The sequence below is a fragment of the Alligator mississippiensis genome, chromosome 15 (assembly GCF_030867095.1).
Source record: "Alligator mississippiensis isolate rAllMis1 chromosome 15, rAllMis1, whole genome shotgun sequence".
Classification (NCBI taxonomy): Eukaryota; Metazoa; Chordata; order Crocodylia; family Alligatoridae; genus Alligator; species Alligator mississippiensis.
The window spans coordinates 14,919,336-14,980,506 of NC_081838.1; the positions used below are offsets into that span (position 1 = coordinate 14,919,336).

The window sequence follows — 61,171 nt, forward strand, 5'->3', positions numbered from 1 at the left end:
AGAAGTTTTAATTACCCATTGCAATGTCTCAAGGGACAACTAATTCACCCTCTCTCTCTGCTAACTTAATTTTAGCAGCAATTTCTTTCATTTGTGCAAAATGCGTCATAGTCTATCCAAGGAGCATTTATGTTTTTAAACTAATGCTGGTGGATCTTCTGAAAGGAAAAACTCAAGTGCTAAAGTGCTGTATGCATGTAAGTGTTTGCATCACTGGGTTTTAGAAGGGTGTTGTGGAGGTTGAAATAACATGCTAACACATTCATGAAATATCAATTAGGGAACCTTCATTGTCAAATATCCATCAGGGAGAGTAGCATCGACACACCATTAAAGGTTACATGGAAAAGATGACTTATTAAAAGATAGAAGACTTATAAAAACCTGAATAGAGAGTAATTATCTCTGAAGCCCTTGCAAATATTATTGAAGTTTACGTATTTCATTTTTTTTTAGCCTGTTGTTGCTTTCCAGTTGGAAGAAACTTTCTGTTCAGTGGAATGAGTACCAAAACATGGAATGGGAGCAAAACTTCCCTTCCATGCATGGGCCTATTCAAATGAGATGAATCGCTGTTCAATATGTGTCTTGAGTAGTACACAAGAGTGAAAACTATCTAGTGTGGTGTGCATGCAAGCAACGGAGGAGAAAAGAAAACCAGCACACAGACTTTGGGGTAAAATATCATTTTTATTCTGAGATGAGGAGAACACAAAAGCACATGGAGTAGAAAGAATAGATTTCCAGGCATTTGGTGAGGATTGCAAATAATTCCCCTGTACAAGGTAATGCATTTCATGCAAGATGTTTGTCTTTCTTTCCCGCAGCTGAAGAGTTTGACAATTAAGTCTTGTTCTCAAACCACCCACATGATTTATTTGACCAAAGCCAGTGTCAGATAAGTCAAAGCACAGTGCAAGCAGAAGATTAAGCTGGGCAGCCATTAGATAACTGATCTAAAATAAAGGGTAATATGAGCTATAGATATCTATATTTCTATCTCTCTATATATAGGCCTGGTTTTTAGAGGTGCTGAATGCTTACACTTCTTACTGACTTTAGTTGGATTCATGGGCCTCAGCACTTCTGAGAACCAGTCCCTTAGCTCAGCCATGAATCTGGACCTTGACTTTCAGTCGCTGTATCTAAATTGTACCATGGCTACTTCTTCTGGGTTTAATATGCCCAACGCTTTCCAAAGCGGTTTGTATTGCAAGGATGCATCCAATGGGAAGAGTAAGTATGTGAATATTTAGGAACATACCGAGGCAAGGGTCTCGGAATAATTGGGGGTGCAATGGTCTCAGCGCGTGGCTCCAAACTTCCACTGACCGCTGCAGTCAAAGGTACTGAGGCTGGCATTTCAGCTGGCACAGTGTCAGCTGATGCTGTGGATGCCACTACACTTTCCTGAGGGCAAGTGGTGAGAATTGGTCCCGGGAAAGTGACAACCACTGGTGGTGGGTAAATGATCACTCTTGAGTCAGGACAGGTGATAACACATGGCTCATTGGCGGTGACAGCCTGTGGCTGTGGGCAGTTCACTTCGCATGGGTTGGAGCACCCTGTTCCACAAGACATCTCTCAGTGATGGAGGACCACCTGAAATAAATGGTAGGGTGAAAAATAAGTAAAAGACACAACTTCCAATTGAATAAGAGGTTCTACAATCAGAGAAAGGTGATGTAGATAGTGTGGGAACCTTGTCATGGAGAAAGTGTAGACAAGTGTGTCACTTTTCCTTGATTCCTGGTTGTGTGTCTTGACTTTCTCCACTTCACTTACCTCCTTCTCTCCCTAACCAAACCCCTTTCCCACCATTCTCCATCCCTTTCACTGTCTTCTTCACACAGCAAGGCAAGCAACCTCCCTGTTCCTCTGGGTGCTGCCCATGAAACAGACTTCATCATCAACAACACTTCTTACAAACACTGCTTTGATTGTGGGACCTATGTCTCTCCTCTTCTCCCAGCCTCTGGCTGAGGCATGAAAATCAAGGGGCAAAATTGCAATACATAGCAGAGCTCTTTGAAAATCTGGAAGCAGTTCCCCTGGTCAAGGTCACACATGCAACATATGCAAGAGTAAAGAAATGGCATTTCCCTATCCAGGGTTAACTCCAGCTGGACTTTCCTAGGGTGAAGACAGCTCTCCATTAACCAAACTCTACAGTGTTGTTCATGTTTCACATGGGAATATGCCTGAAATTCTTCTGCTAAAACACACAAAGATAAAAACAGCTAGAGATGAACAGCGGGTTAATTGTAATAAGTAAATGCACACAATCAAAGATTGCTATCATGAAGACTTGGTGTTTTTAATCCAGTTTAGAAACTGTTCTAGGGTGTGGCCTAAAGTAATAAACCTTTTTTCTCTCCTTCAGATAAAATCTTGACTTGTCAGCCAATTCTGCTCAGCCTGTGTGACACACTGTTTACTGACTCTGTGTATCAGCAGCACTTGCTCAAGGTGAATAAGTAGAAAATATTCTTTTACTCTCTTTTCAGCCTTATATTCCTGCCATTGCCATCAGACCATGAGAAGAATGAAAAATATGGGTGAAAGCAAGTTAAAAATGATAACTATAATAATTACACCCACAATATAAACTATTTCTATAAAGGGCAGGCAGAATGTTCAACTTAGCTTAGAAGCTCATAGCTCAACACTTTAATTAATTACGATTTTATCTCAGCATGGAGATCAGAGTGCAGCCCTTCCATTTTTGAAGCTTGAGAGTCAACAACAATTGCTGACATAAAAACAAGAGAGGAGGATCTGGAGCTAGTGACACACACAGAAGCCTAGGATTGCTAGACCAGAGTCCATCAAATCTATGGGTGTGGGTGCACAACTTAAGTTATATCCCTGATTTCTCTTTGGAGTATGAAGCAGACACATGAGTAGTTCTCCTGGGGTAGCTGCCCACCGAAGGCTTTATTACTAGGTAGCAAGGGAGCCAGGAATAGCCACATGGTAGGTGCATCTACATGAGATGCTTACTGCTTATTAGCCTAATAACACTGTGTAGCAGTGTGGTGGTTAAAAAACATGCTAATAGCCTACTGAAAAGTGTTATTAAACCAGTGCACAGTAAGCATCACAAAATAACCAGACACTGTGCATTTAGATAGCATTTTTTAAGCAAGTACTAAACTAAATGCACAGTATCTAAGGCACATTAATGAACATGTAGACATGAACACTATTGAACAAATGCCAACTCCAGATGAGGGCTAACAGTAAGACACAAGTACTGTAGTCAATTCCCCCAAGATATATATGTATATATATATATTTTGTATTTATTTCAAGAGCTGCCTTTACCCCATGAAACAGCAGCTCACTGCATAGTCAGCCAGGTTGTGCATTGTGAGTCTGTACTAATTTTTCTACACAGTAAAAGTCTATGTACCCTGTTTATTGCATTTAAAATGCTGTTGAGTATCAGCTGCTTAGGAGTGAAGTATAAAGTGCCTGAAATCCTCCTCTCTGGAAAGAAAAATGGCCAAAACTGAGTGCTTTTGAATATCTTTAGCTGAGAAGATAGTTTTGACCTGAAGAAACAGAATTCCTATAAATATCTGCCAAATGTTGTTTAATCTATATAAATAAAATCAAGAACAGCAGTAAATTTACATTTCAGTTGCTTTACATTATATATATATAGGCAATGCTGCTTATCTATCATTATAGACAAACCAACTTGAAAACACCAATGCCATTTTGCTTTAAATGTGTTAAATGAAAGCTTGTCTTCATCATTAAAGGGAATCATAAAGCTGAATGCTCCAGTGGTTTATGCTTATGTCCAAAAGCAATGTTTACAGCTAGTATCAAAGCACTGGTGAGTTTTTCCAGAGTTGTCTAAAGGATTTAAATTCTCAGTCCCCAAATAACTGAATTCTCAGCCCCTAAATTAACACAATTGAGAAATCCCAAATTTCTGCACAGCTTTGAAACAAACCTGCTTTCCATGTTTAAAGCCTGTGATGGAGAACAACGACTAAAACACATTCACAGAAGGAAACTTTAGGATTGCTGAGAGCCACAAGAAGCAGCAGGATCCAACCCCAGCCTAATAAAATCCACTCAAATAATACTGTAGAGTTATAAAAAGTTTAAGTCAATTCAGACTTACTTAGTTCACCAGGGAGAAAGAATTGATAGAAGTGGTTAGACGAACCCTGAGTGGCAAACATTTTTATATGCCTCTTTCGACTGCCTGAGGGATCTGGGACACCCTTTGTGCAAGAGATCCTAATTGGCTTATGAACTCCCCCAATGGCTGCACTTGTTCTGCTTGCTGATTATGCCTGTTACCCAATTCCCAGCCTTCTAGTTCCTTTCATCTTAAATCCTCCTGGTTTCACTCTACTAGGAAACTATTTTAACTCTGCTTGCTTAGCTCTTTAAAAACAACATCGCCACACAAAGGCGGTCCAGAGAGATACTGTGGCTCAATGAACCAGGGTTTTGTTTCAGCAGCGTAAATCCAGGCTAGCATCTTGCTTAGAGCATCACAGAGTTTTACCCTTGCAGCTTCTACAAGTGTGCCACTTGCTGGTGGTCTGAACCAGCCCCCATTTTAGTCCATGGGCATCTTTCCAAGGAATTCAGTTGAGCAATACCATTCTGTTGACTAATAGCAGCAAAGGAAGTTTAGGTTGGATATTGGGAAAAAAAACAAACAAAACTTTCTCACTAGGAGGGTGGTGAAGCACTGGGACAGGTCCCCAGAGAGGTGGTGGAGTTGTCATCCTTGGAAGTCTTTAAGACCACACTAGACAAAGCCTTAGCTGGGATGATGTAGTTGGGGCTGGTCCTGCCTTGAGCAGGGGGTTGGACTAGATGTGACCTCCTGAGGTCCCTTCCAGCCCTCACCGTCTGCAATTACATGATTTTATGACTATAGAATGGAGTCATAAGAAAGGGTCCTATGATCTCAACCTTTGAGTTAAATTCCTGGATCGGGGAGTACAAGACACAGGTACCTCTTAAGTACCAATTAAACCTTCAATATAGTGGCTTGTGGACTCAAATGTTCTTGGCCTGTTGCTCAGGAGGTCAATCATAAATGTCATCCTTTAGCAATTTGAAACTCTCTTGTGAAGGGACCTGCAGTCATGTTTCTAGTGTCTTGGGATCAGGGATATGAGAGACCAGGGTAAGATAACATCACGTTTCACATAGCAGGGTGTGTGGGTGTACCAGTTATTACTTCAATAACAGCTGTAGCAGCTATTACCTTAACTTTTCATTACCTGACTCTAAGGAGTCAGCATAACTGTCATGTTTGCAAGACAAACTGCAGTATTCAAATGTAAACTGCTCTAGATGTACAGAGATCAGTATTCACATATCATTAAAAGCTATTTTAAATGTAAACATGAATAATGTATTAAATCATTACAAGAAAGTGATTTTTTTTTTTCTGGGCCATGAGCAAATACTACCTGGAGCAGGAAATATGTTTGCATGGAAAACCATTTACACACTTCATTTCATTTTGGTTTCTTGCTAGCTAGAAAATCATGTCACTAGATATCTCCAGGAAGAGGAATTGCTCTTCTATTGTGTTAATGCTAAAAGCTGTGTTACATGTGTGAAATTCCACCCCTGTGAATGGGTTTCAGGGCAGCATATTGAGTTCTGACTTGGGTTGAACATTTGGCTCCATTTGACCTAGTCAAGGTCACACAGGCAATCTCTGGTGAAGCCAGAAAATGGACCTAGCTCTCCTTAGCTAAACCAAGTTCCCTCACCACAAAATAAGTCATTTTCTCCTAAGCCCATGTGGCTGAGTTAGTTCAAGCTATCCTGTATTATCCACTGCCATCTGTTTTTTAACTGTGTCCTTCCGGTCCCTCAAATGGTTTAAGTAATAGCAGTAGGACAATGAAGGACAAAGACTGGGCTAAAAACACTGATTGCGAAAAGTAAACACAACCGTACAGCTTATTAATATCATGCATACCTTGTAATTTAAAACCATCTCAGAAAATTATAGGTTTGTGTTAGACATGGATGATCTTTATCAGATCTATTAGCATTTCACTTTTATGGTCAAACCAGTTCTTCCAAACACAGAAAGCAGCTGTTTAGTTTCTAAAGCCAGTGAGTCAACGATACTCAGTAATGAATACACAACCAAAATAAAGTACTCAAGAATACATCCTCCACTGATGTGTATCTCTCAACTTCAAAGGAATTGCACTGACATACCAACTGTGGATATATTACATGAGCAACAAAGCTAAACTTAGTGGTTTTGCATGGTAGTTGGCCTCTGCGGCATCTCCCTTTTACCAATATGATGGTTTTCTCCTGGGGAAATGGACCAGGCAAACCCCAGGAAGGATCTGTTTAGAGACAGAGATACAGGCTGATTGGCCATGTTGCAGGTAAGCAGGGGAGGATTGCCTGTACTATCAATTCCCAGAGAAAATTAGACTAACCCAGGATCTTGCCATGTTTTGGGGCAGATGCAAGATATTCCTTATTAAGGAAGTCGTTGCATCATCACTGGGTTGTTTTCTCCTCTTTTAGGCTCAGCCTAAGCAAAACTTCCTATTGCTTGGGAAGGAAGAAGTCAAGAAAAAGACTTTATGATTCCCATTGGGGACCCTGGTATAGAAAATTAAAAGCAAAGACATTCATAGGTTGGCCATTCTCAACTATTTCAGAAGAACCTGCCAAGAAACAAGTAGTAGTGAAGGAGTGAAGGAAATACAAAACTAAATTAAATAAATGGTTCTTAGCAATAGCTAAATACTGTGATCTCCCTTTTAACGTAGGGGGAAGATGAAGAGGAGAGAGGTTATCCTGGCCTTCAGTTCTCTAGGCTTTATGATTTAATTAGATCATCTGCCCTACATTGCTTTTCTTCATTCATCAAAGTGAAACCCAGGGGGAGGTGTAAGAAGGACACTTGCAAATAAACAAGCTTGTAGACAATCCATGCCATCAAAGAAATCCTCTGAGAACACAGAAGAGGAGGTGGTGGGGAAAATTACTAATAGAAATTGAGCACTATAGGAAAATATGATCCAGAATATATGCCTAGGTCTCCAGCAGGGATGAATCAGCCCATGGAGCCATGCATGACGTGACCCATTCCATTTCCCAAGGTTATTTTAAATAAATAAGCAGAAAGGAAAGTTACTTTGTAATGAACGTTGAATAACCCACATTCTGAGGCAATCACTTGATGAGAGGAATGGTATGCACACCCTTGATATGTCAACTGTGCCATGATGCTATTACCCAATGCTTGGCGTCTAAAACTGGGCCCCTATTATTATTATACTGTTACAGTGATTTGAATATAGAACAAATGAAGGTGTGTCTGTGAAATGCTGTGAATCCTCCCAACATCCCCATGGACTTTAATTTTCCCCTCAAGGACACCTCAGAATCTAGGGATAATTTGTAGCATACAAGCCATGAGTTAATAAAACGTAAGGTCTGATCAGAAAAAAGAATGCAAGGAGACAGTGTTGCATCAGTCCATCAAAATAGGTCTGTTTTGCAGAGATGGTTTGACTTTTCCAGAGAATGCTGGCAGGATGACAGCATGGCCCTGCCTACCAGCTGATTTCAGTTGGGAAACTGCCCAGTTTCCTACCAGGCAGGATGCCCAGTGCCTTGGCTGCTAGCTGCTGGTGCTTGCAAGCTCCTGACCTTTCAGTCACCCACCTGGCAAGCTACAGAGGAGCTAGGGCTTGTCCAGGCTGCTCAGAGTCCCAAAGGTGGCTGCAGGGTGGCAAGTGGGGCAGACGGTCCCCAGGTCACAGATCTCAAGCCTCTCCTGAGTTGTCAGCAACTGTGGCCAACTAGGTCCTTCAGTGTAGTGGCACCAAAGCTGTGCTCCTGCCTGAACATCCAAACCCCAGAGTCTAATGGATGGAAAACCATTCTGCTCCTAACAATAGGATCTTTAATCAATCCTTGTATCTGGGCTTCTGGCTCAGGTCTCTTTACTTCTGGCAGCCCCTTACAATTACTGCCTGGGTTTGAAAGTCTGTCAGTTCTGGCCCTGCAGAAGATTAGCTGTTCCAGCTTTGGCCTGGCCTCCTCTTTCTCCTCAGGGTCTAGTATCTGGAGGAACTACTCCCCACTGCTCCCGCTGTCTGGTTAACCTTCCAGCATGGAGGATCTTGTAAGCACCCCTGTGTAAGGCACAGGAAATCAACTTAAACAGTCATTCCAAGGGAAATATATGCCTGAACAAGGGTGTTCATGCCCAAAATCTTGCAAAAAACAATTTTCCAGTGATTTAGTTGGTCTAATAAAAGATATCACATCTAGCCAAAGAACCTTGTCTGCCTATGTCCTTAGACCAACATGGCTACAACCAACAACCCTTAGGGAAATATAAGACACTTTATACCCTACTGTCTTTCTCCCAGGTCCAGTCTAGCTCTGGATCATCCCATGTTTGGCTTTTCTTTCAAGACCTACCATGAGACATCGCCTCCTTTCCCACCAGTTCACCTCCCAGTTTGCTTCTGCAAACACTACTCCTTTCCTTCCAGCTGAGTGTGAAAGGGGAGGTGGGAGCCCCCACAGTGTGGTATGAACCCTTGACCAATGTGACCCAAAACTTACCTTAGGAACTGAGATGAGCAGCAGCTGGGAGGAGACGCAAGTGCAGGTTGGGCATGTGGCCCCTGAGCAGCATGGGCTGCTCAAAAGGTGGCTGGGGAATTAAATGAGCCAGTGCTGGGAAGCCGGGAGGAGAATGCCAGCTGTGAAGCCGGTGGGCTCCAACTCCAGCTGCTGTGGCAAGGAGCCAGGCACCTGCCGGAGGACCCCAACCAGGGAGGAAGAAGGCAGTCTCAGGGGCCAACAGAGGCAAGAGAGCCCCACAGAGGGGCAACAACTACGTGGGATGCTGCCAGGGAGCAGCAAGGCTCCAATCAGGGGCTTGGGCACTGTGGCTGGGGATGCCTCCTCCAGCTTGCAGGCATCCTCAGAGAGCCCCGCAGCAGGCAAAGCATGGGGGATCACAAGCCCCCAGAAGAAGGAAGTAGGTGATGCTGGATGGAAGGACCAGGTCGACTGGACCGCAGGTCAGCCGGGCCCCAAGGAGGTGACACCAGGGGAGCTGGTAGAGGCTGGGCACAGGACGATTGCCTGTACCCATGCCTACTAGGAGAAAAGGGGTTGAATGAGTATCCCCAGAGGATCGAGGGCCCTGAGAGAGGGAATCTTGGGAGCCTCACCAGCACGAGCCGGACATTCAGTTTAAGTTACAATTGGCCCTGGGCAGGGCAAGTTTAGATCTCCAGAAGAGGGGAAGCTGACCCAGAGACGAGGGCTGAAGCCCTAAAGATAGATGGCCAGGAAGGCCTTTCCTTTCCAAGGCAGGCAGCTTGGGAGACCTCTGGGGAGCAGCATCTACCCAGGCTGAGGACATGGTGAGGGTGGGGAAAGGGGAGATTTGGACCCCCACGAAGATACCGCAGGGACGAGACCCCCCTTGGGCCACCAGCAGGAAACTGCCTCCCCAACAACATCAAAGATGTGGCAGGCAAGAAAGGGCAGTGCCCAAGCCATCTATATGGCAATGAGACTGGGTCTCACCCTGACATCACTGGGAGGCAAGGTACCCACAAAGAGGGTGCCAAGACCCTACAACACCTACCAGTGACACTAAGTCTCCTAACTAATCCAAGCCACCTGATCCTGATCAGCTGGGCTACTAAATACTTTATGCATCACAAGGCAGGCTTAGCCTGACTCTACTTAGAAGACAGAGGTAGCTAGACATGTTGGTCTGAAGTCAGCCAGAAGGCAGGGTGTAATGATTTAGGCCCTGCAGTGAATAATGACAACAATGAACAAGGAAGAGAGCAGATACTTAATAATATCACAGCATGGGGTTCCTCCAGCACAGAACATGTGATTGCCTCTATCTTCATTCTCCTTACTCTCCAAGGATTATGTTCAAATTCCTTATGTGATAACACATTCCCTTGCAAGGGAATGTCTCCAAAGTCTAACCCTCATCACTACATCTCCCCGCCCTCCCCCCTTTTAAATAAAAATAACCATCACAACATAACAACAAAAACTCCACAAGAACAACACAACAACAATGCAAGACAAAACCACCACCACAGCAAACAATCCATAACCTACAGAGGAGAGGTTACTAGTACTTCACTCTGGAGTCAGTCTTTACCACTCACTTTCCTATTCTTCAGGTCCCTTTAACTTATTCACAGATCTCTATGATCCTTTCTGGTCATTTCACCTGTTTCCTGGATCTCCAGAGTATCGGCCCCTCATTGGGGTTTTGAGGGTCTCTGTTGGATCATTATTATCTTCACCTTCTGAGGAGGAGGAGGAGGAGGAACTAGGAACCATTAACTGAGGCTGATCCAAGTCCGTATCTCTTGTCGATGTCCAAGAGCTAAGTGAAAGCACAAGTAGGTCTCATCAAGTACATGGAAGCATGCCCCCTTGATCTGTCTGAACTAGATAGGACCATGGGTGGACTAGCTGGTTCACCATACCCTGCTGGTCCCATGTTCTTGGCAAGTAATTCGTCAGACAAACTCTATCACCTGGCTTTAGTAGTGAAAGCTCATGAGTTCTTGTATCAAAGTAGAATTTCTGTTTCTTCTTCCGATCTCCTTTCATGCTACTGTGTTAGGACTTTCCAATAGGGTATTAATAATGGGTCAATTCGACCGTATCACCAGCACACTAACAACTGTGCTGGAGACCAGCCATTGTCCAGAGGCGTGCTACGATAAGCCAGTAGTGCTTTATATAAATCCCATCCACTGTCCAATGCTTTTTTCGTTAGGTTTTTCACCGTCTGAAGGCATCACTCTGCAGGCCATTCAATTGGGAATAATTGGGACTCGACATGGTGTGATGAAAATCCTAGTATATGGAAAATTGCCTAATCTCTGCACTGGAGAACGGTGGCCCGTTATTACTGAATACTTCATTTGGAATCCCATGCCTTGCAAATATGGCCTTTAAGCAAGCTATCACTGAGCAACTGCTGATACATTGCAGTGTACAGATTTCCGGATACAAACAATAATAATTAATAACTATTAAATATACCCTGGAGTCCCATGTAAAGAGATCAGTGCCCACCTTCTCATAGGCCCTGTATGAGACAGAGTGAGGCTTTAGTGGTTCTGCCTACTGGAAGAGTCTGAATTTCAAGCAGGTGGAACAGTTTTCAACTGTATTAGCAATGTCCTGCTTGATCCTTGGCCAATATATCACCTCTGTTGCTCTCTTCTTGCATTTCTCAATACCTAAGTGCCCCTCATGGATCTTCTGTAGCTTTCCTCTTTGGAGGCTCCATGGTATTACAACTTTACTGCCTTTGAAAATAACTCCTTCAATGACTGAAAGTTCATGTTGACAATTCCAGTAGTCCTGCACATACAAGTCACAAGTCACTGGCCAACCCAAAATTATCATTTATTTCAGGATCCCTAATGATTGGTCCTTCTCAGTTTCTTCTTTTATTTGTTGTAGCTTCCCATCCGCAATCAGAAGTAAACTAACAATCAAGTCAACATAGGCTTGCATCTCTGTATTGGAGGGCTTTTCTGCTTGTCCAGTAGAGGCCATTGCCCTGGACAGCACATGTGATGCTAACAGAAAATTGCCAGGTGTGTAGTTCACAATTAAGTCATAGTTCTGCAGCTTAATCATCATTCTTTGAATCCTTAAGGTGTAGTCATTCAGAGGCTTGCAAAACAGTGCTACCAAGGGCTTGTGGTCTGTTTCTACATTCACTTTCTGGCCCTAAATAGATTGACTGAATCTCTGGCATGCAAACAAAATTCCTAACAACTCTTTCTCAATCTGTGCGTATCTGTTTTCTGCTTCAATTAGTGATTTAGACGCATACGCAACAGGCTTGCCATTGGTTGTCAACATTTTGTAGTAGCACAGCACCTAATCCCAACTGCAAAGCACCTGCTGATATCTGTATTGATTTCCCAGAGATATAGAATTTTAATACAGGTGTTTGTATTCAGTGTTGCTTTAATGCCTTCCATGCTTCCTCCTGTTCTGGATTCCAGCACCATTCATTTTTACTCTCAAGAAATATCCCTAGAGGTACTCCTGTTCTAGACAGGCTTGGTATGAACCTTCCTAGATAATTTACCAATCCCAAAAAGCATTGAAAATCTTTTTTTGACTGGGGGCATGACATCATTTCAATAGCCTGATTTTTTTTTTTCTAGTCCAGTTTTATCCCTTCTCTAGAAATAATGTCTCAGAAATATCAATTCTGTAGCTCCAAAAAACACATTTCTGTCTTTTGAGTTTGAAATTTGCAGCCCTAGTTGCTTCCAACACCTCTCAGAGTCTACAATCATGCTCTTCCTTGTCAGACCCCAAATGGTGATATCATCCATAGAGGTGTCTACACCCGGAATATGCTCATAAAGCATATGTATAGTTTTGTGATACACCTCCGGAGCTGAAGCTATACCAAAAGGTAAATGCAGAAATTGATACCTTTCACATGGAGTATTGAATATGCATAATTTAAAACTTTCCTCTATTAGCTTCAGCTTCCAGACTCCCAAAGAAGCATCTAATTTACTAAAGAGTTGTGCATTGGCGAGCTGAGCCATAATCTCCTTTCTGGTGGGCAACTTATAATGATCTCTTTTTATGGCTTATTGAGATCCCTGGGATCCAAACATATCCACAGCTGTCCATTATTCTTCTCCACAATAACTAGGGAGTTCACCCACTCTGTTGGTTCCTCAGTTTTCTGTATTATCTGGGCTTCCTCCATCTTTTTTAGCTCTGCCTGTAGTTTATCACAGAGGGCAAAAGGGACCTTTCTGTATGGGTGTATAACTGGGGGGACCTGTTTATTTATCTGAATTGTACGTTCCCCTGGTAAGCAACCAAGGCCTTGAAACAAATCTTGATATTCCACGATAAGGTCCTCATAACCTGAGCCAGAGTGTTGTAATGCAAGCACCTGTTTAGCCAAATTGAGCTTTTCACAAGCTGCTAGGCCCAAAATAGGTGTTACCTCCTTAGGTACTACAATGAATGCAAAATTGTACACCACATGTTTGATGCAGGCCAGGCACTTTCACTTTACCAGTATCTTTGCTCCTGAATAGGCAGTAATGGTTACTTTTGTAGGCCTCAGTTTTGGTTTACTTTTCTGCCTTTTATAATCTTGCTTCAGTGAAATGTTCACCTAAGCCCCTGTATCCAGTTTAAATGGTATCATTATCCCATGCACTTCCAGTGGCAGGCTCCAGTCCTTCTCAGTAGCTCTGCTTGATTCTGCTGTATATATACAATACTCCTGTATCTATATAATACTCTCCCTCTGGAGTATCTTCAACCATGTACACCTGGGCTTTATGGGCTTGCACTTTGCAACATTTGGCAAAATGACTATTCTTAGCACAATTAAAGCAGAGCTTTCCTAATGCAGCACACCGTTTGGAGCCATGCTGCTTTCCACACCGGCTGCATGCTTGCCTGTACTCCATCTGCCCCTTAGCCATAGTTGTAGTGGCTGGGGTGACCTCCATTTGAATTGGCCTTTTCTGACTGTCTTTACTACTTACTGCATGGACAACACCCTCAGCTGCATTCAGCTCTTTGGCCTGAGCCTTCACGGTTTCAGCTGCTTTACAAATTTGTATAGTTTTTTCTAGGAATAGGTCTCCCTCCTGTAGCAGCCGCTCTCTTAATCCATTGTTGATAATGCCACAAATGATTCTATCCCTGATCAGAGAATCTGTTTCATCCCCAAAAACACAGGTCTTGCTGAGCCTTTTTAACTCTGTGGTATAATGCTTTATGCTTTCATCTGTTTTTTGCATGTACATAAAAAAAAAAAATGTCTTTCAAAAGTCTCATTCTGTTTTGGCACACAATATTCTTTTAATTTATTTAATATCTCATTTAACTTCATTTTTTGGCCTGGAACAAATGTAAACTTGTTGCACACCTCAAGTGTTTCTTCCCCTACCACGTGCAAGAAAATGGATGATTTAGCTTTATCAGCTTTTTCTTCTGCTCCTATAGCTGCTAAATACAACTCAAACCTTTGTCTAAATTTTCTCCAATTCTCAGCGATATTGCCTGACAACTGAAGGCAAGAAAGGGCTAGTAATGCATCCATGTTTAACTGTGTGTCTATGAGCTGGTTACATTTCTGCCTTGCAGAGGCCTTTGTTCCTTTCTGAGTGTAGCTTCCAGGCCCTGAATTACCAGGTTTCTGCTAGGGATAACACTGCAGATCGATCCAATCTTCCTCATTCACCACTGCTGACACCATATAATGATTTAGGTCCCACAGTGACTAACAACAACTATGAACGAGGAAGAGAACAGACCTTTAATGATAGGGCTGCCTCCATCTTCATTTCTCCTTACTATCCAGGGATCAGGTTAAAATCCCTCATGTGATAAGACATTCCCTTGTAAGGGACTGTCTCCAAAGCCCCACCGTTATCCCTACACAGGGTAGATATGCACTTTTACAGACTAACCAAATAAGAGCTATATGGAGAACACAAGCTTTCATGAACTTGAGTTCACTTCAACAGATGCCAAGTCTACTAAGTTTATTTAAAAGCCTGCTGGCTTGGGGTAGACCAACTTCTGTCTCACCACTGTTTTAGGCTTTCATTAGTCCCACCCTTTCACCTCCTGATCTCACACTCTTTGTCTCTTCTGCCTGCTTCCCAGGGATCCCTAACCCAGTAACCCTTCTTTCTTATACCTTCAGATACTAATAACAATGCTGACAAGCCTATAGAAACAACATTATTTTATCTTTTTTCTGCAACCTTTAATCCTCACAACATGCATGAGCAGCATATAGCTATTATCTCTTTTTACTAAAAGAAATAAGAACAGAATCGGTGCCAGAATGGGTCAGGCCAATGGCCCATCTTGTCCAGTGGTCTGTCTCCAACAGGGGAAGAAATGGATGCTATAGAGGAAGAGAATTGAACTGGATAGTTCTAGAGTGATCTGTCCCCTATTTAATATTCTCCCTGGCATCTACAATTATTGGTTTAGAGATGTCAGAGGAAACATCTTCAAACTTTCTATGCAATAGTCATTAATAGATCTATTGGCCATGAATGTATCCAGTCCCTTTTTTGAACCTGACTGTGCTTCCCAGCTTCTGTCACCTCCTCTGGCAATGAATTCCACAAGTTTACTATGTGTTGCATAAAAGGGACGTCCTCTTGCTAGTTTTAAACCTGCCACCTACTGAGTTCAGTGGGTGCCATCTAGTTCTAGTGCTCTGAGACTTGGTGAGCAATAGTTCCCTGTTCACTTGGTCCACACCCTTCCTGATTTTATAGACCTCTATCATATTCCCCCTTGGCCTTCTCCTTTCCATATGAAGAGTCCTAGCCATTTTTGTTCTTCCTGGTATGGCAACTGCTCCATGCCACTGACCATCATTTTCATTGCCCTTAGTTGACTTAATTTGAAGCACTGAGGCTAAGTGAAATGTGAAGGTCACCTGAGGTGACTTAATAGCCACCTACTAGTATGTTAAGGGCAAACACCAAGATCTAGGAGAGCAACTCTTCAGAAAGGTACCCCTCAGGAGGACGAGGTCCAATGGGCACAAGCTAGTTGACGAAAATTTAGGCTAGACATAAGGAAAAACTTATTTTCCATAAGAGTAACTAGAATCTGGAGCACACTCATAGCAGAGATGGTGTAGTAACCATCCCTGGAAGTGTTCAAGAGGAGGCTGGACAAGCACCTTGTGGAGTTTGTTTGAACCCAATTACCTCCTGCCCATGGCAGGGGACCGAACTCAGTGATCTTACAGGTCCCTTCCAGTCTTTCTATTCTATAATTCTATTATTGATAAGTACATGAAATGGCCTTGACTGGAACTCAGTTATATCTAAGCCATAATTCCTAATATTTTTTTAATGCTGAAAATAATATAAAAGGGCATTATTACACCAACAAGTACATGATAACAACATGAGAATCGTTGACCTGAATAGTACTCAGGCTAACTAAACCAAACAGAAAAAGGGTGGGGAAATGGATTAGTATCCTCAATGGCAGACCAGGAGCTGTTTTACAAAAGTAGAGAGTAGGCGGTCAATGCAGTTCCACGTGCTAAATTCTGAGCAGTGGGGGAAATCTGTTCTCAACTGACCTGCCCATGGTCATCCAAGAAATCTGGGGAACAGCCAGAATCTGAAGGCAGATTTCCTATGTCCTAATCCTGAGTCTACCATAGAACTGTCTCCTGTGTCCTCTTCAGCTCTGGGTCTTGCAGGTCTCTACAACTGGATGTGTGAGCCCCACACAGTCATAAAGGTAGAAGAAAAGAAAAGAGTTAAAAACAATGACTGTTAAAATCAGTACCTGTTAAAATAGATAAGTGATTTGGAAGAAGGGCACTCTGTGCCCCAAATCTTGACTAGCATCTCTCCCTATACTGCTGGCCCAATAAAAAAAGATGTCACCAAAAATACCTTGCTTCTCTGTTACATATGCAGTGTCTTCAGTGTGCAGTATATGAAAGATTTTTTATATAAAAATTGTAAGTAGCTGTAGGGCTGTGCGAAATTCCCTGCCAGTTTTGTTTCGATGCCATTTCAACTCGTTTCAAGGTCAAAACAGCAAAATTGAAACAGAACAGCTATAGTCAAAACAACCTCAAAACAAAACGAGGCAAGTCGAGATGTTTCGCTGTTTGCATGCTGTTTGGACGTTTCGTCCATAGCCTATAATAGGGAAGGTCAAAACAGCCTATAGCATTGTCATTTCTGGCCTGATTTGGATGAAACTTGCAGGAATGGTAGCCGCTTTTGAGGGAATGAAGCCTGCAAAGTTTCAAGGAGATAAGCACAGCAATTTGGGGAAAATTGTATATCAAGCTGCGGACAAGCAAAACTTGTGACATGGGTGACACTGTGTGTGCTAAGGTGCAGTGGGGTGAAAGCTGCAGGGATGGTAGCTCCTGCTGAGGCCATGAAGTCTGGCAGTTATCAAGGAGATCAGTGCAGGGCTTCTGGGTTCTGGGTCCCTGCACCTCTAGCTGCTGGCAGGCAAAACCTGTGTCATAGGTGCTTGTGTAACTATGTCTGTCTTGGGGCATTGGGGGAGGTGGGGAGAAGAAACTACTGCAGGCCAGGCTGCTATGCCAGCTGTCAAGGAGATGGATGCAGGGGGGGTCTGGGGCCTGGAAGAACTGTTTTAAAGCCATATCTCCTAAGACTTAGGCTCCAGCCACTCATAGATTTATAGATTGTAGGGCTGGAAGGGACCTTGGAAGATCATCAGGTCCATCCCCCTGCACCAAGCAGGAAAGACAACTGGGGGTCAGGTGACCTCAGCAAGGTGACTGTCTAGTCTCCTCTTGAAGATTTCCAAGGTAGATGATTGCACCACCTCTGCAGAGAGCCTATTCCACAGTCTGGACACCCTAGTTGTGAAATACTTTTTCCTAATGTTGAGCCTGAAATGAGCCTGAAATGATCTTCCAGGAGTTTGTGACCATTACTCCTAGTTTTCCCCAAGGGTGCCCCGGTGAACAGTTGTTCACCGAGCCCTAGATGTGTACTTCTGATGTAGCGGTAAGCTGCAACCAAGTCCCCTCTCAGCCTTCTCTTTTTCAGGCTGGAGTCCTAGGTCCGTCAGCCTTTCCACATATGGCTTGCCATGCAAGTCTCTGATCATATGGGTAGCCTTTCTCTGGACCCTCTCAAGCATTACCATGTCCTTGTTAAGGTAGGGAGCCCAGAACTGTATATAGTACTCCAGCTGAGGTCTCACCAATGCTGAGTAGAGCTGAGTATAGCAGAAGAATTGCTTCTTTGCAATGGTTTTGCTGGAGATGCATCAATCGATGCACACCAGGGTATTGCTGGCCTTGCTGGCTACAAAATTGCACTGCCGGCTCATGTTCATATTGTGGTCAATTATTACCCCCAGGTCTGTGGTGGCAAGTGATGGGGGATCTTCAGTCCTGCTGCCTGATGAAAGGCAGCAGTTGCACAAGCACCCATGTCACGAGTTTTGCCTGTCAGCAGCTAGGGGTGCAGGGCCCCAGAACCCCTCTGCACCTATCTCCTTGAAAGATGGCAGACTTTGTGGCTGCAGCAGGTCCTAGCATGCCTGTAGCTTTCACCCCACTGTGCCTTAACACACACAGTGTCACTCATGTCACGAGTTTTTCTTGTCTGCAACTTGTGGTACAGTTTCCCCCAAGCCCCTGTACTCATCTCCTTGAAACTTGGAAGCCTTTGTGGTCTCAGCAGGACCTAGGATGCCTGCAGTTTGACCCCACTGTGGCTTAACACATACATGTGACACAAGTTTTGCTTTAAAGATTTTGGGGTGCAGATTCCCCAAACCCCCTGCACCTATCTTTTTGAAACTTGGCAGGCGTCATGCCCTGAAGGCAGGCGTCATTCCCATAGGATATAATGGGGAAGGTCAAAACAACCTATAACGTCATTTCTGGCCTGATTTGGATGAAGCTTTCAGGCCAGAAATCACAATGTTATAGGTTGTTTTGACCTTCCCCATTATATCCTATGGGCGAAACGTTGAAACAGTTTCACCATTTCAACGCAACAGCTGTTTCAAATCAAAACAAAATGTGAAATGGAACGCTATTCCGTCGAAGTGGAGTGCTGCCATTTCGCACAGCCCTAGGAGCTATCACACTGCCTTACCACTGGGTGGCAGAGGCATGAACAATAGCCTATTTATGGAGCAAAGTGCTACCCTAGGATGAACAGGACCAGAAGAGCAGACCCCCTGATCTACACTGATGTAACTTACCCCATTGTACTGCTTTTGTTTTTACAAAGACTCAATTTCCCATGGAGTCACGTAACTTAGACCCACGTAGGGCAATGTGATATAAAGACCATCACAGGCGTGTTTTGCAGCAAGGTGATTGCTCCATATTTGGGTGTCTGACTCCTGTAACGTGTGTTTAAGATTTTGCTGACAGGACATTTTGTGTAAATAAGGCTTTGGAAAGCACATAGAAAACAAGTTCTATTTAGAGTTCTTTAATGTCCTTGATAAGTGTTTCTGCCCACAGGTATTGCCCTGTGGGGTCAGGCCAACTCTCAGGATCTCAATATTGTGCTGTTAGACAGGAGGGTGTGACTCAATTGCACATACACACACACACACACTACCAACTCAGGCACATACATATCCAAACCAGCCCAGGCACATGCATACCTATCACCAATTCAAGCACATACACACTACACACCAAAAATTACACAACAATCAGTTGTCAATACCCACATACTCCGTACACATACACAGATCACTAATTCGCATATCACGTGCACAATGACATTATATATATACATATAGTCACCAGTTCACACACAAACCACCCACCTACACATACATACAGGTGAGTTCCTAATTTGGATGGTACAGTATGTATGTGTGTGTTTGGGGTACTTGGGGGAAGGTTAAGGTGAGAGAGAAAGTATAAGGAGTGAAAGTCGCCAGAACCAGGATTAGAACCGGTAGGCTAGAGAGAAGCTGGCATTATAGGTCAAGTGGCCCCAGGATTACCTTGTGCCAGGGTGGAAGCAAGGGAAAAAGCCCAGTGGCAGAGAGGAAACAGCCAGAAAACAGAGGCAGAAAGTTGGGAGATCAGGGGAAAAGGCATTAGGAGAAGGCAATGGAAGTGGCAGAGATCTGGAGAAAAGGCAGTGGAGATGAGACAGTGGCAAAGAAACAGGAGTTTGCAGGCAGAGAGGAGCTCAGGACAGCTGGACCCACAGGAGTATGGGACAGGTGTTGGAGGTGGCAGTGAGCCAGAAGCAGGAGAGGGAGAAATGAGACAGAAGTTAGAGGGGCAAGGAGCAGAGCCAGAACCATAGTAAAGCTAAATCCAACTCAGGAGTCCAAATAACACTTTTATTAAATGAACACTGTACTGTACAGCTTGGTTCCTACACACACTCACACAAGCACTCACACACACACACACACACACACACACACACACACAAGCACTCACAATGGCAACAGGGGAAAGAGACTCAGTGGAAGGGCTGGAGTCCAGGTAGGGAAGAGAAGCAGAGTCCAAGTTTTGGTTAAAGAGTGGGTGATATCTACCTATCCAGGCTGGAAAGTGTTCTTTGTCCAGCAGGTGTTGTCCAGAGAGGGGTCACTGGCAGGGCCTCTGGGTAGATAGGTGGTGTGGCATGGTGCTGGTCCAGATGGAGAGGGCATCCCAAGAAGACAGTCTTCACCACTTTTTATGGGGCAGATTACCTCTGATCTCCTATGGGGAGGGCCTGTCCAGGCAAGGTCAGTCCTGTCCCAGAGGGCTCCAGGTGTTCTTACTGAGCATGTGCAGCCTGGCACAATGGTGGGTTCCTCATCTTTTGTGCCTTGAATGCTAACGGTGGTTCCAATGGCTGGGTCGTTGGTCCAGGTATTGGTTTTAATGGTTTGATCACTCAGAAAGAGCTATTTTTAGACCTACTGCCATTGTCTTTCAAGCACCCTCATTCATCCCCATTCATTCAGGAACCAAGTTACATAGGAGGGGTAGGTGTGAGTCATAGGTTACACAACAGGGCATGGGGACAAGATGGGGAATTGACAAACAAAATGGAAACTTGACATGACTTATGCTAACTTACATATGTAGGCCTAAATCATATAGTACCAGTAAAATGGTAATATAGAACAGTAAAAATCAATATAAACATAATAATTGTACAATATAAAGGAGAAAAACAAAAGAAATACAACTTGCTACCAAAATAAAATGCTGAAGCATATCCTATGTCTTAGCTCACTTATAGTTATCTATAGGGAATAGAGAGGGAGAGAAAAAGTCAGAAATGGTTGGGGAAGGGGGGAGAATGCAATAACGCCCCCCCCCCCCAAAAAAAAACCAAAACAAAACACAAAACAAAACAAAAAAACTGGGAGTTTTGCTATACAGGGGTACCTCATAAATCAAGAAGGATGGACAGAAAAGTACTTTTCCAAATAAGCAGACAACAAGAATGTCAGCAAATGAAGGAGTGACATGAATGCTGTTTTTGCAACTCCTGAAAGTACTAGCAGACGAAGAGAGTGGGAAACAGATAGCTCATAGGAAAGAGCATTAATGATGCCACACAGAGCTTTCCCTTTAAGAGCTTGTCTCTCAAAGTGCTTAAAAGGTTACAGACCTTCCAAAAGAGCTCATCCCTGCCTTTGCAAAACTGGTTTATCAGATAGCTGCCCAAACTGAGCACTTAAAATTTGCAAGCCTGGATTTCAGCTCTTCAAAATGAGGACGGCCAAGGGAACCTGAGGTTGGAAGAAGATCCTTAAGAGTAGCATTATAGGAAGAATGTGTACTGCATCTGTGCAGGGTATTGGACCAGATGATCTTTGAGGTCCCTTTCAACCCATCTATGACACAGAGAGTTAGACTGCTGTCAAAGTAATGGCAGATGACAGAACAAGTAGCAATGGTCTCAAGTTGCAGCAAGGGAAGTTTAGGTTAGACATTAGGAATTTTTTTTCTCACTAGGAGGTTAGTAAACCACTGGAACAGGCTTCCCAGTGAGGTTCTGGAGTCACCATTCTTGGAGGTTTTTAAGATCAGGTTAGACACAGCCTTGGCTGGGATGATCTATTTGGGGCTGGTCCTGCTTTGAGCAGGAGGTTGGACTAGATGTGACCTCCTGAGGTCCCTTCCAGCCCTCATTTCTATTATTCTGTGATTAGGCACTGCTTTAAAAGACAGATGATCCTGTTGTAGCACAGAAGAGGGAGAGCTAAGTAATTTTGGGAAAACCTAACCAGGAACATAAAATTTGATCCTATTTGGGGCAGATCAGTGCTAAGTCAGCACAATGCAGTTCACACCAGCAGAGGCTTTTTTGAAAAAATAGTTTTAATACCAATACATGCAAAGTTCAAGTTACTTAAGTCCAAGAAACCTCGAATTCTGAGGTGGCACACCATGACATGACATGTGACCTGTGACCAGTATGTTTTATGGAGACTCAATGACACAGTAGCAGGCACCTAAGCCAAGTGGCATAGCATTCACTGTGTGATAAGACGCTGCCTTGCAATTATGAGTGTTCATGAAATGTTTTCAAATCCTTCCTGCTGTAGATTCTTGAGAGCCACCCAATGGCTGATCCTGCCCAGAGAATCCCAGAGAAGCAGCTTGCCTGCTTAGGATCATTTAAGGCATTAAAAAAGCATAACTTTATTAAATGAATCAACTGGCATTTGAAGAAATAAGGTAAGGAAGTGGGCGTGGACTTGGTAGCAAGGAGGGCTGGAGCCACTCACAAGCACCACTTTGTCCTGACCAGTGGACCTCAAGTCTCCTGCCAGTGATACCACCTGAGACACTTAGGCCTGGGTGCATGCTGTGCACAGCTCATCCATATAGATTCTGGGCAGCTTCTTCCAGAGAGCAATTTGTTTCCAGCAACAATAGAGGTCCACAGCTCCATCACTATACAGTATATTGACTGAAGTGACTGAATAACCTTGGATCGCTTTCATTATAAAATGCCACTCAGCAGTGATATGGAAGTGAATTCTCTTTCAATTAAGGATCAGCAGCTTACCCTAAACCCAACCCCATATTCATTGGTGAGAAAACCTTGCTGTAGCAGAGGCTAGTGATCCTCTTGCTCACATTGGGAACATTTCCATGTGCATTAATGCACTTTAGTTAATGTGCATTAAATCTAGTACCTCCATTATGAGGTATTAAGAAAATGCACACTAGCCTGTCTTCATGTGTATTGACTAAATAACATGTTTTTAGTGGAACTTTAATGTATTAAAATAGGCTAATGCACATTAAAGCATGCAAATAGATGCATCCATTATATCCTTTACAATAACAGGGCTCCTTAGTGGGAAGGATATAATTTTTGGCACTGCAAAAAACCTAAGGGAGCTGGGGTTGACCTGGACTGGCAGGGATCCCCTGGTCCCAATTCAGGCACCATATTACAGCTAAATCCTTAAGAAAGGGAAAGGTGATTGAAGGTCAAGTGATCTTTGAGTAAAGGACTGGCAAACCTGCTAAAAAGTTGCTGTAGAGCTGCTAAAGAGAACATTTTGGTTGACCACAGAGGGAGGCCGAAGCCCTTGCAGCTAGAACTGAAAAACATTGTTGGAATTGTGGAGTAGATACACAGCTGCATAAATCAGTGTGGTGTCACTGAGGCTGAAAGAGATGTGTTGATTTCTACCACCTCCAGACTGGTCCATAATCTCAAAAAGATATTGGGGGGGGGGGGGGGGTTGTTTTTGCTTTTGTTTCTTGAAGGGAAAAAAAAAATCAAGGCTACTTTATAATTACAAAGGCAAAGATCTCTATTTTATAATTTAAAAAGTAATAATAAGTAATGACCTGATTGTGGAACTGACCCGTGTTACCTTCAAACCCTGTTATTGCTCAATACGATGGGGGCCAGATCCTATAACATACTCTTAGTGTTTCACAATACTTTGCATCTACAAAGCTTTAATGAATGTTTGTGCTGCACTCTGAAAACAGCCTTGTGAAGTGTATTTGCCCAGGAGATCCCACAAGGATGCAGCACAAGTTACACGTGATTTGTGGAAAAGAGTTTACAGCTTTATTAAACAAGAAAACAACATGACCATTAAAAAAAAAAAAAAAAATGAGGAGGTTGAGGACTGCTGTGAGGGCTGGAGAGGCTGCTGTAGTATTTGTGATAGCAAGCAAAATATCAAAGGCACGGGAGAAAAAAACATCAGGTCTGCTTTAAAAACATGATAGTGTAGCAGCAGCAGTGGTGTTAGACTTTGTGGTGCATATTTGGGGGTCTTTTTCAAGGCCTTCCAGAGATCCAGTCTCACCTTAAAACGTTTTCCTTTTAAATGTCTCAGGTCCTTAAAATGTCTCAATCAGTAACACTAACCATGAAATATGGAGTAACACTTCAGTTGTGTTTATATCAAGCCATGCAGCGCAGTGAGAACTTCCACGTTTGCCATGTCTATGCAGGTCTCCTTTGGGCCAGAGTTAAAACTTGGTCGTCATATCCAGTGCCACATATAATGTTAGCGTTTTATTAGCAAGATGTAGAAAGTTAACTCGGAGCCAGAATCCACATGCTGGAAGGTCATAATTTGGGCTTCTATCACCTTAACTCTGCCGATGAAGGTTTTTGCCAAGACATTTACTTCTATTTATGTCTGCTTGGGTCACAGTCATGCCAGGATTTAAACAGGTGCTTAACTTTTAATCTTGAACTTTCCAGGAGGGTTGCTCTGTTTGAATAGGTGACAAGGTGATTGTATAAATTAGACCTTGCCATTTTTTTCCCTTTTTTTTTCAGGTAGAAGGAGAAAAGCCCAGCGTGGATGGAGCATTCACAGGAGCATCTTTCATTTCTACTCTTTTGCTGCCATACAGCTAAAAGATATTGAAAAGGACACCCCTCATGGGGCAGAAAGTAAATGGTATTCAATAGCACATGCACTGAAATATGTAGTAGGGGTGAAATTCATGCTTATGTACAGGCCTGCCCAATACTACAGACCATGCAAAAGCAATGATTAGCCTCTTGCTTCTGAACTTCAGGGTCTGTTAGGTACTGAATGGCACAGAGTGGAATGGTTCATAGACAAGAAATGGAGGAGAAAGGAAAACCAGGAGGTAAGTGTTATGATGCTTTTAATGAGCATGAGAAGTGATGCATATACTTGCAAATGAGATAATGCAGTAGATGAGGAAAATATTTCCAGGGATTCAAGAGAGGCTCGGATGAACTACCCCCTTCAAGGTTTTGCATTCTGAACACCATACTCTTCCCCATTCCAACTGTAAAGTTTAATGAGCATGGGTGAACTTCCATTGCTTCTAGTTACTTATTGTCCCCTGGTCAGCGTAAATCAAGCAAAGCAGAATATGAGTAGAGAACGAAGCTGTGCAACCATTATAGCATAGATCTGAAGTAAAATATAACAAGTAAAAGATGTGTGTGTGTCATTTAAAAACCAAATCCTGGTAGAGCTGGTTGGTAATCTTTGGGTTTATTAATGCTTTTCCGTCTGTACAGTCTGGCTCAATAAAAACGAATTGCCGTAGGAAATTTGATCAGTTTTGACGAAAATGTTGTTAAACAAGGTATCAAAGAAAAGTTTCAAGCATGCCATTCGTGGGCATGAGTGGAGTGGAACTTCTCTATTTTCCATCTCCAGATGAACTTTTTCCCCTCAATAATGCATTTTATATGGTCAATGACACTGTGATTTTATTTTAAAGTCAAAATGGGAATAAACATTTTGATGGAGCAAAACAGAACATTTTTATCAGCTCTGGGCATCATTTTTTATAACTAATTTCATGGAATTTTGCAAGTTTTTTCCGACACATTTCTGGGGGAAAAAACCCAAATGTGAAAACAGGGGGCATGTCGACACATGTATTTTAATGTGCATTAGCCTATTTTAATGTGCATTGAAGTGTCACGTAAAACCCATGTGCTTTCCCTAAAGCACATTAAAATAGGCTAATGGCCCTTTTTGAGTACCTCACAATGGAGGTACTAAATTTAATGCGCATTACCAAACATGCATTATTGAATGTGTAGATGCTCCCAGGGGTTTTTCCAGCTGACTGGATATTCCAGCTCCCACACACAGCTCTAGTGCCAAGCATTCACAACTTCCATTAGCCTCACTTGAAGTTGTGGGTGCTAGGCACTTCTAAAATCCATAATCCACAAACTCAGCCATGAATCTGTTCCTTATTTTTCATGTTTGCTTATTTCTTGTTCCATGGATAATCCTGCTGGGTTTAAACAGGCCCACAGTTCCCATAGGGGAAATCATCAAAAGGTTCAGAATTACACAAGCTCCCAGGACCACATATTCCCCCCAGACCAAGAAGGCCCTCAAACTCAAAAGATCTCCTGGAACCAAGTAAGCGCTCCATGTCAAATAAAGCAGAGGATCCCACCAGCGTCTGCTGAGGGAAAGTAGTGAGAATTGGGCCAGGGTACGTCACAGTACAGGGTTGCCCATCTTCCAACTCGGTTTCCACTATCCTGTCCGGGTACTGTGCAGAATAAATCTCATTGGAAGTGACAGCGAAAGGCTCTGGGCACGGTGGCAATGTCACGCCACAAGGCGGGTAGGATATGTCGTAGCAAGACATAGGATGGAGGCAAATCTGCAACACATAAGAGCAAGCAGAACAAACATGATACACCCGTACATGGAAGAGGAGGTCCTGAGGTCAGGTGCTACCATTATGGACATAAGCTAGAAGGAAGGACATGCCAGGCCATGATGACTTGTTTTTCCTGGACTGTGCTTACCTTATGATAACTCTGTGCCTCAGTTTCCTGCAGGTGTTGTGAGGATTAACGTGGATGCGGGATATGGGGCAGCGCTTGCCGCGTAAGTGGCAGGTGACCTTGTTAATAGGGTCAGAAATAGTGGAAAGGAAGGTGAAGTGAAGCTCAGGAAACAGGGTGGGAGGACAACAGAAGGGAAGGGATAGCGATGGTGACAACTGGAAATGGGTGAGATCATGAGGGAGGAATGAGAGAAGTTCGAAGGGGCTAGTTAAGAGGTGGGTAAAGGGACCAGAATTAGGAGGAGGAGGCGGCTTGGGAGAATGGGTAAAGTGGGCATCCTCTGCTAGGCCTGACTCACTGACCTAGCTCTCCCAGATGTTTTGGCCCCACTTGCTCCTGTTTTCAGGCACCAGCCCTAGACATGAGCCAGTGAATTTGCTCCAGGGACACCCCCCTCCCATCCCCTTCACACTCAAATGTATTAAGGGCTGAGGGCAGGAGGGCCCAAAAGTGACTTTACTACCACTTCTCTCCATATGGTGCGTATACATGGGTGAGTGCAGCATGCTCAAGGGTGATGCTCTCTAGGGGTATCAGAGTTATGGTGCGGATATGCCCTTCACTTCCAGCCACATCTGCCCCGTCCGCTTCCTTCTCATCCTCTCATCACATTAGCCCTTGGTCCCTCTTAATTGACTCTGAACTTCTCTTGCTCTTTCCAGAAGGGCACTCCTGTTACCACCATCACTGGCTTTTCATTTTTCTCATCCTTCTATCCTCCTATTTATTATCTCACATGCTATTGAAAAAACTAAAAAATGTTCGTCCCCATCCTTTGCACACTGTAAGCATTATAGCACCTGTGGAAAAGCACAGAGAGTTACCTCGGGTCACTTGCTGAACAAGTAGAGCAGCGTGGGCCAGACCAGAGACCCGCCTAGTTGATGATAGCTTTATTTACACTTTGGATTTCAGTAGCACTGAGAGCGAGTCCCCGTTTTCTGGGGCATTGTATAATCACAGAGTAAAAGAGAGTCCCTGCCCTGAGCAGTGCCCACACTAATTAGGCAAGGAAAACAAAAGAAAGGAGGGAGGGATAATTATCTTCATTTTAACAATGGGAAGATGATGCACAGAGATGACAAGGTTGCCAGTTTGAGCGATGAGTTAATTAGCAAGAAGGGGCCCCCACTGATTTGCCCACAATCAATCAGGAAACTTGTAGGAGGGTAGGAATCTAAATGCAGAGTTCCTGTGTCTAAATTCAGAGCCTCCATCCTACTGTCACCCATTATCTCTTGTTTTTCCATACCTGTACCCACTCAGGGCTACATCTGGGGGACATGCCTTGGACTTCAGCAGAAGCAGGATGAACTCCGCCAGTGCAGGAGATGGATAAAAAAAATTATTAGTTCTGCTGTAAACATGAAAAAAATTGCCAGCAGGAGTCACCCCAGCATGCCATCTAGCAATGCATGCTGCCACCTATAATACCCATACGACGTCTTTTGGACGTAAGTATTAGAAGTCTCAATGGGTCCATTGCAGAACAAAATGCCCACAGAAGTTTGTGCTAAAACCCCTACAAGAGATGTTTGTGCTAGGGCATATTTCTATATTTCTATATAAAATTATACATGACCCTCCAAACTTCAGATTTCCATTATATAAATACAGATTAACCTACAAACAGCAACAAAACAATTCTTTAGTCTATAGAGGTTTATGAAAGTATTTGGGGCAAATTCTATAGCTAGTGAAAGTTGTTTTGTTTTTTTTTTTTTAATACAACTAACAATTGGAACATATATATATATCTATATATCTATATCTATAGATATATAGATATATCTATAGATACAGATATATACAGAGAGAGAGAGATCTATGTGTCTGTGTTTGTATGTATGTATGCACACACACATAATACAATGTATTTGTATTTTAATACAACTAACAATTGGAACATATACACATATACATACGTGTGTGTGTGTGTGTGTGTGTGTGTGTGTGTGTGTGTGTGTGTGTGTGTGTAAAAAGAAATATATGTATTAAAACTCCAGGGTTTTTCAAAATGGTTTGTACATCCAATTCACTTAAGCTACAGCTAAAACGAATGCGGGGTTGTGGGCTTTTTGGAGGTCCCAAGTTATCTATGTCACTTGAATACTCCAGCCATAGTTTATGAAGTCTACAAGCTCCAGTGGTAGAAACTGGAAAACTATAGAAACAATTCTTTGTGAAAAGAACCACATGGTGTTTTGCAAGATTTAATCCTAAATTAAAGCCATGGTTACATACTCTTTGGATAGCAATAAATAATTCATTCAAAATGGACTTACCCTGGTCCCCAAGGAGAATAAGTCAAGAGAAGTGGCGAGAAGAGCACTGGGTGGTGAGTGCTTTTATATGATGCTGAGAGCGCCTGGAGGACCTGAGACACCCTTTGTGCACACAGTCCTAATTAGTTGCAAAACAAACTTTGCTGCATGCATAACTCCTGCATCTAATGAAATTGTTTTGCTTGCTGTTGGTGCTTATTAGCTCATTTTGAACTGCACGTAGCATGGCATCATTATCATTTTATGGGTCAGATAAAATTCTTGATATCTTTCCACTGACCACATTTCAGTTATGTGAGGAATTAACTGGGCTCCATTTATGTACTTTTTTTATCAGCTTGAATACATGAAGCCCTTCAAGGAAGCATGAAATGCTGCAAAGCGCAGGATCCTACTTCTGTCCTTCGTGCCCAGCCTGCTGTACATGTGCAGGTGAACTGCAGTTTAACTTTGCAAATTGCTAGTGAGGAGCTGAGTTTAATCCACAGTCTCTTCAACTTCTGTAAGTAGCCATGAAGGCTCATATCCTATTAGTGTATAACCTCAAGGTGTCCAGATGGCAGGTGCACAGTTTTTAGGGATCTCAGACACTATATGCAATCCTGTTCTGTGCCACTGCCCAAGGTCCCATAATGCACCTCGATTCCTTAAGGCTTCTGTCTTTCCCTGAAATGTCCTTAAATGACTAGACTTGGCTTGTTGTACACATTCAGAAGTGACTCAGTATATCCCCCATGGTCTCTAGTGACACTTATAGATTCATAGATACATTGATGTTAGGGACTGGAAAGGACCTCGCAAGATCATCAGGTCCAGACCCCCTGCGCTTGCTTTCTTCTGTGATCCTGTTCTATGTGGAGTGGTCATCCATTCCACTCAGGTTCCCTGTTCAAAAAGAAATGCTCAATGCCTGTGTTTGATGCCCAGGAAGTATGAGACCTGGGTCTGAGCCCACCTCTCCTTGTGGGAATTTAAACCCACACCTCCTGGTTTCCAAGCAGAATGCCATAAGCTCTAGCCCATAGGATAGGCAGAGCTGGGGAGCTTCTTCCACTGCTCTTCTAGCAGCTGGTCCCTTGGTGGAAAGGAATGTGAGCATCATGGGGCCAGAAGGAGAGCCTGTAAGAGGAAGTGTGACTCAATATCCTAGTGGTTAGGGATTTATCTGGGGGGGAGGAGGGGTTGAGTCTTGCTCATGATGCTTGTAATCAGGTCTGTCCAGTGGTTATTTAATGCAAATGCCCTTCGAAACCCATATATGTCCTTTTATATACATATACATATACATATTAAGGATGTGCAAAACAAGCCCAAATCGATTCGGATTCACCCCAAATCATGGACACTGATTTGATCCATTGATTTGCATCACTGTCCCTGATCTTATTTAGCCAAATCTGATTCTGATGATTCAAAACTGATTCAGTGAATCAGTGATTAGGACACAGGCACAGGTTTTAAAGTTTTTTCTACATACCTTGAGGTAGCAGCGTGGCTCGTGATCACTGTGGTGCTGAGGTAGATGGAGCACCCCATGGCAGTGCAGGGGGCTCTCCAACATGCTCAGCAGCAAACCTGGAAGTGGACCAGAAGTGCTTCTTCTCCGAATCGAATCACCACCCGAAGCTTCGCACAGCCCTAATACATATACATGTTGGGGGGTGAGTGTGTGTGTGTGTGTGTGTGTGTACGTGTACATATATGTATATATCTATATCTATTTATAGATGTAGATATATATGTTCCATTAGCTAGTTGTATTAAAAACCGTTACCATCTTTCACCAGCTATAGAGGCTATAGAGCTTGCCAGGTGATTGTTGTTGTTTGCTCAGAAATCTGAAAGACAACTTTTCCCAATGGGTGACAGAGGGAGCCACAAGCTGGAAACAAATTCACAGAAGTGTTTAAGTAGCTGTAATATTTGTGCAAACTAGAAATCATGTCTGGGAAAGAGAGGCATACCACCTGAGGAAGACATTATTAAAAGACGTTATTAACCCCCCCCCCCCCCGACCTATTTAGATGTGTAGCAGGGGTAGATCAGGAGGTGACAATGCAATTGGCAGAGCCATCCTGATTGACACTGGCTGAGAGTTTAGTAGCTATAAATTTGGGGGAAAGTCCTTGTATGCAAGGGTGTGCAAAGCTTTCCTTAGTGCTATGCAAATAGGGGGCCCATTTAAAGGACCTTGACATGGGTATTTCATGATGAAACTCTTGCACAATATTTGGGTACCAATTATGATCTTTCAACATTTTGAATTGGCCAGTCATGCTCTCTGAAAGCCTTTTGTCTAAAGCCGAGTCCCCAGAAAGACCCTTCCTTTACTCTTTGCATAAACACCACTTAATAAAAAGAATATTTAAAAGGAAGGGGGGAAACCACCATTATCTTTCCAGCTAAGCAGGGCAGCATGTAAGCTCTCTACACTAAAGCTGCAGTGTGCAGAGGACTTGTTGTTGATCCCAGAACCAGGAGACCAGCAGCCCAGAGTTGCTTGCAAAAGTTAGTAGGGCAGAAACCCCTTAGGGGAACTGAGCTCCTGGAGGTATTAGCTGGCCATCAAGGGGGTGTGATGGGCTGGATCTCATTTGCATATTAATTATAGGAGAGTTTAGGATATCTGGGGGAGAAACACAGTCATGTTTTGAGTGTGGGTGTAAGGAAGACCATTGCTACTGGTTTTGAATAAAGAAGAATGAAAGAGCTGTATCAAATCTGTTTTGACCACCCCTTGCTCTTGTAGGCTGGGTATGGGAACAGAGAAAAGAGTGGCTTAATTGGTAAGGTTTCTGTTAAGGATTATATGTACCCCTGATTTTGGTTCCAGGAGGCTAAGGAAATTGCTAATCACCTTTAAATCAGCTGGTGAGACTGAATCTATTTGAAAAGCTGTTGAGAGCAGTGAGTGAGTGAGGAAATCTGCTGATGATCTTTCTACCTAGGTCTAGAGCTGTAGGCATGTCAGCTGGGATGGGTGGAAGAGCCTCTAGAGCAGCATCTTATGACCTGGGGCTGTGACCACATGGACTTTGGCTTCTGCCAGTGCTGGGCAACAAATCATGAGTGGGGGCAAGGGGGAGGAGGAGAATATTTAAAGCTCCATGTCTTGCTTCTGTAGCAACTATAAGTCCTATGAGGAGGGCTGGGGTTAAGGCTTTTGTCAAGAGAGGTGAATGATTTACTAATTGCTGGCTCTCCCAAGTTTGCTTCTTTGTTTAAAACTGCCCAACTTCGTGTCTGCAAGTGGAGAAAGTGCTGCCCTTTAAAGGCAATGAGAGGAAAGGATTGCATTTGTTCTGTATCTCTAGGACAGGGGCTCCAGCCAAACCTTTTCATAGGGAACTTGGAGGACTTTCTAACCCTTTCCTTTATGTAACTGGTTAAAACATGGAAGTGAATGTGAAACGATTGAAGGTAGAAGCAGTGTGGGAAATCAGTGCAGACATGCCTTGAGACAGATAGACCACCCCCTCACAATGAAGAAAATGGGGGGAAATAAAGACTTGTTGATAGCACTGCTGTGTCCTAGTGGGGGAAAAAAATGTATTATGAATTTGGACCTTCAGATTATATAAATGAGTCCAGTGTCGGTGAAGTCAATGGCTCCTTGCCAACTTGCTTCAACCTGGAATCAGATATATGAGCTTTAAATTATTAAAACAGTTGCAAAGTATTATTTTTTTTTAAATGAAATGCAGGGAGGCTCTGATTCACTTCCCAATGAAAATCAAATGAATGACCTTGACACATGCATCTGAAAGTGATACTTTTGTAAAATGCTGTAGCGCCTACACCTAGTGATGTGCACTTGATCACTTGACATAAAAGTCAATGACTTGACATAAATGACTTGACAATGTGCACTTGACATAAAACAGATCTTTTCATTAATGAGTTTTTGTGAAATGCTTTGAAGACAGCTTTGTTCTGGGGAAGCTGCAGACCTCCCCACCATAAATATTATTGCCCAGGCAATTCCCACACAGAGGCATCATAATTTAGGGATTATTTATACAAAAGAGCATGCAACTTCAGCAACGTCAGCAATGCTTAACAATGTAAAGAAATGAAAGAGGGAGACTGGCACAGTTTTTGGAAAAAAAAAGACAGTTGTAGCTCTGAGCACAAGCTATTATGCTCTCAAAGCTGGATGCCAAATAGTGCAAAATGCATCCTCAGCCAGAAAAAGCCACTGGTCATTGAAGCCTGAACATGCTTTTTGCACTCCCTCCTCTCCCCATAGTCAGAGTCAAAGCCACCATGGGACAGAGTAGATTTGGAAACCATGGGGCAATCTATTCAAAATTAATGGAGTAGAGAACTGTGTGGCTTTTCTTTAAATTGTATTTCCATTTAATTTAATTTAATTTGTATTTATTTTTTATTTTATTTAATTTATTTTTCATTTATTTCATTCCATTTTATTTTTATTTTATTTTATATTTCTTATCTTTTATTTTCTGTTATTTCATTTTATTTTAAGCAGTGCTTGGGATAAGTGGGGATTGAATGCAATTTCAAGGCTATAGAGAAAGATGGTGGAATACCTGAGATGGAAGAGAAGTGTGAAGCTGAAAGCTTTATCAATATGCATAGATGGGGAAAGGCTGCATCTTAGAGATCATCTAGAGAAAGAGTTGGAAAGTTTTTACATGGAGCTTGGGTGTGAGAACCTGGGGTAGAGATCCAAACTGAAGATGACCTCTGAGTGATGGCCTAGTGCCAGAGAAGATAGTTGTGGTGTCCACTGTGATAGAGGCAAAAGGCAATGGAGGAGGATGGGGGGCTTGAGTGTGGGGAATATTATAAGATCTGGTTTGGGTATGTTGTATTTGAACCAGTGGCTAAACATCTACAAAGAAATTGTAATTTGGGCAGAGAGGTGGATTTATGAGCTGTCAACCTTAGAACTGATGGAATGAAAAAATCTGACAACAAAGTGAACATATATGCAGAAAAGACCCTAGAGGAGGGGAGAAGCTGCTACAACAGTTCTGTGTTTAGACACAATTCAAAGGACTCTTGAAGTTGCATTAAAATGAAATTAGCTTCCAAAATGAACTGCTGAATCAGCAGCAGCTATAGACATGATGTTGCAAATCTGAGTTCATTGTGTCATGAGAATCATGAAATACAACCCCACCCAACAACAAAAAAAGAGAAGGATCTCCATTTCCAACTCTGAAATGCTTATGGCACAGAAGAAGTGGGGGAAGTGTTGGCTTTGACTTTGATAGACATAATATTAATAACTTTGGACCATGCTAGAGCTCATGACTTCAAGATTACCAAAGAACAGTTCATTAAATATTGGGTTTACAAAGTTAATTAACTGGAAAAGATTTAAGACCTCTGTTTACAGAAAGTGAACACTTCTAAAAGCTGTTTTTGCATCAATAGCATATTTGTCAGTCGCTTGGGAAAGAGACACTGGCCATTTTAGACCTGGGATTGTGAGCTTGAACATCTTTGGGAAATAACAGTGTGAGAATTATTTTCAGATGCAAAATTGTGGTGGCTACCAGGAATATAAAGAGCCATTGGAGAGACTGCGACCCAACGGTTGTAGTGGCCTCAGGACTGACTTGACTTGACATTGAAGAGAGTGAATATAATTACTCCCAATTCTTTTGTTCTACAGGCAGCTGTGATAGCTGTGATAATCACCTATAAGTTTTTCCTGAATCTTACTTTTGATGTCTCTCAATAGGCCAGGTACTTAAAGCAATGACAGAGTTAGGCAGAGAACAGGGAAAATCTTGCCTATTTGGATTGCATATTACCATGTCCAGAAGGCAGAGTTAAAACTGCATGGGAATGTGCCGTGGCATGTCTGCCCTTCATTTTCTGCGACCAGGTTATGAGATGTTGTTACCCACACTCAAATTTCTGAAAGATTTTGAAGGGAAGGGCTTGGTAAACTATAAACGAAGTTAACAGCATGTTTTGAGAGTTAAGTTCTATTGATTTCCATCAGCTTGGTTCACAAGAAGAGGTTCAGTACCCAGATGCCATGGTAATGGGGCAGATGTAGTAATCCTGATGAGTCAATGGGTACATAGTGCCAGGCAATAATAACTTGAGACCTTGCTTGCCAGCAACCTTGATCTCCTATTTTCTTCAAATTCTTTTGTTACATTAATCCTTCCTATTGCTCCCAACACATTTCTTTTTAACCCTCCTTGCTCCACTGTGATGGCAATCATCACTGCTTCATGTTTGCACTGGCCCCATCCTTTCACCCCTGTTGTATCTCTTACTCTTTCTTGAGTTTATTCAGCAGCTCCTCCTTTTTTTACAGTTTCAGGCATGACTGATGCTGCCTAATGCTTGCCTAGTAATTTACTTTTCTATTGCTCTGGGCAAACTTTTAAATCCTGGGTAGTGATTATCTATATGAAACACAGGCTAAATAAATTCCTAGAGGTCAAATCGTGACCAAAAGGCAGGCCTTGGGGTAGAAGTGGCATTCCTAGCTGATGTTGGAAGTCTGCTGGCTCTCTTAAGCCCCAGCTAGGATTGAAGTTGCAGAGCACTGGGTCCTATGCAAACCGAATGCACGTGCCTGTCTTGGACAGTCTACAAAGTGTTTAGACCAGGCAGAAAAAAGGTGAGGGAAGAGATTTGTAGCCCCAGTTTTCCCAATGCAAAGCTGCTCCATAGGGATTAAGCAAGACTCTTTCAATGCATGCCCAGGTATGCCTGCTTCTGACCTTTTTTTGGATAAATGATCCCAGAATTATTCATTGCCTTCCTGGTCCCCTCTCTTGACCAGCAAGCCTAATGCCCTTGACCTCAATAGGACCACTTCAGGTTCGAAGCACTGATCAGAAACGTTGGAATGACATCACTGAAATGCTTCATTTTGAACTTGTTGGAATGTGATATACATTTAACTAAGTATACAGTAATATGATATCAAGCTCCATAATATATATTTCTAAACAAAACTGGATAAATTTGGAATAAACGGCTTTATTTTATAACAAAATCATGTTGCCATCGTTCCTTAAAAATGTCATTTAAATCTTTATGGGCTCATGAAACATTCTGAGTTTTACTGAACTCAATGCAAAGTTGTTCAGTTGGAGGGAAAACATTAGACCTGATTTATGATGGCCCAGATTGAATATAGGAATGTGGTTAAACTTAATGTGTAAATGGCAGTCCCTTTTACCAACCTGTTTAGGGAAGTTTTCTCAGCTCTTGAGCAGCTATGTAGCTTCAGTTGAGACAGCTGAAAAAAATGCAGCCGCTTCTAGGAGCAAGCATTGGCCGATCACTGCAGCCGCTCCCAAAAGTGGCTGCAGTGAGTGCTGTGATCAGCTGGTGCTTGCAGGGGGGCATTGGCATTTCCGCTTGCCCCTGCTGCCCATCACCTGAGCAGCAAGTGTGGCCGTAAGGGGGAGCACCGGCACTCTCAGGGGGTGCACGTGCACCCCCATGCACTCCCCACGCCTCGCCACTGATGTCGAAACAAGACTCTCCAGTCTTGGAGCACTGAGATGTTTAAAGGATTTTCATGCCTTAATGCCCAATTAAAATGAAGGATGATCTGATACTTTACAAGGTCCTGTAAAAGGCAGCTTTAATTTCCAAATCCTGTAGGCACCAAAGGCTTCAACTGAATAAGTATGAAAATACCTTTTAATGGAAGGAAATCTTAAGCTAAAATAATATTTGGATGGTAAGAAATAGCGGGCTTAAAACTGCCTGACCCGTTTTGCCAAGGAGAAGAGGTCAAAAGATGTAGATGGTGGAGTCCTGCATTGATTGAGTTCTTACCTAGTTTCATAGGTGGAGTTGAGATACTTGTTGTGCCTGAGATGCTAACAACACAATTAGGTACCTGCCTAAGTCCTTCGGCTGATGAAACCATTTTGCTCCTTCTTTGCATTTATTAGTCATGCATATTATGCCCAGTAGGCTTGTTTCTTCTTAAAAATATATGGGCCACATCTTATTTCTGATATCATTCCACTGATTTTGCTGGAGCTACCTGAAGAATCACACCGACTGCATTCATTTGATGGTTCTTTTACCAAAGTTAGTACAAAGAGGCTGACTTGCTGTCAACTATCCCATCCTGGCAAAACAGGTGTGATCTTTGGTACAGCTTCATGCCAAGTGAAGTCGTGATTTGTTGGGTGTGGCACACAGTTCCTGGCATTCATCCATCGTTACCTTGTATAAACTCAGCCTAGCCTCCTTGAGTCTATGTGCAGAGAAATGGGATGGGGGAAATGGCTGAGCTGATTATTGCATATGGAGAGGAGAGCAATTATTGGCTTACCTAAGATCATTAAAAAATGGCGAGTGTTTGGTTGCCAGATTAGAGATGTTAGATGATGCTGAGTATGTGGTGCCTGTAAAATGGGGCCCCTTTAAGTTGTCCATGTTTGGAAACAAAAGTCCCAAGTTGCCTTTGGAAAATAGGTGGCTAAACTTTTCCAGGCCTTCTGCCTTCACCCCTGGACCTTACTTATTGGGACCCACTCCACAGGGAGGCTAGAGATGACTGACAAGCCAGGGGATCTTGGCTGAGATAACATAGACCTGCCACAGACCACAAGTAATTTGTGTAGCTGGCATTTTCTAGGATAATATGACTTGAATTTCAGGGGTGTATGAATGACTAGTACCATTAAAGATGGTAAATCTGTCCACATTTATGTATGTCAAGGAGCTGGCTCTTCATATCAAGCAGATTTAAAGGAGAATTTTTGTGGGAAAGGAAGGGGAAAAAAGAACACAGAGGCTGATTTTAATGAAAGAGGAGAGCACCCTCAATTATGAGGAAATATTTCATGACCCGATTAACAGAATTATATAAGTGACTTTGACCTGTCTGTTTTTTAAAGAGATGGTATTACTCAATATATGTGGGTATCTGAACCAAATAAAGCACTTGAAATGAAATAACACAGTGTTTTGCATGTGTAAAGCATTAATAAGTGTTTGTGATTTGAAATACAGTAGTCTTTAAAAGCCTCCTAATATCTCTGACCAGAGTTATTGCCCTGAGGATCCACCAAACACACCCCTATAATTTGGGGATAACTTGTGTAATTGTTTGTGTGTTTACTTAACAAATCAAGGCAGGAAATCAGTGGACTGTGTATGAAAGAGTGGTTTTAACTCCTGAGATGGAAGATGAGTCATGCTTTCTTCTTGCTTGCCACATACCAAGGTGACCTTGGAATAATTTATAATCTCCACACTGCACATCTGTTAGATAAAACAAACAGGAAGGTAAGCACATCAGGCAGGGTGACTGTCATGTCTGCTATCGCAGAGGTGCTCTAGCTGTTCAGGGGTGGTTCTCATGCCTGAAATATCAGTTCATGGGCACTTCATCTCTGTGGGCATGTCTACACATGCATTTACGCCATCTTAAAGTTACTGTGCAGTAAGTGGGAATAGGCCGGTGTGTACAAGTGCAGGTGTTAAAATGCAGTAATGCTGTGTGTGGACGGACTAAAGTTAGTCCCAAGTCAGCCAATACACACAGTGTTATTGTGCGATAAGGTGTCTACACGTGAATTACTGCACAGTAAATAATCGGGTGCAAACTTGATACCTGCATGATGCAGGTATCACATTTACACCCAAGTCAGCATAAGCCACCATTAGGGCTGTACGAAGCTTCAGTTGCTGATTTGATTTGGAGGAGATTCAGCCTAATTCAGTGGCCAAATCTCTAAATCCGAATTGAATTAAAAAGTCCGGATTAATTCAAAGCTCTCCAAATCTTCAGAAAAGATTCAGAGAGCTTTAATGATTCGGGCAGTCCCTAGGGGCTACAGCAGGGAGCTGGACTTGGAGCTGGTAACCAATAGGGCTGTGCAAAGCTTCAGGTGGTGACTGAGTTCAGAGGAGATTTGGCCCAATTCAGTGGCCGAATCTCCAAATCTGAATCGAATCAGGGGACCAGTTAAAAGGTCTGATTTGATTCAAAGCTCTCCAAATCTTCGGAAAAGATTCGGAGACCTTTGATAATTCAGGCAGTCCCTGGTGGCTGCAGCAGGGAGTTGCAGCTGACTCTGTGCTGGTAAGTGCTAGGGGTACAAGAGGGGGTGCTAGGGGCGGGGGAAGGAAACCATGGGGGGACCCCTGCCATCCCCTGACCCCCCACACTCCCCCAGGCCCCCTGACCCCCACCTGTTCCCCCAGGCCCCCATGGGTGCCCCACCAGCCCAAGCTTCCAGTGCTTTAAAAAAAATCCCCATTGCTCACCAGGTGCTGCCCCCCACTGCCCCCCACTGCATGGGAGGCTCTGCATGAGGCCCCAAGCCCCCCCCCCCCACTCCCACAGCCCCCCCCCCATTGGCTTCCCTGCCAGCTGCGGCTCCAGCCCTTTAAGAAAAAAATGGAGAAAAGCCACAGGACTCACTACTCCTGCAGCAGCCTCAGGGCTTTGGAGGGCTCATGCAACAGCCCCATGCAGCATGGGGCAGCAGGGATCCCCCCACCCCCCCAGGAGTGGTGAGTCTGGTATTTTATCATTTTTTTTTTCCCTTAAAGGGCTGGAGCCATGGCGGACAGGGCAGCCAATGGGAGGGTGGACTGGGGAAGTGATGAGGGGTCAGGGGCTCATGCAGAGCCCCCCATGCAGTGTGGGGTAGTGTGGGGCAGCAAGGATTGCCCCCTGCCTGGCAGCACCTGCTGGGTTAGGGCTTTTTTTTTTTAACAAGTGCAGGACGTGGTCGGGGGGGGGGGGGATAGGCCTGACTGATTCGGAGATTCATCTGAATCGATATTCAGGACAGTGATTTGATCACTGCTCCATGCTGTATGGGGAGGCTCTGCACAAGCCCCCGACCCCTGCACTCTCCCAGCCCCCCCCCCCATAACTGCCCTGCCCACCACAGATCTGGCCTTTTCAGAGCCCCCCCCCCCCCGAACTCACCAATTCCTGCAGTAACCTCAGGGCTTTGGGTGGCTCATGGAAGAGCCCCTCATGTGGCATGGAGCAGCGGGGTCAGTGGGGATCACCCCCCCACTGGGCAGGAGCCAGTTCTTTTGGGAGTTTTTTTTTTTTCCCTTAAAGAGCCGGATCTGGGGCAGGTGGGGTAGCCATGGGGGGAGGGGGAGGTAGTGGGGGGGGTCAAGGGGATCATGCAGAGCACCCCATGCAGTATGGGACAATGGGGAGCAGCGGGGTTCATCCCCTCACCTGGCAGCACCTGGTGAGTTGGGACTTCTTTTTTCAAAGTGCCGAGAGGTAGGGCGGGTGGGGCAGCCATTGCTGGGGCTGGGAGAGAGGGCAGGGGATGGGCCTGTGTGATTCAGAGATTCAGCAGCAGCTGAATCTCCGGATCAGATTCGGCCAAATAGATTTGGGACAGTAAGTTGAATCACCGAATCAAATCACTGTCCCCCAAATTGGCTGAATCCAAAGCAAATACTAGCCTCTTCACACAGGCCTAGTCACCATATTTACTGCATGGTACAAGTGTGCACATGTAGACATGCACCCGTTCTGTGCAGTAATTTTTGGTTACTGCGCAGTAAATGTGCACATGTAGACCCACCCCAGAGGTAGGTAGTTCTTATTCAGCACAGGCCTCACATCTCTGAAATCTTTCTACAGGGCAAATGATGCAGATAACCCTTTATCTCTACTCTTATGCCCTTTCCTCATCAACTCACATCTCTTCCCCTTATTTACATCTTGCTACAGACTTAAGGCGCTTTGATGTTAATGTTGAACATGTTGGCCTTGTGTTTCACTAGACGGGCTCTCAGTGTTTATTGGCAACTCGGTTACTCTCTTCTTCTTAGATGACTTTTCTCCTTCACTTTCCCCAAACAGAGCAGATCTGTCTTAGGAGCTTACTGATGGTTATTAAGGTTCAGGACAATTACTCCAAAGCCTATACAATGCATACAATTTCTTTCTTTTCCCCATCTCCCTTCCTCTCCTCCAAAGGACATAAACCTGTCTGATGTACTGTAAGATAATTACTATGAGTTCCTGTTTGAAAGACAAATTGTTCAGCTGCAGATGCAGATCCTTTCAGGTCCTACTCACTATGGAGTAAAATTCACCTTCCTCAGAGCGGGTGCCCATTCCGATTCATTTTAAATCCAGTTGTGAAGACCTGTGTTTGTACATAAGCCTTGTGTTGAATGGCTTCAGGCTAGTGAGAGGCAGCCAAAATATGCTGAGTTAAAATAACATAGTGGAAAATTACCCTCCCACACTGCCTGAAGCCATTAAGCAATGCTCCAGTCAGACTCTGAGAGGCACTACAGGACCGTGCCTGATTTTTGCTGATGCCAAGAGAGTGAAAGAAGGGCATAGTAAAGAGATGGTCCTCCCATTTGTCTGGAGTGCATCTGTATGGAGAAAGGGGAATCTGCATAGTGGAGGGCTTTGATAGCTGGACATTTGTTTTGTTCACTTCAGGGATGAAATCTCTGAAATTTAAATGAAATCCATGAAAGGGAAAGTCTTGGAGGTGGTAACTGGGGGAGTCTGTGTCTGGCTGAGCCACAGATTGGGGATTGCTAGGTGTAGGGCAGTGATTCTCAACCAGGGTCCATTGAGGTCCTTTCAAGGGTGCTTCAGGGTGGTATAACAATGTTAGCAGCCTCAGATGTGCATACACAATTCATGAGATATACTGAGAAATTTCAAAGAGACATCCATAAAGTTAAAACCATTCTGACCTATTGTGAACTTTCTGAGGTCTTTGTAACAGAAGAATTGCTCTGTTATTCTTCTGTAGTCAAAAGAGTGAAAAGTAAGAGCTGGTGTTTTCTGAGGGGCACCTTGAATCTAAAAAGGTTGAGAACAACTGGTGTGGTGTTATCCCCCAGGGGCTTCTCTAGAGTCTTGCACCCTGGCTGCCTATAGACCCAAGCTCATGGACAGTCTCCCTGGCTTATTGCTGTTGAGTCGCAGGCCCTGGAAATGCTGCAGCACCATAGACCATACAATGCTCCCAGATCTCCTTGCATTGTAGGACTTGAATGACAATTGTAAGTGGCTCATAAGCCTGGCATTGATCATCAACCTAGGGGTGAAGTTCACCCTGAGCAATGGGTAAATGGCAGAAGAGACAGGAAATTCAAAAGGCCAATGATATGATGCTGGGAAATTTTAATAGGAATGAGAAAGCAAGTGTACACTTACAAAGGATAAAGATTTTTACAAAATAAAACAACCAATCTTCTGTTTCAAGATATTTTTCTTCATGTGCTAACACCATAGATTGACAGGCAAGTCCCATGTCCTAGCATTTTAAGTTACATGTTTTGCCCTTGTTGCTAGAGTACCATGAAGCCCCATAAAGCAAGACTGTTAGATGAGAAATACAAGCTAGAACGTAATGGGAGTAAGACAAGCATGGACCTGACTTTCAGAAGTGCCCAGCACTCACTAGTGTATTAACTTCAGAGGAAACCCTGGGTGTTTGGCATTTCAGAAAGCCATGCCCATTACACTCAATCACGAATCTGGATTTTTCTTCTAATTCCCTGGCTGTTCCTTGTTCTGTGTATTTTCCTGTTGGGCTTAGCACGGCCCACAGCTCCCACGTCGGTACCTATTGTACCGACGGTAAGAAAAAGGGCTGCAATAGCCATAGCCAAAGCCTGAACCATACAACCTTCCATAATTATACAAGCTTCCAGAACTACACAATCCACCTCCGTAACCCAGGGATCCGCTCCCATAGCCCAGGGATCCACCCACATAGCCCCCGCCAAGGCCTTCATAACCAGATCCTCCATAGCCACCAGAACTGCCATAGCCAAGGGATCCCTCCAAGCCGCTGTACCCGAAACGGGTGCCAAAAGAACTGCCATAGCCCCCCACAACAGGTGCTCCTGAAGATCCCACGATGCTGTCCTGGGGGAAGCTGCTGAGAATGGGGCCTGGGAAGGTCACGACCACTGGTGGTGGCTGGATCACTGCCCTCGAGTCAGGGCACTGTCTCACACACAGGTCATTGTAGCTGTTGGCGATGGGTGTTGGGCAGGCAATGCCACTGGAGGGGTAGCACAGGTCAGTGCAGGCCATCTTGGCGTGGAGGTCAGCCTGAAACATGCAGTAAGGAGTAGGGTAGACACAATGCACAGGTTGGAGTAGCCAAAAGGGTTCATTGCTTATATTATGTGGTTATGGGAAGGGTGTAGCAATCATGGCAGACTTCAGTTTCAGTTGCAATGAGTATGTAGCCCCTACTCCCTTGATGTGCAGAAACTCCATTGAAGACCATCTTACCTTTGGCCACATCCAGTCACCTCTCTTCTCCTCTCAATCTCTCTTTCTGAATCCTCATGTCCTGCTACTAGAAACCCTTCCTTTCTTCCAGCTGGGATACTAATAGCTAATTCTATTTACCACTCACGTAACAATTTGCCTTTTGCTCCTCTGTGCAGCCTCCTTACCTGACCTTACCTTTGTAAAATAAGAAATTATCCCTCCTTTGTACACAGGGAAAATTACAATGGAAAGGTTAAGTGACCTGCTCATGGCCATTTGTTGAGTCACTGAAACATCTAGGACTAGAACGTAGGCATGCCTACTTCTTGCATGTCTGAATATTTGTTCCTACAAATGGAAGTAGAGATCAGATTCCTACTGTGCTGGGCATGGGAAAAGAGAGGCATGCTCTACAATGAAGTCTTTGCAACTTGATTTAGAGGACTAAAAGGGGAAAAAAAAGGTTATAACTTTGTGTCCTGGGGTCTGAGCGCTCTCAAATATCTTTCCTTAGAAGACTTGGCCTGGTTTCCCCAGGAAGTCCAAAACATAACCAAAGTTTAATATAGGTTTCCTGCATCCCAATTTAGCACCTGAATCCTGAGAACATGCATTCCTTTAAAGGTCCTCGTACTTCAACTCTGCTACATTACATTGTCTATCCTTTCTGCTACATTGGTCTGGAACTGCTCTGACAAGACCCCAAAGTGCTGTCAGGCTTTTATTTCCCATAATGCCTTGGACTTGGATGCTCATTAGTGAATTAATGGGAAAAGTGTATCCCAAGCATCTATGCCTTTTTTAACATAGCCTCCAGAAGCTCCTAATCACTGATAATTGCAACTACACAACCACAAAAAAGACTCTTATGGAAAGAAAACCTGTAACACTGTGAAGCATCAATGAATGTTGATCAAATTTTTAGTCCTACACTAAAACTATCTTTAAAGCAACATTTAGGTATTTAGAATGATTTGAGGTGGTTTCTGACTTACCCAATTCACCAAGGAGGATCACGCAAGAAAAGTGTTGTTGTAGAGCCCTGAGTTGAGAGCTTTTATACTGTTTCTCAGACTGCCTGGGGGATCTGTGATGCTCATGAAGCCCTAATTATTTGCCAAGCAAAATGTGTTTGCATGTGTAACTCCTCCAACCGATTAAATTGTTTTTGCTGATTGTGGTTGTTCAGCTCATCTAATCTCCACATGGCATGACATGCATATTCCACCATGCAGATTTCTGTCATCTTGAAACTTTGCAGGCCAAATTATTCTTGGTATTGTTCCATTTAACCTCATTAAAATTGCAGCAGAAATTAAGATGGCTCCATGTTTTATTTATTTATTTATTTATTTATTTATTTGGTGGACTTTGCCCTTGAACCATCTTCATGTTTCATTCCACCTAACAAAATGCTGCTTACTTTTGCAGCTTCTAAGTTGGTGGGAGTTTTCATTCTGCATGCTTAACATTTCTACTACCATTCTGGAAATCCACAAGTAAAACAGAGCCAAAGTGGACTTAAAGTTCTGTGTGGGCCTTGTGTAACACAACTGTAGGGTGAACTTCACTTGACAGCGATGGCCAAAAGCACTCTGAAAGACTTTTTGAGGTGAGAGACTCCGAATCTTGTCATATGGAGCATGAGAGAGGTTCCCTGTTGAAGATTTGCATTTGACATGAAGATGATGGTGGGAGGAAAGAAACAGTGCAATAGTTCTTTATAAAAGCTTTGGATTAAAATCCTTGAATCTGCAACTCCATCCATGAGCCAGCAAGACAGCTGTTTACTTCTGGGAGTGTGCCGAGGCAGAGGGAGAGTTGCTTCCTTTTGTCTGTGAAGCTGGATCTCTGGGTGAAAGAAACATCTGGAATCTGAAACCCTGGAGGAGAGAGGAGGGGGGCAGTGACCCCTTAAGGCATCTTGTTATGGCTGTGGAGGCATGAGGTCAAGTTCCCAATGGCTGGAAATGGATACATGGTCCACTGAGGAGTCAAAGCCAGGTGGGCATGATGCCATCCTTAGTGTGCCAATGGGTATAAACTAGCGCACCTTACCCACACTGTCCACTGAGCTATGAGGCCTGGATGGACCTTCCTGCCTATAAGAGAGGTTGCAAGACAGATTTGAGGCCACCCCAATGTACTAGAATGGTTTCAAAAACATTTTATGAAAGCAGAGCCTCTCCTATTAGGGGAAGAAGGAAATCCCCTTGGGGCATCCCCATGTTGATCTAAGAATAAGAAGGATTTTCAGAATGGCTAGTACTGGATAGAATTTCCTTAGGAAACATAGGTATTGTATTATTGGAAGAGATAAAGAGAAAACCAGTATCTCCACGTTAATCCCTTTGAGAAAGTAAATATAATCTTCTGTTTAACATGGTAGGAGGATGAAGAAGAGAATCCCTCTTTAAAACCTTGGTCGAATGTCTTACCTTCAAGCCCTAAATACCCACACCATTCTTCCTCAGCTTTCTTTGCATGTCAGAGCCAAAAAGCATAAGCAGCTGAGAGGCACTAGCAATTCAAAAGTCTCTTCGTTAGCTGAGACATTTGCCCAGCAGGTGCAAAAGGACATTTTAATGACAATGCCCACATAGCTACTTTGTAATAGAAACCGCATCACCACCACCGTGTGGCTGCCTCCCATGATTAGAAAAGGAGATAAGTGGAAAAAGTGCTTGCTTATTTGGACAGGGAAGATATTGCTTAATAGAGGGGTATCTAAATCTTGTTGTGTGCTTTAAATGCTATGATTATACAGCTCTGTTCCTGCATAAAACATTAATAGCTGTTTGTGCAGTGTTTTGTGAAGCCTTTGTTCTGAGGAAGCCACAAGATGTCCTGATGAGTGTTCACATGAAGATGCCTCTTAATTTAGATATAATTTACAGCATAAGAGCTGTGCCTTTATTACATGGACCAGAATGAAGGGGTGGAAACAAATGAAGGGGAGAACTGAACATGGTTTTTGTGGCAAAAGATGTATACAGCTGTTCAGTACAAACGTGAAATCACTTGGCATGTTGTAAACTGGTTGAGTGGCAGGTCCCAGTGTCACAATTGTTTCCCATTGTACTCTGGCTTATAGTTTGCCTCAACCCATCCCAGGGAGAGGTGATTGGTGGCACTGAAATATCTAGATTAATCCCAGATTTTAAAAAAAAACAACAAACACAACTCTAACAATTCTGGGATACACGTGCCCCTCCCTAGGCATCTTCATGGTCCAAAGAGGTGAATAAATTTACCCTTCTGCAGAACCAGTGTCCATTGAACAAATTAAGAGGCTGTGATGAACAAATTAAGAGGCTGTGATGTGGATGACTGCACAGTTCGGTGGGTGGCGAATTGGCTAGAGGGTCGCACCCAAAGAGTCGTGGTAGATGGGTCGGTCTCGACCTGGAAGGGTGTGGGTAGTGGGGTCCCGCAGGGTTCGGTCCTTGGACTGATACTCTTTAATGTCTTCATCAGCGACTTGGACGTGGGAGTGAAATGTACTCTGTCCAAGTTTGCAGATGACACAAAGCTATGGGGAGAAGTGGACACGCCGGAGGGCAGGGAACAGCTGCAGACAGACCTGGATAGGCTGGACAAGTGGGCAGAAAACAACAGGATGCAGTTCAACAAGGAGAAATGCAAAGTGCTGCACCTAGGGAGGAAAAATGTCCAGCACACCTACAGCTTAGGGAATGACCTGCTGGGTGGCACGGAGGTGGAAAGGGATCTTGGAGTCCTAGTGGACTCCAAGATGAACATGAGCCGGCAGTGTGACGAAGCCATCAGAAAAGCCAATGGCACTTTATCGTGCATCAGCAGATGCATGACAAATAGGTCCAGGGAGGTGATACTTCCCCTCTATAGGGCGTTGGTCAGACCGCAGTTGGAGTACTGCGCGCAGTTCTGGGCGCCACACTTCAAGAAGGATGCGGATAACCTGGAGAGGGTACAGCGAAGGGCAACTCGTATGGTCAAGGGCCTGCAGACCAAGCCCTACGAGGAGAGACTAGTGAAACTGGACCTTTTCAGCCTCCGCAAGAGAAGGTTGAGAGGCGACCTAGTGGCTGCCTATAAGTTCATCACGGGGGCACAGAAGGGAATTGGTGAGGATTTATTCACCAAGGCGCCCCCGGGGGTTACAAGAAACAATGGCCACAAGCTAGCAGAGAGCAGATTTAGACTGGACATTAGGAAGAACTTCTTCACAGTTCGAGTGGCCAAGGTCTGGAACGGGCTCCCAAGGGAGGTGGTGCTCTCCCCTACCCTGGGGGTCTTCAAGAGGAGGTTAGACGAGTATCTAGCTGGGGTCATTTAGACCCAACACTCTTTCCTGCTTATGCAGGGGGTCGGACTTGATGATCTATTGAGGTCCCTTCCGACCCTAACATCTATGAATCTATGAATTTCAAAATTGTAGTAGCTTGCATTTGGACATGTGGAAATGCCTTACTGGTATCGAGAAAAGGAAACGCAATGGTTGGTCAGTGCCACTACTATATGTATTCACTGGTTATATGCCAATGCAGTCTTCTGAGAACACCTGAGAGCTTGCCCTGATCCCTGGACCCATCACAGAGGTGGGTTTGGCACTATGGGAGATGGAATAGCTCTCTACTCCTCCACAGCTCAGGGTAAAGGGAAGAGGTGCAGCCCTCCTGAATTTGGCTGAAAACAGAGTTCCTTAGAAAGAAATGAGTCACCTTGGTCACAGTCCCGAGTTGAGCTGCTTGGCCATGAGCATCAGCGAATCCCTGGTATCAGTCAAGAAGAACATGCGAGTGCCTACTTCCCCCACATGAGTGGGGCCATGGCTAAGCCCAAAGCAAAGAGTTTCAAAAGCATTTCAAGTCTTGGTCACCAAATTAGAGACCAAGAACTGGGTTTGGGGTCCCCTCTGATGAGCATCCACTCTCTGAAGCTCCTCCTGGGAAGCCAGAATAGTTACTCAGTCCAGAAAATCTTGAGCCTCAACCACCAGGATACCCAACCTCTCCCTTCCTTTCTGTACCAAGAAAAGTCCCTGGGGAGGTGAGAGATGATCAACAGTCAAGAGAGACTTAAATAAGTAACAAGCAAACCATTCAATGTATTCGCAGATGTGCCATACGAGAAACAGGTTAACCTTTTAAATGGTATAAAAGAGACACTGGAAAAGAGGGAGCTAGTGTTTTGATATCAGTCTTTTCGTGCTAGTTATTTTGGGGTCTCTGTGAGGATTTCTTTCATAAACTTTAACAGGAATGTTTCTTTTTATAAATGCAAGACTTCATTTTAGGTTTTATTTCTGATGTGTATAAATATTTTATATAGAGTGAGGAGAAGAGTAATTGAACTTGAATATTTTCCAGCAATGTAATTGCTTAATTCTTGGGTGACTAAATTCAGTTGTTATCCTAACACACCAATTTGCATATAGCATCCATTAATGACTGCTTTTGAAGACCTTTGAAATCTTTTGTTCTCAGGAAGCGTCAGATCAAGCTTGGTAAGACTAATGGCTCAGGAAAACGCCTTATAATTTAGGGATAAACTGTGACAGAAACAGCAAAATTGGATGAATTTGGCAAATGTGACAAGAACATAACAAAGGAGGGGAACAATGAGCCGCTCCCTTTGTAGCGAAGGGCTGTGGACTTCTGACTCAGCTTGGAACATGAACCATCTTTTGTTCTTAATGGCAAGAGCTCAAGGTCAAAATGTCTCCCCAGCCAGATATACCATGATTTCTTGCATACAATATGCACATCCTCCTCCCCAAAATCAGCTGTTAGAAATTGGACTGTGTGCTATAAGCAAGGAAATATGAGACTAGCATTTCCTGCCTGTGCCAGGGGGAAATGAGTGTGAAGCTGGATGTATTTCATAGTGGGCATTGGTCCAGCAGAAGCTAATGTACCAGAAGCTCCTGCTCAATTTCTCAGTGCTACTTATCAGTATTTTCAGAGAAAGGTTTTGGGTTTTTTGTTTTTTTTTTTCATTCTGCCTTTCAAAAACAAGATGTGAATCTTATTTGGGGGTGTGTTATATGCACAAGAAATATGGTATTAACTTGTCCAATGTGGCAAAAACCCATTTTGTGTCAAACCACGATGCACCCATTTGAAGAGGTTTAGAGCCATGACCGAGTTTGTGTCAGCTTGAATTTGTGAGTTTGTGTCAGTAGTGAGTTTTGACCCCATGTTCAGATAAATTCTGCAGTTCTTAGAGATGATATTTCATACCCTGCTTGCTGTCCTGGCCCAGTTGAGGTAGATTTACAATGTGGAGAAGGGATACTCTAAGACTACAACCAAATTTGTGGGAAGCTGTGGAAAATGGAACATGGTTTCACTTGCTCCATAGGGAAAAGAGCAAAATGCATAGTTGATCTTTCAGTTTTGATATTATGGGATTCTGCACTTGCTTTACATGGGTGTAAACAACTACTGTCAATCTAAGGATGCATTTCTACTTGATACCATTGGTACCAGCAGAAGGAAGGAGAAGAATAAAGTGCTTGTGGCTCCCAAGTTCAAACATACCAACATTTTAGTGCTTATCAGCCATGTTTCCAAGTCTGAAATCTGCATGACCGCTCAGGTTAACCTGGAATTTCTGTACTTTATCAAAACAGGTACTAATCTCAGTGGTGCAAACATGAGCTCATTCTATGAAGAAAGTCTTCCAGACAGTGCCCAGTAGTAAAATGGTGGTTGTAAAATTCTTTCATTCATACTTGTGGTTCAAACTGTCACTGGCCTGGTCTGAGGTTAACCAAAAGAATTAATTTTGGAAACTTTTCAGCTACTTGCTCTACCTTAAAGATGCAATGCTTAGAGATTAGTAGAGGTCCCATCCACTTCTATGAATGATAAGGAAGGTCTGACTTTGGACATATCCAAAGGTTTGACTTTAGACAAATATCTGTTCAGAGAGACTGAGACAAATTGGAGGACTGGACCAAAAGAAATCTCATAAGGTTCAATAAGGACAAGTGCAAAGTCCTGCACTTAGGACAGAGCAATCCCATGCACCAATACAGGCTGGGCAGCAGTTCTGCAGAAAAGGACCTGGGGATAACAGTGGACAAGAAGCTGGATATGATCCAGCAGTGTGCCCTTGTTGCCAAGTAGGCTAACGGCATCGTGGGCTGCATCGATAGGAGCATTGCCAGCAAATCAAGGGAAGTGATTCTTCCCCTGTATGCAGCACTGGGGAGGACACATCTGGAGTCCTGTGTCCAATTTTGGGCCCCCACCTCCTACAGAAAGGATGTGGACAAGTTGAAGAGAGTCTAGTGGAGGGCAACAAAAGTGTTTGGGGGGATGGGGGGCATGACTTGTGAGGAGAGGCTGAGGGAACTGGGCTTATTGAATCTGGAGAAGAGAAGACTTGGGAGGGGGCAGGGATTTAATAGCAGCCTTCAACCTCCTAATGTGGGGGTTGCAAAGAGGATGGAGCTGGACTGCTCTCAGTGGTGGCAGATGACAGAACAAGGAGCAGTGGGCTCCAGTTGCAGTAGGGTAAGTTTAAGTTGGATATTAGGAGAAACTGTCTCATGACAAGGGTAGTAAAGCACTGGAACAGGTTACCCAGAGAGGTGGTGAAATCTCCATCCTTGGAGGTTTTTATTCATAGATTCATAGATTCATAGATGTTAGGATCGGAAGGGACCTCAATAGATCATCAAGTGCGACCCCCTGCATAAGTAGGAAAGAGTGCTGGGTCTAGATGACCCCAGCTAGATGGTTATCTAACCTCCTCTTGAAGACCCCCAGGGTAGGGGAGAGCACCACCTCCCTTGGGAGCCCGTTCCAGACCTTGGCCACTCGAACTGTGAAGAAGTTCTTCCTAATGTCCAGTCTAAATCTGCTCTCTGCTAGCTTGTGGCCATTATTTCTTGTAACCCCTGGGGGCGCCTTGGTGAATAAATACTCACCAAAGCCCTAAGCCCTTAAGCCCTAGCTCAACAAAGCCTTGGCTGGGATGACATAGTTGGGGCTGATCCTGCTTTGAGCGGGGAGTTGGACTAGATGTCACCACCTGAGGGCCGTTCCAACTCTTATTTCCCTGATTCCGTGATGATCAACATTGGGAGCTCATTTCAGAGCCTTCCCTCATTCATCAAGAAGATTTTGTGTTCATCTTTGGTGTGGCTCTTCACAAGCTTTATTTGGTACACTTTCCTGATGGAATAAAAGTCTCTTGATGGATCATGGATGGAGAGGTAGCATTAATATACTTCTGTAGGATGATAACCATTGTTTAAAAAAATGCCATGAGGTAACTGTAGGTCCCTTCATAACTCATATTCTTACTGATATAAGGTTTCTACAAGCTCTCTGTGCCAAGTAAGTTCTGCATGAGCCCTATTTAAAAAGCTGTAGCTGAGAAGTAAACACGTCAATTTTATGCTGTCTTCTGCTGGAGGAATGAATTGCCATGGGGATAACCCAATTCACTGACAAAAGAAAAGATATTTGTATCATTTTCTATGCATATTCAGTCGGACTCAGAGCAAACAGTCGGGGATGAGGATGCTGGTAAACCTATGAGACCCTTTCATATTCTGAAGTCACTGGAAAAACAAGGAATGAATCGGCCTATTATGTTTTAAGACCTGTTTGGAGAAATAGGTGTGCATCATAATGCACCAAAATAAATAATGTCATCATTTTGAAGAGTTCCACATAATAGTTATGTGGCTGCTAATTAGCACCTGATGAACTGCCTCAAATTCCCCCGGCAGTCTGAGAAATGGTATAAAAGTACTTGCAGCTCATGGAATTTCTGTTCACTTCTCCTGCCTTATTCGCCTCTGTGACAAGGGTAAGTCCCATTCCTTTGCTAACTACTATAATATATTTGAGTACTGGATTTAATTTAGGGGTCAATTCTGCAAGATCACTTAGCAATTCTTGAAAATGTCTGTGGGGTTTGTTTCTGGGGAGCTTTCTGGTAGCAATTCCATTACTGGGGCTGTTTGATGCAGACTTGAGAAGTGAAAGATGCTTAAGCATTTGGGATACCTCTCATTTAAACCAAGGATTAGCCTCCAGACCTGTAAAAGTACCGCCCCCCCCCACACACACACATTTAGCCTTCACATACAAATAAGGAGAACATACTCTTCTCTATATAAATGTATGTTTAGTCTCTCTCCACTGTCTGTGAAAGCTGTCTTGTTTTTCTCAGCTAAGAATGTGACCCTAAATATTTCCATAACATTGTAAAAGATCCGTCTTCTGGCCATAATTATTGAAAGGTAAATTGGTTGTTTTTATTTATCCATTTATTTTATTTGAAACCAATAGTTCGGGGCAATAGGAATGAATCCTGTTTCCTTGAGATTGACAGGAATAAAAATTAAAAATAACCACCCACTTTGGAAGGGTGTTTTGAGGATTAAAGGTTGAAGGGAGCAGTGCAGAAAAGTGGCTATGTTAGAAGCATCAGTGCCTGGGGGGTCTAAAGAGAAGAGTTTGATGCCATAGGGGAGAAGAAGGAAGTTAGGAGGAAGATAGGGGAGATGAAGGTGGTAGGGTTTGGGCAAGCAGAAGCTTGTGGTGGTATCTAGGAAAGGTCATGAAGAAAGGCTAGATATCTGGCTGGGGCATTATGATCCCAGCACTCGTTCCTGCCCAAGACAGGGGGTCAGACTTGATGATCTGTTCAGGTCCCTTCCGACCCTAGAAACTATGAAACTATAAGGATTTTCAAACATGATGTTTTTATGGAATAGAAAAGCTATGCGGAGAGTTAAAAGGGGGAGTGGTTAGGAGAGAGGCGCCAGATGCATACAACAAGGACTAGAAGAAGGACAAAGGCATTGCAAACCTTTGAAAGGACTAAGTCATCCATCTAATTAATATGTCTGTCTGGATCTGCTTCACCTCTCTTCTTACATGGCATGATATCTGAACTTTGAACCTCTCCTTCTTTAGTCTGCCTTTCAGGTTTGCCCCTGCCGCTGAAAGATGTCCTGCTATGACGAATGCTACGTGCCATGCAGGGCGACGTGCCCATCACCAGTTGCTGACAGCTGCAATGAGCTACCTTGTGTCAGGCAGTGCCCTGACTCCACAACTGTGATCCAGCCACCTCCAGTTGTTGTGACATTTCCTGGACCCATCCTTAGCAGCTGCCCTCAAGGCAGTGTTGTGGGACTTTTAGGGGCACCTAGCACTGGGAGCTCTGCAGGCTCTCTGAGTTATGTGGGCTCCTTTGGTTCTGGAGGCTTGTACAACTATGGGGGCTTATACAGCTCTGGATTGTCAGGTCTAGGCACGGGAGACTGCTGTCCTTATTCCCGCCCATTGAATACATACCACTATGGAAGGTGTTTTCCGTGTTAAAGCCAGAAAAAAAAGATAGACCTAACACAATATAGATTCACGGCTGAACTTACGGACAACAGGTTTTGGAACGGACAAGCCCTCACAAATCCAGTTGGTGTCTTTTGGAGCTGTGAGTGTCTGTCATCTCTTAAAATCAGGGCTTTGATTTCTGATCTAATGATTTCCCAGCTAAGATCTCTGCTTCTGTTGTTCTGTATTCTACTTGACATGGGATGGGGGTGAAACCTGAAACTTAAAATGACTGAAAATAGGGCTATATTGTCAAGTGCTACCACTGCAGCAAAAGAAAAAAAAAAAATCTTGTGCAAAATGCATGATGTTGCAGGATTTGGTTGTAGCCCTTAATGAAACTCTTCATGCTTTGCATTTATTTCTTCTGGAAGTGTATGAAGTGTTTCCACACACACATTAAAATGATGTGCATCATAGTCTTGTCTGCCTGGTTTTCTTTCACCTCCATTCTTTATTGACATACCTTGAAACCCAGGAAATACATGTAAAGACCAAATAAATGTGAAGAGTATAAACTTCACATCCTATTCTCATTAACATCATGCTGTCCTGGATGTACTTTGTCCTCCATTTTGTTATTTAACCACCTGTCATCTCCCATATCTCTGTGGGTTTATATTTGATGCATAAAAGAAGGGAAAGGATTGAATGGTCTCATAGCAGACAGATCTCCAAAAGTATTTAGTGGCTTATATTTTGTTCTGCCAATTTGAAGCCATATCCATACAGAAAACTCACTGTGGTATCTTCAGATGCTGGTGTCCTGCAGGGGCTATCAACTAACCTGGAAGCAGTGGATGAGCTAATTAGCAGGGGGGCAGCTAATTGGCACCATTACTCAAAGCACTAATTAACTCACCCACAGCACCGCTCAAATGCTCTGCTGCTTCTGCTCTTAGAAGCAGTCCATGTGGAGAACGTGGTATTTCAGGGTATTTTTTTACCTGGTCTGCTAAACTCACATTGCCAGTGCCCTATGAAGTACATTAAAGGGTTCTTGTTTCTGAAGGCATGTACTCTAGTTTCTTAAAAAAATAAAGAAGTAATCTCTCTTTGTATCATCTTTAGCAGGATACCCCAAATCTTTAGTCACTTGAAAACATAGGCACTAGTTTCAGCTGTACACCCCATAAATGTTGTTGCCCAAGGGATGCTCACAAAGACTCCTCAAGGCATGAGTTTTGGGGGAAATGTCTACTATGTTCAATAATGAAGGAACCAGGGCAACACATTATGGAGAGAAACTAGCATATTCTTTGGAGCAGCTTGTGGCTGTAGATATCCCACCTGATCTCTGGAGGAAAGAATGAAGTGTACCTTTTTTTTCTGTGCAGCCTCACAGCAAGGATGGGCTGTTCTGCTGCAGCACCATACCTAGACTTCTGGAGGCCCTGGGCAAACTTTTAGTATTGGGCCCCTCTTTGCCAGAGATAATGATAATAATAATTTTTAAATTACCATTTTCGGGCTCCCTTTCTGTCTGGGCTCCAGGTAGCTGCTCAGTATGCCCATGCCTGTTCTTCTGTTTTATACTAAGTCAGGGTCTTCCTTCCTTCCTTCCTTCCTTAGGATAGTGGGAGGACATATTCGGTCCTGTTGAAACTCAAGCTGAACTCTGGGATGTGAAAAAAAACCCTGTATTACTGCTCCAGGAGGGTCTTCTCAGCAAACCAAGCCTAGGTCCCTTGTCTCCTGCGCAGGATAAATTTCATTCTGCAGTGTTGAGGGAGAGTGAGTGCTTTGAAAGGACTCATGGTTATATTAGAGGAGAAAGCCCAAGAAGAATCATATGAAACATGGAGGTAAGATATGGGGGGGAGAAAAAAGATCTGGTAGCAACTAAACACCTATTTTTTTGCGGGGGGGGGGGATGTAAATGACTATATGAGCTAGAGTAATGTAGCTCTGACTATCATGGATAGGGGGGAGATGTTCTGACAGAAAGAAGACAAGATTAATGTAATGGAAAATTTCAGACTACTAATGAATCCATAGGTAGGTACGGCAGGTCTTTTTCTTCAAAATACATTGGGGTCTTCAACTTGTGTTTGCAAAATGCCATTCCAGTGAGGGGGTTTGAGAAAGAGGCAGTGATTTGATCCAGAGATTACTTGAGTTAGATTTTCCCAATGTAACGCCCAGTGTTCATTGTCTCAGGGAAATTCACTCTTAAAACATGTTAGTCCTTTTGCTGCTAGAACTGGAGAATATTAGCAGAAAGTATTGTTTGAGGTCAACACTGGCTGATTCTCTGATCATCTATCAGAGTAGTGTCACGGACAGGAATGAAGCTGTTGTGATCCATGACAGCTGAGGATCTGCTGTCATCTCCATGATGATCTGAGGATCATAAAAAATAAATTGAAGCTTCTTTTAATTTAAATAAGCGTGAATCCCAAAGCTATTCATTATGACCAGGTTAAGGGAGACAATAGGAGCAGGCTTGTTGTGCATGTTTTAAAACCACACCGTTGCTCAAGACTGGGAACACTGCATATTTAAATCATGAATAAATGTTTGCAAGGTACTTTGGAAACCTTTCATTTGAGGAAGCCTCAGAACATTCTGGTAATTTAATTGCTCAGGGATCCCCATACGGATTAAAATTATACACATAATTTAAGTATAATTCACCTTATTAAAGGCTGCAAGGTTATTGCACAAACAACTGCAGTATAAGCAAAGGGAAGACATGAATGGGCTTTGCAGCAAATAGTGGTTGAAGAACCATGCTTCTTAAATGGCGAGAGGAGGTTAAACAAGAAGCAGTACATCCTTGGAATAGATTAATTGATACAGAATTAGACCCATAGCCTGGGTAATTTGGTAAACTGTCATTGAAGTCAATAAGGCTACACCCAGTTTTAAATCAGCCTTGAGTCTATACTATTAACTGTGGCATTTTAATTTAAAACTCTCCATAAAACTACATTTTAATGCAAATCAGCCCTGAATTCCAAGGTTATAATTATGAGCTGACAATGGGTCTGAAATGAACGACCTTCATATGCATAGCTTCACTTAACATTATTACCCACTGCTGGGGCAGCTAAATTCAGTAATGTCCTTTTTAATGTGAAAATTATGCAATGTTTAACACATTAATGAGTATTGGGGAAGTGATTGGATGAGGCTGAGGGGTTCCACAGAAAGAGAACTCATCATTTAGAGCTGATTTATGGGGGAAAAAAAGACTCTAACTTTATTAGTGTTTGAATAAGAACATTTAAAATGATGCAGAATGAAAATTTCCAGAGTCTTTGTAGTGACTGACGTCTATTGATTGTCAGCCTGAGTGTGATCCAGTGCTATACAACATTTATAACATATGGGAACCACAGGGTTACATCTGGCTTCCGGATAACACTGTTTACTACCTAAATATAGATGGTCAGGCTAGCTATGCGTGTGCATTGCTACTTCAGCACAGTTCTAAGGGGGGAAATGATAGGAGCCTGGGATGGTTCTTCAACGCACTACAGGTGATTATGGAGCCATTAATTCTGGCTGATGACTCCATAGTTATGATTGATCACAGCTTTCTATTTATGGCTAATGTTCCCCCAGAAAAACAGAATCCTACCTGCCAATTAAGGTTGCCTTGGGAATTTTTGTGCTTTATTGGGACTTGCAATAGTATTAGTGGCAAGCACATCCAGCTGCCCTCCTGCTACCTTCCTGAGCAGAAGTAATGAGGGGCTCCTTTTTTGGTGGAGCCTGCCCACCTCTCCCACCCCCAGGGGGTGAGCTGACAGATAAATGGCTGCAACATTTCAAGGTGCAATGTTTCAAACTAGACTACATTGGGATGTTGTTAAGTTTGTAATGATGCAAACTCATTTTAAAACCCCCAAACTCGTGCATGTGTAAAGCATGAGGCCATTAAGCCACACAAAGAGAAATTTTCGTCATGTGTACATGGTAACATTGTCATGTATACAAGTGGTCATAGAAGCCTCAAAGCTTCTGTGTGTGATCACCAGAGGATGATATTCACTCTGCAAAGACAGCTCTCGCAATTTTTTTTCAATTGCATTCTTTAATTACATTGCATCTTAGGTTTAAAGGATAGCAAAATAGATGTTTTGCATGACACCAGAGTACAGGCAACCCTCGCCATTCACAAATTGGAGGAGGAAATATGCAGGTGGTATCTACCTATTGTAGGCTGAAAGTGGGTCCTCGATGGCCAGTCGGCGTCTCCTTCAGCTCAGACTTGTCCAGAGGGGGTCGCCAGCGGGGCCTTTGGGGAGGATATGTGGTGTGGCATGGTGCTAGTCCAGATGGAAATGGCATTCCCAAGGAGTCAGTCTTCACTGCCTCTTTTTATGGGGTAGAGTACCTATGATCTCCTATGGGGGGGCCTGTCCAGGCAAGGTTGGTCCTGTTCGAGAGGGTTCCAGATTTTCTTACTGAGCATGTGCAGCCTTGGCACAATGGTGAGTTGCCTCATCTTTTGTTTCTTGAATGCTGAGGGTGGTTCCAAGGGCTGGGCCATTGGTCCAGGTATTGGTGTTGATGGTTCGGTCATTCAGAAGGAGCTATTTTTAGGCCTACTGTCATTGTCTCTCAAGCACCCTCATCCATCCCCATTCATTCAGGAACCAAGTTACATAGGAGGTGTAGTATGAGTCATAGGTTGCACAACTGGGCATGGGGATAAGATGGAGACTTGATATTACAAGATGGAAACTTGACATGGTTTACACTAACTTACATACATAGGCCTAAAACAGTAATCACATAAAATAAAAACAGTAAAAAATCAATACAAACATAATAATTATCACTTATAAAACAGTAGATATCTATATAAAAATAGCAGGGCACTTATTTGCAGAGGGGAGAGAAAAATAAAACTTACTACCTAAAATAAAATGTTAAAGCTTATCCTACACTTTAGCTTACTTATAATTATAATTATCTATAGGGAATAGGGAGGGAGAGGAAAAGTTAGAAATAGTTGGGGAAGGGGAGGGAATGAATTTTAAAAGAAAAAAAAAAGAAAAAAACTGGGGTTTTGCTACACAATGAACCATGTGTCAGGCAGTGCCCTGATTCAACAGCCGTCGTCTACCCACCACCCATCCTTGTGACCTTCCCAGGACCCATCCTCAACAGTTGCCCTCAAGACAGTGTTGTGGGATCCTCAGCACCTGTTGGACCTGGAGGGTCTCTCAGTTCTGGAAGTTCCCTCATTTCTGGGGGGCTCTCTGGGTCTCTGAGGTTTGCTCGGTTATAGGCGTGTATGTGGGTTGGGAATCCCTGACTTATCTTCCCGGCGGTTCAGTCGATATCACTATGGAAGCTGTGAGACATGTTAAACCCAGCCAGAAATTTCAGGGCACAAAAAACAAGATGCAAATGTATGACTGAGTGTATGGGAAGCAGGCTGAAGTTAGTGGGAACAGCGAGAGCTCAGCAGATTTTAAACTCAGTCCCACGTCTCCTCCTTGTTTCATGGTTCATCTTTGATTTCTGATCTTTTGATATCTTAGTTTCATTCTATCCTTTTATAATGTGTGATCTTATTTTAGCACAGATAAGATAAAACATTTAGCTTGATACACTCTACAGCTGCAACAAAGGAATAACATAATGCACGTAAAAACTTTCACCTTTGTGGGGGATTGGTGGTAGCTCTGTTTGAATTCCTTTCCACCCAAAATCAGTTCATTCTGCCGGTGTATGTTGTGTTTCTCATTCATATTAAAATTATGTTGCATCCAGACTGAAGTGCCTCCCTGGTTCTTCTTTTCTGCACCATTCTTCACTTACAAACCACTCTGGAAGAAACTCAGTTTTGTGCAAAGGGATAGTGCCCATTTCCTGTAACACATTTTTTTGCAAATGTCCAGTGAATGACACTCTGGTAATATACTATTAATTTTTTTTATCCATTCTTTGTCCCCAGCAAATATAATATTCTTAGACTTTTTTTCCTAAACCACCTGGGCCTTTCTCAGATTTTGCCACTTCCCACTGATAAGCCCCTGCCTGTGGAAGAAATTTTCATTAGTACTCCTTAATAGACCTGTGTGAAGTGGCTAGTATTCGCTTCGGGTTTGGCCAATTCGGGGGACAGTGATTTGATTTGGTGATTTGAATCAGTCCCAATTCAATTCAGCCATATCTGATTTGAAGATTCAGCAGCAGTCAAATCTCTGAATCAGCCAGGCCAGGCCCATCCCCCACCCCTCTCCCAGCCCAGCAATGGTTGCCCCAGCTCCTGGCATTTGTAAAAAAAAAAAAAAAGCACTGGCTCACCAGGTGCTGCCAGGTGGGGGGGGGGCAATCCCTGCTGCCCCCCACTGCCCCACACTGCATGAGAAGCTCTGCACAAGCCTCCCCACCACCCCCTCACTCCCACAGTCCCCCCCACAGGTGCCCCACCCAGGCCAGCTCCAGCCCTTTAAGGGAAAAAAAAAACCCAAAAAACTCCTGAACTAACCACTCCTGCCAGCAGGGGGCAATCCCTGCTGCCCCCCACTGCCCCACACCATGTGGAGGGCTCTGCATGAGCCCCCCAAACCCCAAGGGCACTGCAGGACCCATGAGTCCTGGGGCTTTTCTTGGATTTTTTTTCTTAAAGGGCCAGAGCTAGGGCACCTGTGTGGTGGCTGAGGGAGTTGGGGGGGAGGGTCAGCAAGCTCATGGCACTGCCTCCCCATGCAGCGTGGGGCAGTGGGGGGCTGCAGGGATCACGCCTCCCACCTGGCAGAACCTGGTGAGCACCAGGGCTTTTCTTTAAAGTACAGAGCTGGGCTGGTGGGGGGACAGCCATCAGGGGGCTGGGGAGTGGGGGATCCAGGGGGGGCTGGCAGGGGCCCCCCCATAGTCCCCTCCCCATTCCCCCAATCTCCCTCCCCTGCCCCTAGTACTTACTAGCTCAGAGTTGGCTGCAGCTCCCTGCTGCAGCCACCAGGGACTGCCTGAAGCATCAAAGCTCTCTGAATCTTTGGAAAAGATTCAGAGAACTTTGAAGCAATTCAGACCTTTAGATTGGTCCCCTGATTTGATTTGGATTTGGAGATTTGGTCACCAAATTGGGCTGAATCTCCTCCGAATTGAATTACCACCTGAAGCTTTGCACAGCCCTACTGCTTAAGAGTATGACCTTGCACTTTGTACGATAGAATTTTGTCGCATTTCGAGTACTTCTATCCTCACTTCTTCCAGTATGATGTTCTGATTCTATTCTGTATCAACCATGCCTCCACACTTTTATCAGCAAATTTCATTAGTCCTGTGGCCTTGAGGTCATACTGTAATGACTAGTCTTCTCCCTGTTCCCTGTCTTTCTTAAATGATATGTTCCGTGTTGTTGTTTTGCATTCATACAGGCCTTGCAAGTTTGACACATCTACTAAAAATTATGGTGGTTGGATGTGCAATTTAATTAGCTAGTCTTCTTAAGATATCAAGATGTCTTTTCTAGTCCCTTCAACATGAGCAACCAAAGCTGTTTGATTTTTTTTGCCCTTTAAGATGTTGAACTTTCCTGTTCCAAAGGCTCATTCCCATTAGCTACATTGCCCTTTTCACCACCTCATACATCATCAATCTTACAGCAAAACAGATGCTAGATATTACTTTAGTTTTTGATCTATACTTAGGTTATTTATAATGTCCAAGGGACTGTTAACATAGGGTGAAGTGCTCTTACAGTTTTTTGTTTTTTGTTTTCCCCTGGTGATCTGAATATTACTGATTACTGAATATACAAAACCCCTGGAGGGCCTCTGCAATTGTATGATTGCATTAAGTACTTTAAGGTAGAGCAAACTGCAGTCTTCTGTATTCAAAATGCCTATTGCCATCTCCATTTTAATGGGTATATTATATCATTCTTTTTCTGATTAAAACTACTTCCTCTTGAGTCACTTTGCAAGTTCAGAATGGTCAGGAAATGTGTCTAGATGA

General features: G+C 43.5%; 1 protein-coding gene and 3 long non-coding RNA genes across 4 annotated transcripts; all 4 read right to left on the reverse strand.

Annotated features, from left to right (window-relative positions):
• Window positions 1–670: 670 nt before the first annotated feature.
• On the reverse strand, window positions 671–4,353 carry LOC106739526 (uncharacterized). The gene is made up of 2 exons (XR_001372799.3): window positions 4,142–4,353; window positions 671–1,602 (listed from the first exon to the last, which is right to left on the reverse strand). It is a non-coding gene; the product is annotated as an uncharacterized LOC106739526 (long non-coding RNA).
• Window positions 4,354–24,683: 20,330 nt separating this feature from the next.
• LOC106739525 (uncharacterized) lies at window positions 24,684–28,778 on the reverse strand. Its single transcript, XR_001372798.3, has 2 exons — window positions 28,676–28,778; window positions 24,684–26,200 (listed from the first exon to the last, which is right to left on the reverse strand). It is a non-coding gene; the product is annotated as an uncharacterized LOC106739525 (long non-coding RNA).
• A 12,994-nt stretch (window positions 28,779–41,772) lies between these two features.
• On the reverse strand, window positions 41,773–43,955 carry LOC102575956 (scale keratin). The gene is made up of 2 exons (XM_006278919.4): window positions 43,892–43,955; window positions 41,773–42,728 (listed from the first exon to the last, which is right to left on the reverse strand). Exon 2 carries the CDS (start codon window positions 42,708–42,710, stop codon window positions 42,204–42,206), a length of 507 nt encoding a protein of 168 aa, XP_006278981.1. The 5' UTR covers window positions 42,711–42,728; window positions 43,892–43,955; the 3' UTR covers window positions 41,773–42,203.
• Window positions 43,956–57,267: 13,312 nt separating this feature from the next.
• LOC132245806 (uncharacterized) lies at window positions 57,268–59,068 on the reverse strand. The gene is made up of 2 exons (XR_009457548.1): window positions 58,867–59,068; window positions 57,268–57,895 (listed from the first exon to the last, which is right to left on the reverse strand). It is a non-coding gene; the product is annotated as an uncharacterized LOC132245806 (long non-coding RNA).
• Between the last annotated feature and the right edge of the window lie 2,103 nt (window positions 59,069–61,171).

Coding starts and splice junctions, on each gene's coding strand:
- LOC102575956 (XM_006278919.4), bottom strand. CDS start 42,710: ATGGCCTGCACTGACCTGTGCTACCCCTCCAGTGGCATTGCCTGCCCA.